The sequence below is a fragment of the Ahaetulla prasina genome, chromosome 6, assembly GCF_028640845.1.
Source record: "Ahaetulla prasina isolate Xishuangbanna chromosome 6, ASM2864084v1, whole genome shotgun sequence".
Taxonomy (NCBI): Eukaryota; Metazoa; Chordata; class Lepidosauria; order Squamata; family Colubridae; genus Ahaetulla; species Ahaetulla prasina.
In genome coordinates this window covers 104,049,973-104,113,608 of record NC_080544.1, presented here as the reverse complement: position 1 = coordinate 104,113,608, position 63,636 = coordinate 104,049,973, and the positions used below count along the sequence as shown (strand labels likewise).

General features: G+C 45.1%; 2 protein-coding genes across 3 annotated transcripts; both read left to right on the top strand.

Moving 5' to 3' along the window:
- Nucleotides 1–10,495: 10,495 nt before the first annotated feature.
- On the top strand, nt 10,496–26,708 carry AHSG (alpha 2-HS glycoprotein). The gene is made up of 7 exons (XM_058188311.1): nt 10,496–10,750; nt 11,867–11,977; nt 14,675–14,759; nt 18,713–18,876; nt 21,889–21,999; nt 23,265–23,366; nt 26,221–26,708. The coding sequence occupies exons 1-7, from the start codon at nt 10,550–10,552 to the stop codon at nt 26,473–26,475; spliced, it is 1,029 nt and encodes a 342-aa protein (XP_058044294.1). The 5' UTR covers nt 10,496–10,549; the 3' UTR covers nt 26,476–26,708.
- An 11,752-nt stretch (nt 26,709–38,460) lies between these two features.
- On the top strand, nt 38,461–63,381 carry LOC131200895 (fetuin-B-like). Of its 2 annotated transcripts, none has more exons than XM_058188278.1 (7): nt 38,461–38,533; nt 47,932–48,042; nt 51,879–51,966; nt 55,430–55,596; nt 57,308–57,421; nt 61,027–61,116; nt 62,790–63,381. In XM_058188278.1, the coding sequence occupies exons 2-7, from the start codon at nt 47,962–47,964 to the stop codon at nt 63,222–63,224; spliced, it is 975 nt and encodes a 324-aa protein (XP_058044261.1). In that variant the 5' UTR covers nt 38,461–38,533; nt 47,932–47,961; the 3' UTR covers nt 63,225–63,381. The 2 variants fall into 2 exon arrangements, with proteins under 2 accessions (XP_058044261.1, XP_058044260.1); XM_058188277.1 differs by lacking the exon at nt 38,461–38,533 and adding an exon at nt 41,312–41,516.
- The last annotated feature ends 255 nt before the right edge of the window (nt 63,382–63,636 follow it).

The window sequence follows — 63,636 nt, the reverse complement described above, 5'->3', positions numbered from 1 at the left end:
CAATAAACAGCAAAAAGACCCCTCCAGTTCTAATCCATGTCAGAGCTGCAGGGTTGCATGCAGAGCTACAGGTGCAGAAAATTCATAAGCAATGCAAAGGTCTCTGAGAAAGCAAACAAGTTTTTTCATTTGGCACAGCCCTAGTAAGCTGCTGGTTCCCTTTAATGTACGCAGTTTTGTGGTATACACTTTAAACATGCCTTACCTATGGAGTTTTATATGCAATTTCCCAATGTACCAGAGGTGGGTTTCAGCAGGTTCTGACCAGTTCTGGAGAACTGGTAGCGGAAATTTTGAGTAGTTCGGAGAACCGGTAGTAAAAATTCTGACTGGCCCCATTCCCATTTATTCTCTGCCTCCCCGAGTCCCAGCTGATCGGGAGGAAATGGTGATTTTGCAGTAACCTTCCCCTGGGGTGGGGTGGGAATGGAGATTTTACAGTATCCTTCCCTGCCACACCCACCAAGCCATGCCACGCCCACAGAACGGGTAGTAAAAGCATTTGAAACCCAAATGCACGGTTTTTCTGCAGAATTTTTGGTGAGAAGATATCACTGTTTCCCACTGTCCTTTATTGCTGCTTGAGCTGAGCTGCCTCTCTTTGCTGCCCTAACAAGTATTTTGATAATTTGTGCCAGCTCATTCCCCCTGAAATCCATAACAGATCCCTCCTCTTCCTCTTCCTCCTTCCTCTTCCTCCTCCTCTTTTTTTTCTTCCTAGTGTATTCCCACAAGTGCAGGGTCCACTTTTTGAATAATTGAACACAACTTTGCACGGTCAGATGTGTCTCTAGGGCGCAGGCTGGCTGCTTGCATATTTTTGCTGATGGTGTCTTGCCATCTCTGTTTTGGGCGCCCGCGGGGTTGCCGGTCATTGACTTCTCGTTCTAGCAAAGCTGGCTGAGGAATTCAGGGAGTTGAAGTCCACAAGTCTTAAAGTTGCCAAGGTTGGAGACCCCTGTTCTAGTTGGTAGGCAGTTGTTGTGCCTCGCTCGCTCCCCCTGCCGCAGCCGGGCCCCTCTTATCTCCTGCTGGACGCTGATAGTGCGGAAGAATGTCCTGGCATGCCTCCAGCCCCCAGTCCTGGCACCATGCCCGGACAGGCCGAGCAAGACAAATGGCCTGACGTGCCTCCAGCCCCCAGTCCTGGCAAACGGAGCAACTAAACCCCTCCCCCACAGCATGTGAGCCTGAAGAATGTGAAGCCAGTCATGAGTTAAGATTACCAACAGCTGGAGGCTGGAGAGATCCTCGCTTCCGGAGAATAGAGAGGCGACGTCAGCAAAAGGAAGGGAGGGGCAGGCCTGGATAAGTGCTGAGTCATGGAGCCACACCCCATGGCCTATATAAAGGATCTGCTTTCTGGCATTCTCTGAGTCAGGCAAAGTCTAACTTGGATTGCTGAAGTCACATCCTGGTCTCCTGCCTGACCTGAGAACTCTGACAGAACTTTGGCAAAGCTGCAGAGGCTTTGCAGCCACGCTTGATACGGACTTCCCCGACCCGGCCGTCAGAGGAGGAGTGGGACATGACAGCAGTCTTGGCAAAGGTGGAAGGTGCTGCTCTCTGGATATGTCCATACCAGCGGAGTCGGCCTTCTCTTCTCTTCCCTATAATTGGTGCCACACCAAAATGTTGTTGAATGGTGTCATATGTGAGATGGCCAAGAAGGGAGATGCCCGATATCCAATGGAGCATTCACATTTCCTTGGCATTGAGATAGCTTTCGGTCCCAACATTCAATGCAATAGGGTGGATGGCTGTCTTGTAAATCTTAGATTTAAGATGGGTTGGCATTTGTCTGTCACAGAATAGAATAGAATAGAATAGAATAGAATAGAATAGAATGGAATGGAATGGAATGGAATGGAATGGAATGGAATGGAATGGAATGGAGTGGAGTGGAGTGGAGTGGAGTGGAGTGGAGTGGAGTGGAATGGAATGGAATGGAATTTTTTATTGGCCAAGTGTTGGCCAAGGACACACAAGGAATTTATTTTGGTGCATATGTTCTAGTGTACGTAAAAGATACTTTCATCAAGAATCATAACATACAACACTTAATTATAGTTATAGGTTACAAATAAGCAATCAGGAAACAATCAATATACGGTCGTAAGTGGAAGGAGATGGAAACGATGAGAAGATGAATAGTAGTGCAGACTTAGTAAATAATTTGACAGTGTTGAGGGAATTATTTTTTTAGCAGAGTGATGGCATTCAGGAAAAAAACTGTTCTTGTGTCTAGTTCTGGTGTGCAGTGCTCTGTAGCGTCGTTTTGAGAATAGGAGTTGAAACAGTTTATGTCCAGGATGTGAGGGGTCTGTAAATATTTTCACAGCCCTCTTTTTGACTCGTGCAGTATACAGGTCCTCAATGGAAGGCAGGTTGGTAGCCATTGTTTTTTCTGCAGTTCTAATGATCCTCTGAAGTCTGTCTCTGCCTTGTTGGGTTGCAGAACCAAACCAGACAGTTATAGAGATGCAGATGACGTAACACACGAGTAAGATCTGGCCAACGCATCCAGTTTGCATTCACCCTTGCTCGCACTTCTCGTCACTGATGTCGCCATTGCCTTGGAGATGGGATCCCAGATACTGAAAAATGTCCATAACAGATCCCTTCCAGATCCCTAAAATCATAGCACCAATGTTCTAGCAAATGTTTTTCCAGAACGCTTTTTAGGGCCCGATTGACAGCTTATATTTTACTGATAGGAGAGAATCTGTTAAAGATGAAAGAATTAGCACACGGTACAAATAGCTGCCCATTTGACTTACTGCAAAGCCTGGGTGCCTTTTAAGATTAATGAGAAGGTTAGTTGCTTCTTGGAACAAGCTCTCCGCCTGATGAATTTAGCCCTTTCATAATAACTTGTGAAGCAATCTTTTCCTTTACTGTCATTTTGTTCTGCTCCTTGCAACACTTAGAAATTCTTTTAAGTCTCTTAAGGAAATAAAAGTGGAAGAATGAGAAGGTGCAGGATAACACTGTCACTTGGTTATCATGGAAACAGAAAGGAAAAAAATGACCTTATGGAATGAATATAGTAGTTGCCAAAAATGTGGAAACCTTTTGGGAAAAGTGTATTTTTGAGATTTGATGGCTAATAGCCACTTTTTTTTTTTGATAATCATTATTTCAAGATAATCCTATTCCACTGCTGGAATGGCCTGGGAATAGCCCAGACCTTAACCCAATTGAAAATTTATGGCGCCAACTAAAGAAACTTGTTAGTCAGAAGCGACCCAGCAATAAAACCCAGTTAATAGAAGCAATCTTTCAATCTTAGTTTCACATTAGAATAGCTGCGGAACTAAAAGACTTGGTTCACTCCATGGGAAGATGTTGTAAGGCCATAATTCATGCTAAAATTTACCCATCTAAGTATTAACTGACATGGTGATAATTTTTGTATATCTCATCTTTTTCTACATGTTTCACTTTTCTTCTTTATACTGTAACTGCTATTCTAATAGCAAATCCTTCATAAAAGTTATTGCATTACATTCTTGATTAAATTATCTTTCCATTATAATTGTATGGTACTACTAAAAAGAGGATGTGGTGGCTCAGTGGCTAAGATGCTGAGCTTGTCAATCAGAAGGTCGGCAGTTCAGCGGCTCGAATCCCTAGTGCTGCCATGTAACGGGGTGAGCTCCCGTTACTTGTCCCAGCTTCTGCCAACCTAGCAGTTCGAAAGCATGTAAAAAATGCAAATAGAAAAACAGGGAACACCTTTGGTGGGAAGGTTCCATGCGCCTTTGGCATTGAGTCATGCCGGCCATATGACCATGGAGACGTCTTTCAACAGTGCTGGCTCTTTGGCTTTGAACGGAGATGAGCACCGCCCCCTAGAGTCAGGAACGACTAGCACATATGTGCGAGGGGAACCTTTACCTTTACTCCCAAAAAAAGTGGTAGTATTATCTACTTTTAGAAATTATACTTTTCCCAAAAGGTTTCCACAATTTTGGCCCCTACTATGATTTAGATAACTTTATTCATTTTTTAAATATTTATTTGTCGAGTACGTATTCGATAATATATATAAGTAGAAGCATGAATTGAATACATAAAATGAACACAATTAAAGGGAACATTAGGACAGGGACGGTAGGCACACTGGTGCTCTTATGCACGCCCCTTAATTTCTTATTCAACTTAATTAAATTGAGGGGATATAGATACTTTCTGCAGATTATCTGTACCCCCTCAACACTAGTCCATGCCAGCTCTAAAATTATTCCTAATCTCATTTCCCTGCCAGGAAGAAATGACTTGGGTGTTGACACTGTGTCTCCTTCAACCTGTTTTCTCAAATCCCGCCTCTCCAGATCTTCTCACAAGAATTCCACCTGAAAGGAGATTATACATCTTCTTTCTATCTATCTCTGATAACTATCTCATTTTTTTACTCTCCTGATCACTAGTCAGTTTTGTTCCTTTGTTTCCCAACACCATCCCCCTCTTTCTTTTTAACCCATTTCCATCCCGTGTTTCTCTCCTTTTTCTTCTATTCTTTTTCGCAGTCGCAGTTTCTGTTCCACAGTCAGCCATAGAAATTCCCTGGGTGATTTTGGCTAGAATGAATTTGTCTTAAGAGTTTGGGTTGGAGAGGACATGGGAAGAAGGAGTGCAGCCGCATGCTACCCCCTTTTTATACAATTAAACATTAAAGGGAGATATGTAGGCTCTCTTTAAATTTTGTAATGATGCGTGGGCGATCCATAGAGGCTCCGAGTTAAACTATCACCTGAACTGATAAGATAAGAATTGGGGCAGAGATTTCTTTTATTGATCCACACAAGGTTCAGAGGCTGATTTTTTTAGAGATTTGCATTGTGCAACCTTGCAACCTTTTCAAGGGTATTTTATAACAGCATTTGTAAACTCGTTGTTTTTTTTCCTTTTTGTTGCTGTGTTTTTTTAAATTGTTCCTTAAAATCCACTAAGGAGAGAAAATCAGAATAGCATCTTAAAGGCTTTTGAGGAGGAAGTTTAGGCACCGTCTGACTTAGAAATGAGATATGGGACCTGATCACCTGAACTATTTTTTTTTTTTTACAGCAGCAGCCTTCATTTTGACCTTCGTGGGGCAAATCCAGAGGAATTCCACAAAGTTGCAAAGGAAACCAGCGTTCTAAACCACACGTAGATGCATTCAGAACCTTTTTTTTTCTTTTTGCATTTATACCCTTCTCCGAAGACTCAGGGCGGCTTACACTATGTTAGCAATAGTCTTCATTCTATTTGTATATTTATATACAAAGTCAACTTATTGCCCCCAACAATCTGGGTCCTCATTTTTTTTTTTTGTTTACATTTATACCCCGCCCTTCTCTGAAGACTCAGGGCGGCTTACAGTGTATAAGGCAATAGTCTCATTCTATTTGTATATTTTTACAAAGTCAACTTATTGCCCCCCCAACAATCTGGGTCCTCATTTTACCTACCTTATAAAGGATGGAAGGCTGAGTCAACCTTGGGCCTGGTGGGACTAGAACCTGCAGTAACTGCAGGCAGCTGCTGTTAATAACAGACTGAATTAGCAGTCTGAGCCACAGAGGCCCCTTTTTATGGGTGCTCTAGATAAATAGAAAATATCTGATATTCTAGTCTTGTTGGCTAAAGGAAGAGTGTTAGTGTGGTTAGTCAGAAAATGACTGACATAGAATAGAATAGAATAGAATAGAATAGAATAGAATAGAATAGAATAGAATAGAATAGAATAGAATAACAGAGTTGGAAGGGACCTTGGAGGTCTTCTAGTCCAACCCCCTGCCTAGGCAGGAAACCCTACACCACTTCAGACAAATGGCTATCCAACATCTTTTTAAAAACCTTCAGTGTTGGAGCATCCACAACTTCGGGAGGCAAGTTGTTCCACCGATTAATTATTTTTTCACTCTCGTAGTAGTTAATGGTCCATCCTCAGGATTATAATTTAGCTCTCAGTCTTGGAGGGCTGTGAGCAAATTGGGAAACTAAACGCCCCCAGAACCTTCATTTACTAGGACAGGAGTCTCCAACCTTGACACCTTTAAGACTTGTGGACTTCAACTCCCAGAATTCCTCAGCCAGCTTTGCTGGCTGAGGTATTCTGGGAGTTGAAGCCCACAAGTCTTAAAGGTGCCAAGGTTGGAGACCCCTGTACTAGGAGGCAAACCTGTTCTCCAGATGTTTTTTACTATCCCTATGAAACCTATGTAGGGCCCAATGACTTGGCCATGGACATCTGCAGAATCCAGCTGATTCATCAAAATGGGAGAACGGAAATGGTGATCTTACCATGCAGGCCTTGCCCCCTTTTTGAACATGGATGCAATGTGGTGACATGCACACCACACAAAAAGATGGAACTAGCACAATGGCATTGTGATGTTTGTTTTACCCATCGTGCTCACTGGGAGTCTTTGAGCCATTTCTTCTCTCCGTTCCAAGAAGCAGTGCCGAATTAATAGGTAAGAAGTTGAACTGGGAAGAACCTTCAGCTTAATTGGTTTACCCAAATTGAAACATATGAAGAACTCAGCCATAGATGGTTCCTGGATATCTCTGGGCCGCTTTATAAAGCCTTAGTAAGACCACACCTGGAATACGGCATCCAGTTTTGATCCCCACATTACAAAAAAAAAGATGTTGAGACTTTGGAAAAAGTGCAAAGAAGAGCAACTAAGATGATTAAAGGCCTAGAGCAGGGGTCGGCAACCTTAAACACTCAAAGAGCCACAAATGTCCTAGCCGGAAGCCCCTCATTCAATTATGGAGCCGACCGGAAGTCTGGTTCTCCCCACCATAGAGTCTCCTCCTAGTGTGGCATCCTTTTTCCACTGCTGACCGGAAGTCTGGTTCCCCCACCATAGAGTCTTCTCCTAGCGTGGCGTCCTTTTTTCCTCTACCTGTCCTAACCAAAAGTCTTATCAATTGTGGAGCTGACCGGCGACAGGGAGCCATAGCAGCAGGATGAAAGAGCCACATGCAGCTCCGAATGCTTCTCTCAGGAAATTTCTCCTTAGTTCTGGGTTGGTTCTCTCCTTGATGAGTTTCCATTCATTGCTTCTTGTCCTGTCTTCAGGTGCTTTGGAGAATAGGTTGACCCTAACTTCTATGTATGTATTTATGTATGATGTATACATCCAATTAGGGACACGGTGGCTCAGTGGCTAAGGCATTGTCGAAAAGTCGGCAGTTCAGCGGTTCGAATCCCTAGTGCTGCGTAACGGGGTGAGCTTCCGTTACTTGTCCCAGCTTCTGCCAACCTAGCAGTTCGAAAGCATGTAAAAAATGCAAGTAGAAAAACAGGGAACACCTTTGGTGGGAAGATAATAGTGTTCCACACACCTTTGGCGTTGAGTCATGCCGGCCACATGACCACGGAGACGTCTTTGGACAGCGCTGGCTCTTCGGCTTTGAAACGGACATGAGCACCGCCCCCTAGAGTCGGGAATGACTAGCACATATATGCGAGGGGAACCTTTATTTTTACCTTATACATACATACATACATACATACATACATATGTACGTAATTCATTTAGTGATCGTTCAAACTTACAATGTATGACTGTTGCAGCATCCCCACAGTCATGTGATCAAAATTTGAATGCTTGGCAACCAGTTCATATTTATGACGGTTGCAGTGTCGTGATCCCATTTTGCGACCTTCTGACAAGCAAAGTCAACAGGAAAGCCAAATTCATCTAATAACCATGTTACTAACTTAACAGCTGCAGTGATTCACTAACAACTGTGACAAGCAAGAAACTGAGGCAAGAAAATGAGTCAAAACTCCCTTAGCAACCATCTCACTTAGCAGTGGAAATGTTGGGCTCAATTGGGGTCGTAAATCGAGGTTTACCTATCACAAAAAAAACGGGGAGTGGGTGGTATAAATCTATGGAATCAGCAGAGGACAAAGGACACACTGTGATTTTGGGATGGACTGCAGCAACTACCTGTCCATGAACTTGTAAACTATTTTATCATGTTAGCTTTGGCTACTTTTTGGACAAACAGTTCTGTTGATTTAAGCCTTGTTCATTCACCTTAATTTTTGACTTTGAACATATTTGATGTCCTTGTCCATACGTAGTGGAAAAATAAAATGCTCTCCACAGCTCCATATTTCATTAAAATTAGGGAAGGTCTCTTAGTGAAATAAGAAGTCCCAAATGTCCCTTGCCACAAAGGACAACCAGATTCTGTTTGCTATTCCTCAGTTCCTTCTCGAAAAAGCACAGTTTAGTCCCCAGTATCTGAATATACCTTACAATTCTATAACTGTGGCCCCATTGAGGCCTTCAAGCTTCATAGTGGGATCACCCAGCCATTGTTGAAATGATATAAAGCCTGTTCACATTGTTGTCATTTTGGCACACTAATGGTTGGATAGCTCTATTAATGACCTTGATGTCTTCATTCAGAAGACCAGGAATTCGGTGGGTTTCATTGGAACTTGTAAGATGATGGATGACGGGTTCAGCCATATTCACACAAAGCATTATCCCAAGGAGTGTCCGTTGTGAAAATTGCATTGTTACTCTAATTCTTGACTTCTTGTTGCTCACAAGAGTGCAGAGAAGAGCAACAAAGATGATTAGGGGACTGGAGGCTAAAACTTATTAAGAACGGTTGCAGGAATTGGGTAGGTCTAGTCTAGTCCAGAGGTGACATGATAGCAGTGTTCAATAAAGGGCTGCCACAAAGAAGAGGGAGTCAAGCTATTCTCCAAAGCACCTGAGGCCAGAACAAGAAGCAATGGATGGCAACTAACCAATGACAGAACCAACTTTAAAACTAAGGAGGGATTTCCTGACAAACAATCAGTGTGGACTTGTCTTCAGAAGTTGTTGGTGCTGAATCACTGGAGGTTTTTAAGAAGAGATTGGACAACCATTTGTCTGAAATGCAGTGGTAGGATTCAAATAATATAACAACTAGTTCGCCCCAGTGGGACAAGCCTCCTGCGATGGGCAACCTGACCCTGGGAAAACCAGTTGTTAAATTACTGTCCACTCACAGAGAGTATCCTGTTAAAGTAGATTCTGGGTGCTGCGCTACAATGGAAAAATGGGCAACGGAGTGGCCGGCACCAGGGAAGGAGAAGGAGCAGGGAGAAGAAAGAGGGAAAGTGGCCTTTGACCTTTGCACCGGCTGCTCTGTTACCTGTTTCTGCATTGCAGTGCAGCGCCCAGGATCCACTGATAGCAGGGATGGTGGTCATTTAACAACCGGTTGGTTCGAATCAGTGCAGACTAGCTGAATCCCACCAATGCTGAAATGGTATAGGGTCTGCTGCTTAAGCAGGGGTCTCCAACCTTAGCAACTTGAATCCTGGAGGACTTCAACTCCCAGAAAGGAGCCGGCAATGGAGTCGGACAGTGATGAGGCTGAGGAAGAGTGTCGGCCAGCTCTGGAAGCTGGGGAAGGCCCGGATGAGGGCTCTGTGTTGGAGGCTGAGGTGGGACCAGGGCCATCGGGGAGTGAGGTGCAGACTCCGGAGCCTCCAGAGATTGACAGTAGTGAGGCAGAGGAACAAGAGGAGCCTGTTCCTAATGCATGCATGAGAAGAGCTGCCAGAAGGCAAGAGAAGCTCAAGCAAAGAGGACGACTCAGGAGTAGTGCAAGAGATGATTGGCCCCTCCCATAAGGCTTAAAAGACCAGCAACAGCATTTGGGCTCTTTGCCGGAAAACAAAGTTGATAGCTTCGTCTTTTTGCATTTACTTTGTATCGGTGTCTTCTGAACTTTTGCCAAGAAAGGCCTTTGGCAGTTTGCCTAATTGGACCAAGGTTGGAGATAGAACTGAGGAATTTGTTTTGGGAGGAATTTGCTTTAATTTAGTTGAACTACGCTGAGAATGAAGTAATTCTCAGCTGTTTGAATAAAGTTTGTTTGTTTTTACACTGACTGAGTTTCCTACTACCTACTTGGTCACAACAGGTGGAAGGAATGAAAAGAGGAGGCTGAACATTAGCAAGATGGATGGACTTGATTACAACTGCAGTGGTTGCCATGTTGGATGGCCTAAATGCTAGCCTGGGGACAGATCATTCTAGAAAAGGTTGAATTAGTTGCTAGGAGTCAACATCAACGTTGGATGGCACTTAATCCCTATTACTTAGGTCACAAATGGAGCTGAGGTTTGACACAAAGTCTTCCAAATGTTATTATTACACTATCTTTGTGCATCATTGCTGTATGATTTTTTATTCTTAAAAATACCCTTTTCTGCAGCGGTATCCTGGGATGAATATGACTGACTGACTCGGAGTGTGGCTTTCCTCTTTTCGCACAATCTGCATTTTTTCCCCCTTATCTAATCAGACTTTGACTAGATGTCCTCACATATTTATTTTTCCTTTCCTCTTGTTTGCAGGACCTTCAGCAAATATTGCATCCTCCCAGGTAAGCCTATGCAAGTGGCAGGTAGTCGGGGGGGGGGGGGAACAGCGAAGGAGAAAGACTCCATAAAAAGGAGCATCTGACGTCGGATCCTCTACCTTCCTTCCATCAGTGCCGCTGGAGATCATCTCTGAACTGAGCCATGAATTCCCTGGTAGCCCTCGTACTCCTAGGTCAGATTATAGGATGTACGTTTAGCCATCACTTGTCGCAGCAATTCGATTGCAACAGCGAAGAAGCTGAAAGATTGGCAGCATTGGCTGTGAACTACATCAACGAGCATAGTCTACATGGATACAAACACGTTCTCAATATAATCAAGGATGCTCATGTCCTGCCCCGGGTAAGTACAATGGGAAGAAATTTTTTTCCTAGTTTTATTTACTAAATCAATAACAGTTAGGTGATTTTTTTGGAGGGTGGGTGATGTTGTGCCAGTCAATTTCTTTAGCCTTCCTGCTGAGATTTGGGCAATCTACGGCCAATCTTCTGTAATCTCATAGCTTCCATTTCAGTTGACTTGCTAGACGGGTGTGGACAACGGGTGTCCACCATTTTGTGGAGAGTGACACACAATGCCGCCCACCTTATCCCCGCTTATACTTTTGACTGCTGCTTCTTTAGCTGTCATCTCGTGATCTTCAGCGTACGCACCACATGTTTAACCGGCACAGAACATGTTTTTGTAATTGCGTTTGGATATGCAGAACTTGGTGTGAGCACCGGTTAGATTTGTTGCGTCAACTCATCCCCTTGGGTTATTTAGTTTGTGATGGAGATCCAGGAAATGGTTCACTCTCCAACTAGGTTGTTGTATGAACTCTCCAATGGAGAAAAAGTCCCAACAATCCATTCTTCATTAGACTCCTGTGAGCCAAACAATTGTCCGGAGTATCTGTAGGTAGACAGGCCAGGACTATTCAATGCCATTTTTTTGGAGCCCAAATGCTGGTGGCTGAATAGACAATATGCACACATATGAACCATGCAATGTCAGAAAGAGGCCATTTCTTCCACCCAGACTTGGCCAAAACCAACATCTGGGGAAATCAACTGAGGTCTGCAAGAATACCTTATACCACATGCACATGCAGAAGTTCATGTCAGGACATGTCAGCCTTGTCCATTCCTGCCTTGCAACCTCCAAAGGAACTGTGTTAAACTCAAGGCAGCATTGAAATTTCCTGTTGGGTGTAATATCTTTAAAGTAGCTGATACTGAGAAAGACACCAGGACAGCCTTGGTCCCTTTAAGACTTGTGGACTTCAACTCCCAGAGTCCCTCAGCCAGGGAGTTGAAGTCCACAAGTCTTAAAGGGACCAAGGTTGGAGACTCCTGCACCAGGACGAGATCTTTTAACTTGCGTGTCAATTCAAACATTTCCGAGAGTCAGCTAAATGCAACAGAGACAGAAATATGAAGAGAGAAAAGTCATTCTCATCCTAATTTTTCATTTTAGAGACCCCATGGGAAGGTAATCTTCTTTGAGCTGAGACTTTTGGAGACAGTCTGTCACGTGTTGGATCCAACTCCTGCTGAGAATTGTACCGCAAGACCACTGCATTACCATGTAAGTGTCGGTAGGTTCTTGAAAATGTTAAGACTTCATGAGAGGACAGGTGGCTTCTTACCAGTGATGAAATTCAGATTTTTTTACTACCGGTTCTGTGGCCATGGCTTGGTGGGCATGGTGTGGTGTGGTGGGTGTGGCTTGGTGGGCATGGCAAGGGAAGGATACTGCAAAATCTCCATTTCCACCCTACTCCAGGGGAAGGATTCTGCAAAATCACCATTCCCACCACACTCTGGGACCAGTCAGAGGTGGCATTTGCCATTTCTCCTAACTACTCAAAATTTCCACTACGAGTTCTCCAGAACCTGTCAGAATCTGCTGGATTTCGTCCCGGCTTCTTACCACTCCACCAAGAGTAAACTGAGTTTCTGAACACATATACACACGAAGCAGGGGTGAAATGCTCCCGGTTCAGACCGGATCGCCCGATTCGATAGCAATGGTGGCGGCTGGTTCGGACAACCGGTAGCAAAAATCCTTGCTCCCCCCCCTCCCATGCCCAGCTTGAGCCGCGTGATCATCAGAGCTTTTATTTTTTTTTTACTTTTAAAAGCATTTTTTCTACAACCTCTTCAGCCAAAGAGGTTGTTAAAAAATGTTTTTAAAAGGCTCTGGCGATCCCAGCTGAGTTGCCTGATCATCAGAGGCTTTTTTTTTTCTTTTAAAGGCAAAAAGAATGCTTTTAAAGGGTTCTGATGATCCCAGCTGAGTTGCCTGATTGCCTTTTAAAAGCATTTTTTCTTCGGCCGAACAGGTTGTAGAAAAAAATGCTTTTAAAGGGTTCTGATGATCCCAGCTGAGTTGCCTGATTGCCTTTTAAAAGCATTTTTTCTTCGGCCGAACAGGTTGTAGAAAAAAATGCTTTAAAAGTTAAAAAAAAAAAAGGTTGGCCACGCCCACTCAGTCACATTACACCCCCTCCCATCAAGCCACACCCACAGAACCAGTAATAACAAATTTTACATTTCACCATTGACACAAAGTGATATATTGGTGAACAAAGGATTAATGAAACCTCAGGGGTCGCTAACATATTCCTTGGGCATTCACTTTGAGTTCACGTTACATAACCAAATTTCATTTCAACACCGAGCAATGAATTAGTCAGGAATTAAGAAGTCGATTCTTCTTTCACGTTCACCCTGTGAAATCCCAAGGCTGAATTGTTCCCATGCCAGATTCCACGGAAAGTGCCTTATTACCCCACTGCTTAAAACAGGAGGTATCCAAGCATAGCAACTTTAAGACCTGTGGACTTCAACTCCCAGAATTCCTCAGCAAGCTATGTCCAAGGCTGGATGTCCCAGGTTTAGTGGTTACGGTCCAATTTTCATCAACGCGGAACTGGCCAAGTAGAAGTTCTCCTATTACAACAACTGCAAATGTTTGACCGAAGACACCAATAAGATAGTTTTGAAGCAAGTATGCATGTCAGGTTCAAAACCAAAAAAGATCCGCTAAGTTAGGACAAAGCAATTTCCCTTTATTGTTCCTTATCTATAGACCAGCGGTCACCAACTGGTGGTCCATGGACCACTGGTGGTCCATGAAAATTTTTTAGTGGTCCTCAGAAAAATTATTTGCATTTTTTATATTGCACTAAATCAGGGGTCCTAAAACTATGGCTCCTGGATCAGACACAGGCAATGAACGTTTGTGTTGCTGCAGAGAGTCTCCCCCTTCAGGGTCTTTTTGTGTGGGGCAGAGAGGGGCAGAAATTCCAACTCGGGGTCTGCTTCAGCCTCCTGGTGTGGGGCTTTGGGCGAAGGCTGGAGGCAAGTGGCGCTGGTGGCAAAGAGCCGGAGGGCCTCATTCCAGTGAGACTGCCTCATGGCCTGGAACTGGCTGATCATCTCAGCCCGCTGAGCCTCCAGGCACCGGTACCTGGCCTTGCACTCCCGCAGGTCTTCCCTCTGCTTGGAAAACCTATGATCCTAGTCCTCAGTGAGGTGCTTCTGCTGAGCCTCCTTCTCGGCCAGATCCAGTTTGAACTGATCCAGCTGTTTTGCCAGCTCTTTCACATGGTGGCTGCTTAGCTCCAAAAACTGCTTCCTGTTGGGGCCCTAAGGAGCCCGGGCGGGGAGGGGAGGAGTGGCTGGGAGGGGAGGGGAGAGTAGAGGCTGGTGAGGCGCCCCTCGATGCGAGTGACATCGAGTTGGCCACACCCACCCAGCCAGTCATTAGGCAGATCATATTAGTGGTCCACGGGATTTTAAATTATGAATTTAGTGGTCCCTGAGGTCCAAAAGGTTGGTGACCCCTGCTATAGACAGAAATCATGCCAAACTAAAGCAAACTACTTGCATTATTAAATGTATACAGTACTCTAAGAACTTCTAGGGAGGAGCTGTCTTGACCTCCCAACCAAACTGTCTAAACTTCACTGTCCCTTGCTTCTTTGGAATGCAACCCCTCCCACCTGGGAATCCAGACTACATTCCACCACAGTGCACTAGATACCGTAATGATGCTGCCTGACAGACTAGTCTACCCAAGTTACTAGTCCACTGTGCTCATTTTAATAATCCCCTATCTGTTAAGAATGTGAAATAGGCTATAAAGGACCATAATAAATCCTACTAATGCTGTAAATCCCCTCAGAAGCACCAGCTTTAAAGCAGTAACCCACAACGGTTAGTTAAAATGTTAAGTTAAAAGTTGAACGTGTTTAATGTGATGCCTTCGTATCTCCAGGCTGTTGAAGGAGATTGTGATGTCAAGATTCTCAGCGATGAAGGCATCGAGAAAGTGGTTGCTGTGAAATGCCACTCAGATCCAGGTAATTTGTCTTTGTCCCTCTTGGATTCTTAGCTGGGCTGGGTTCAAGAGCTGAGCGAGCCACTGGCCTCTTGTCGTTTTCTGTCCTGTTTTATTAACTTTTTATGACGGTGGGTTTACCGGCCCAGCCTTTCTTTAAAATTCAGCAGCATCTTAAGGGTCCTGAGATGTTTCGCCCGAGAGAAGCTAACTATGCATTGCTTTAATTCAGTCAAAAGGCAATTCAAGCCAATCTAATGAGCTGGAATGGATCGCTGAACTGGATGCCTCCAAACTATTTACGCTGCATCTGCAAAAACCTTTTCTTTCATCTGTTTGGGAATACAAATTAGAAAGCTGCTTTCAGTCCATTCAATTGATGGAGTTGAATCAAACCGACAGTTCAAATCAATCTGATGTTTGAGGGCCTCTGTGGCTCAGACTGGTAAGACAGTCTGTTATTAACAGCAGCTGCTTGCAATTACTGCAGGTTCTAGTCCCACCAGGCCCAAGGTTGACTCAGCCTTCCATCCTTTATAAGGTAGGTAAAATGAGGACCCAGATTGTTGGGGGCAATAAGTTGACTTTGTATATAAATATACAAATAGGATGAAGACTATTGCTTGACATAGTGTAAGCCGCCCTGAGTCTTCGGAGAAGGGCGGGATATAAATGCAAATTAAAAAAAAAAGAATATGGACTGGAAGCACTTACACACCCTTAATAAAGCATTTGACATCCCTCCTTCCTCCCGCCCTCCCTCCCTCCCGCCCTCCCTTCCTTTCTTCCTTCCTTCCTCATTCCTTCCTTCCTTCCCAAGCCAATCAGAACCTAAGCTGTCCTGTCCAGGAAATGAAAGTGCAGGAAAATTAACTCTGTTGTTGATACTTGCTGGTTATTGGGAAACTGCTATGGAAATTTTCCAATTTAGTTTGCATTTAGGCCATTCCCAATCAATCTCATTATCTAGAACAAGAACAATCATTTTATTTTATTTTATTTTATTTTATTTTATTATTTTATTTTATTTTCAAGAACGTATTAGGTAATAAGTATAATCATGGATTGGATACATAAAAAAAGATACAAATAGAGGAAACGTTAGAACAGGGATAGGGCTCTTATGCTGCCCCTTACAGACCTCTTAGGAATTATTCGGATCAACTAGGAAAAACTATGGCTCAATGTCTATTGAACATTAGCAAACATCAAAACATTTAACTGCAAAATGAGAGGCAAAGCAAGAGGGAGACACACAAAGAGAGAAACACCCATCCATCATCTATATTATTTACAGGATGTATCGCTATGTTTATATAGCAATAGCAGAATAGGGATAGAAAGTAGGACACTAGGTGATCCCTCGTCTTTCCTGTCCCATTTAAGAAACTTTTTGATGGATCGGGACGTTGTATCTGACCATAGTTTGGAATGCATGCCAAGACGTAGCTACAGTCCTCAACTTAACAATCATAACTGAGCCCAAACTTTCTGTTGGTAAGCAGGACAGTTGCTAAGTGAATTTTGCTCCAGTTTATAATCTTTCTTGACACAATGGTTTAGTGCAGGGATCTCCAACCATGGCGGACTTCAACTCCCAGAATTCCCCAGGCTAGCTGGCTGGGGAATTCTGGGAGTTGAAGTCCGCCAGGCTTAAAGTTGCCAAGGTTGGAGAGCCCTGGTTTAGTGAATCTCTGCAGGTGTTAAGCTACGGTAGTAACACGGTTGCTACATGAATCTGGCTTCTCGATGGACTTTGCTTGTCAGAAGATCACAAAAGGGGACCACCTGATCCCAGGACACTGCAACCATCATAAGTATCAGCCAGTTGCCAAGGGTGTGAATCAGGGGTGCTATTCAACAGGTTCTGACCGGTTCTGGAGAACCAGTAGCGGAAATTTTGAGTAGTTCGGAGAACCGGCAAATAGAATAGAATAGAATAGAATTTTTATTGGCCAAGTGTGATTGGACACACAAGGAATTTGTCTTGGTGCATATGCTCTCAGTGTACATAAAAGTGTACATAAAATACCACCTCTGGTTGACCCCAGAGTGCGGTGGGAATGGAGATTTTGCAATATCCTTCCCCCAGGAATGGGGTGGGAACGGAGATTTTGCAGTATCCTTCCCCTGCCACGTCCACTAAGCCACGCCCACCAAGCCACAGCCAAAGAACCGGTAGTAAAAAAAATTGAATTCCGCCATTGGTCTGAATTGTGATCACATGACCATGGAGATGTTGCAACAGCAACAGGGTGAAAAATGGTCCCAACCGTCACTTTTTTTCAGTGCCATTGTAGCTTTGAATGGACACTCAACGAATGGTTGTAATTGAGACTCTTAGCCATTGACTCAGATTTATGACTATTGTAGAGTCCCGGGATCACATGGTTCTCTTTTGCGACCTTCTGGCAAGCAAAGTCATTGGGGATTCACTTAACAACAGTGTGACTAATTAAAGAACTGCAGCGATTGACTTAGGAACGGTGGCAAGACAAGTCGTAAAATGGGGCAAACTCTCTGAACAAGCGTTTCGCTTGGCAACGTAAATGTTGTGCTCAATTGTGGTCGTAACTCAAGGACCGTCTGTACTTACGGTCTCCCATTGCAAAATTAGTAACTTTAACCTGCTGCCCGAACTATTTTTTTTTTAACTTCTTGCCTGAAATTTCCTGACAGTTAGGATAATGAATCAGTGGAACTACTTGTCTCCAGAAATTTTTAAGATGAGACTAGACCAGAGGTGGGTTTCAGCAGGTTAGCGGTGTGGCTCAGGCTGTAAGAAGCCTGTTATTAAACACAGCTTCCTGCAATTACTGCAGGTTCTAGTCCCACCAGGCCCAAGGCTGACTCAGCCTTCCATCCTTTATAAGGTAGGTAAAATGAGGACCCAGATTGTTGGGGGGGCAATAAGTTGACTTTGTATATAAATATACAAATAGAATGAGACTATTGCCTTACACAATGTAAGTCGCCCTGAGTCTTCGGAGAAGGGCGGGATATAAATGTGTAAAAAAAAAAAAAAAGGTTCTGACCAGTTCTGGAGAACCGGTAGCAGAAATTTTGAGTAGTTCGGAGAACCGGTAGCAAAAATTCTGATTGGCCCCGCCCCCGTCTATTCGCTGCCTCCCAAGTCCCAGCTGATTGGGAGGAATGGAGATTTTACAGTATTCTTCCCCTGGGGTGTGGAGGGAATGGAGATTTTGCAGTATCCTTCCCCTGCCATGCCCATCAAGCCATGCCCATCAAGTCATGCCACGCCCACAGATCCCTTAGTAAAAAAAATTGAAACCTACCACTTGACTAGACAACCATTTGTCTGAAATGGTACAAGATGTCCTGCTTTTTTTGCAGCCGTTCTCAGCTAAGACTGCCACCTATTTTAAAAACATATGATGAACGGTTGCAGGAACTGGGCATGGCTAGTCTAGTGAAGAGCAGGACCAGGGGAGACATGATAGCTGTGTTTTAATATTTGGGGGAGATGACACCAAGAGGAGGAGGTCAAGCTGTTTTCCAAAGCATCTGAAGGCCAGACAAGGAATAATGGATGGAAACTGACTAAGGAGAGATTCAACCTAGAAATGAGGAGGAACTTTCTGACAGTGAGAACAATCAACCCACGGAACAGAAGTTGCCTTCAGAAGTTGTAGGAGCTTCATCACTGGAGGCTTTCAGGAAGAGACTGGACTGCCATCTGTCAGAAATGGTGTAGGGCAGGGGTCTGCAAACTTGGCTGTTTCAAGACTTGTGGACTTCAACTCCCAGAGTTCCTCAGCCAGCTTTGCTGGCTGAGATATTCTGGGAGTTGAAGTCCACAAGTCTTAAAAGAGCCAAGTTTGCAGGCCCCTGGTGTAGGGTCTCCTGCTTGGACAGGGGGTTGGACTAGATGATCTACAAGGTCTCTTCCAACTCTGTTAATCTGTATCTGTGTCTAGAAATGCCCTTCTTGACATTTTTTTTTTGTCTTTTCAGATTCTGTGGAAGATGTGCGGCGAAACTGTCTGAAATGTCCAATTCTGTTGCCCAGGAATGACCCTCATGTGGTAGAGTCTGTCGATTACGTGCTCCATAAACACAACGAACAACTGCCTGAGCACGCTTATGAAGTCCTTGAGATTTCAAGAGGGCAGCACAAAGTTAGTATGCAAATCTTAAAAAGGAATTCTGATTATCTCTTCCAGTTTTAATGCTTCGATACTTCATATAATTAAGAGAAAGCAGGAGGAGATTGGTGGGGGGAGGGGAGATTATGCTCTGCAAAAGTCTAGGAGAAGAACCAGAGATCAACAAAGGAGAATTTGTTTGTAGCTCAGGATTGAAATGAAGGGTCCTTGGTGCCCTCTGAGCTCGGGTGTTTTCTTGTAGACGTTTCGTTAACCAAAAAAGGTAACATCATCAGTGCTAGACCGATGATAGACTAGCACCGATGATGTTACCTAGTTTGGGTAATAAAATGTCTGCAAGAAAACAGCCGAGCTTGGAGAGTACCAAGAGCAAAGAACCAGCTGCTAAGAAAAAAAGGGATATATAACTTTTCAAGAACCAGGGTGTTGTGTCTTGCCCGCTCTCACAGCAGCCGGGGCCTTCTTATCTGCTCCCGAACACGGAGGAATGTATGCCTCCCGGCCCTAGTCCTGGCTCCATGCCCAGACAAGATGAAGAGGAGGGGGCACCTCCTGGTCCCAGCCCTGGCTCCATGCTCAAGCAGGCTGCAGAGGAGGGAGCACCCCCCGGCCCCAGCCCTGGCTCCATGCCCAGGCAAACGGAGCAGCTAGACCCCTCCCCCTCCTCCACAGCATGTGAGCCTGAGGAAGGTTTATTTCCAACAGCTGCTGATTGGAGTGACCCTCGCATCAGAAGAGTGGATAGGCGGAGGCAACAGAAGGAAGGGAGGGGCAGGCCTTAATGAGTGCTGAGTCATGGAGCCACACCCCATGGCCTATATAAAGGATCTGCTTTCTGGCAGTCTCTGAGTCAGGCAAAGTCGAACTTATCTTGCTGAAGTCACTTTCTGGTCTCCTGCCTGCTCTGAGGACTTTGCTAGGACTTTGAGCAGAGCTGCAGAGGCAAGCCTGATTCGGATTTCCCTGACCCGGCCGTCAGCGGAGGAGTGGGACACGACACAGGGGCTGTAGCCGGCTCTTTTAACTTTACGTTCCAAGCCTCTGACTCTAATGAACAAGGACTCACTGACATTTTATTGATAAAATATAATTACAGCCAATACCCAGCCAAGTGAAATTTAGAAACAGCCCCCAAGTGAAATACCATATGAAGAACAGCTGCAGGTTTTGGGTTTGGTTAGTCTAAGGAAAAGAAGAATCAGGGGGGACATGATAGCAGTATTCCAGTATTTGAGGGGCTGCCACAAAGAAGAGGGGCGGGAATGCCGGGGTAAAATGCTCCTGGTTCGCACCAGTTCACCCGATTAGGTAGCGATGGCAGCTGCTGGTTCGGAGGACCGGTAGCAAAAATCTCTGGCCGCACCATCAGCAGAGGTTTTTTTTTTACTTTTAAAAGTTTTTCTTCAGCCCAAACATGCCTTTAAAAGTTAAAAAAAAAACCTCTGATGATCACGGGGCTGAGCAGAGATCAAAACCCTTTAAAAGTTTTTTTTAAAAAACCCTCTTCAGCCAAAGGGGGGGAGAAAAAAAAGAAAAAAACCCCAGGATTTAAAAGCCTCCTCTGGCGATCCCAGAGGAGTTTCCTGATCCTCACAGGCTTTTAAACTCACTTTTTAACAGCACTTACAAGAGCCCCCACCCATGCCCAGCCAATTCCCCCTCCTCCCTTACCTATAATTACTGCTCCTTTCCGGCTGCAACTGCATGCTTTCTTCAGCTACTGAAGGAAAAAAAAAAACCCCAGGATTTAAAAGCCTCCTCTGGCGATCCCAGAGGAGTTTCCTGATCCTCACAGGCTTTTAAACTCACTTTTTAACAGCACTTACAAGAGCCCCCACCCATGCCCAGCCAATTCCCCCTCCTCCCTTACCTATAATTACTGCTCCTTTCCGGCTGCAACTGCATGCTTTCTTCAGCTACTGAAGGAAAAAAAAAAGCTTGCTTTGACTTCCTGCTTTGCTAGCTGAGAAACTCTGAGTTTTGAAGTCCACAATAAAATAAAATAAAATAAAATAATAAAATAAAATATTTGTGCAGCTTTCTGAGATTTGGTGTGTTTCTGTAGTGTTTCACTCTAACTACACAAACACACAAAATCTCAGAAAGCTGTATGTGGCATTTTGTGTGTGCGTGTGTGAGGTGTGTGTGTGTAAAGTGTGAAAGTTGGTTTTTGAGCTTTTTGTGGCTGTGTGAAGTGTGAAGTGCAGCTGCTCTTACCTTGTGTATGAGTCAGTTGTGTTGTGTTGTGTGTGTGTGTATAAAGTGTGAAAGTTGGTTTTTGATATTATTGTTTTTTATATTTTGTTTATTATTTTTATATTTATTGTTATTGGCCATGCCCACCCAGTCATCTGACCACCAAGCCACACCCACCAATTAAGCCACGCCCACAGAACCGGTAGGGAAAATTTTTAGATTTCACCCCTGGGGGGGCGGTGTCAAATTATTCTCCAAAGCACCAGAAGGCAGGACAAGAAACAATAGATGGAAACTAATCAAGGAGAGAAGCAACCTGGAATTAAGGAGAAACTTCCTAACAGTGAGGACAACTAACCAGTGGAACAGAAGTTGCCTTCAGAAGTTGTGGGTGCTTCATCACTGGAGGCTTTTAAGAAGAGACTAGGCAGTCACTTGTCTGAAATGGTATAGGATCTCCAGTGGGGAGTCGGGAGGTCCCTTCCAGCTCTTTGTTGTTGTTGTTAGTTGCGAAGTCGTGTCCGACCCATCGCGACTCCATGGACAACGTTCTTCCAGGCCTTCCTGTCCTCTTCCAGCTCTGTTCTATTGTGAATATTCTAAAACAGAAGCCATGAAACAGCCACGTAAAAGCTCAGAAACCCTTATTTCTTAAGGGCTCCGGGGATCGCAAATTACCTCTCCCTCTGCCAAAGGAAGCTGGAAAATTCAGTAGGAACAGGTGACCACGGGTGATGGTGGGAATATGCAGCAGACAGGACTAAAATTTCATTCTCCCAGCCATTTCTACCCACAACCCAGCTGAAACGTCTCTTGCTTTGATTTCAGTATGATCCTGAAGCTTTCTATGTGGAGTTTGCTATTGTGGAGACCAACTGCTCCGCCCAGGAAGCCCATGAGGACCATCATAACTGCCATCCCAAAGCAGCAGGAGAAGCAGTAAGTGCGAGGGTCAACTCAAAACCTATCTGAGCAATTGCCCTGTCTCTCTCTCTTCTCTCTCTCTCTCTCTCTCTTTTCTCTCTCCCTCTCCTCTCTCTTTTCTTTCTCTCTCTCCTTTCTTTCTTTCTCTCTCTCACCTCTCTCTTTTTTCTTTCTCTCTCTCTCTCTTTTCTTTCTCATTTCTTTTTTTCTCTCCTCTCTTTTCTTTCTTTCTCTCTTTCTTTCTCTCTCTCACCTCTCTCTTTTTCTCTCTCTCTCTTTTCTCTCTCTTCTCTCTCTTTCTTTCTCTCTCCTCTCTTTCTCATTTCTTTTCTCTCTCTCTTTTCTTTCTCTTCTCTCTCTCTCTTTCTCTCTTTTTCTTTCTCTTTCTCTCTCTTTTCTTTCTCTCTCTTCTCTCTTTCTCATTTCTTTTTCTCTCTCCTCTCTCTCCTTTCTTTCTTTCTCTCTCTCACCTCTCTCTTTTCTTTCTTTCTCTTCTCTCTCTCTCTTTTCTCTCTCTTCTCTCTCTCTTTTCTTTCTCTCTCTCCTCTCTTTCTCATTTCTTTTTCTCTCTCCTCTCTTTTCTTTCTTTCTCTTCTCTCTCTCTCTTTTCTTTCTCTCTTTCTCTTTTTCTTTCTCTTTCTCTCTCTTTTCTTTCTCTCTCTTCTCTCTTTCTCATTTCTTTTTCTCTCTCCTCTCTCTCCTTTCTTTCTTTCTCTCTCTCACCTCTCTCTTTTCTTTCTTTCTCTTCTCTCTCTCTCTTTTCTTTCTCTCTTTCTCTTCTCTTTCTCTCTCTCTCTCTTTTCTTTCTCTCTCTTCTCTCTTTCTCATTTCTTTTTCTCTCTCCTCTCTTTTCTTTCTTTCTTTCTTTCTCTCTCTCACCTCTCTCTTTTCTTTTTTTCTCTTCTCTCTCTCTCTCTCTTTTCTCTCTCTCTCTCTCTCCTCTCTCTCTCTCTCCTCCTTCCCTCCCCCCGACTCTTTTTCCTAGCAAACCAGGACCACATTCAAATAAATATGCAAGGCCAAATATTCCATAGAGAAATAGAGTCTTAACTCTGGCTTTCACCAGCCCAAATCCTACACTTTAACCTCTGTGCAACGTCAATTTCATCACCATTCCTCCAGAAATGGTGTCCCGTCCCGTCAACATCTGGATACGATGCCGACTACTCTAACGAATTGGGTTGTGACCTGACCAGATTCTTTAATTCACTAAGTAGCTTTTTGGGTTCATATGGAAATATCTTAATGTTTCCTTTCCCCACCCCCCTCTTTCTCTCCAGCATATTGGATTCTGCAGAGCGACTGTGTTTAGATCACATGGTGCCACTGAAAAACCTAAAGATGAAAAGTATGAGTCAGACTGTGTCATCTTTGATGTCAAGGTATGTATGTTAAAGGCAATTTTGTTCATCCTCTTTCCCTTTTCTCCACACCAGAGTTTCTCATCCTAACCAACTTTAAGGTGTGTAGTCTTTAACTCCCAGAATGCCCCAGCCAGAAGGAATTCTGGAAGTTGAAGTCCACATATCTCTTGGTTTCTTTTATCCATTCTGTCCATCCAAGGGGCTCCAAATTGACTTCCTGTTCCATCTGTAGATTCCCCTGCATCCCTTCACATGGGTAGATGCTCTGATATATAATACGATTTGTTTGATCTTGCCTTAGCATAATGCAGCCTTTCATGATTTCTAAACCATGGATTCTTTTATTTATATACTTCCTTTTCTCTCAGATTATTATTTTTATCCTCCCCACTCCCCACTCCAGGGGGAAAAGATATTGCAAAATTTTATTTATTTATTTATTTATTTATTTCGATTTTTATACCGCCCTTCTCCCGAAGGACTCAGGGACAGCCAAGCAAAAACTCAACATATAAACATCAAAAAGAGGCTAAAAAGAAATATTACAATGTGGCCGAAATTCCAAAACCATTTAAAATCTTAAAACATAAATACCCCAATAAAATTTCAATCCAGTCCCGCTTGAATAAATAGGTGTGTTTTCAGCTCACGCCGAAAGGTCCGAAGATCAGGCAATTGACGTAAACCGGGGGGAAGTTCATTCCAGAGCGTAGGAGCTCCAACAGAGAAGGCCCTTCCCCTGGGGGCCGCCAGCCGACATTGCTTGGCGGACGGCACCCTGAGAAGGCCCTCTCTGTGTGAGCGTACGGGTTGGTGGGAGGCACAAGGTAACAGCAGGCGGTCCCATAAGTACCCGGGTCCTAAGCCATTCCCATTCCCTTCCCACTCCAGGGTGAAGGATATTGCGAAATCTCCATTCCCACCCAACTCTGGGGCCAGCCAGAGGTGGTATTTGCTGGTTCTCTGAATTACTCAAAATTTCTGCTACCAATTCTCCAGAACCTGCTGGATTTCACTCCTGAGTTGGGGTCTTCTGGAAACTGACATCCAGCGTTCTCAGAAGCTTTGAGCAAACACTTAAAAGGTGTTTTTGCCAAGCATGGGTTACATCGGTTTTCCAGTTTTCTCCAGAATAAATTTTAATATAACTGTTTTATGGCTGGCTAGCATTCAAATCTTTGGTTGATATGGTATAAACCTCTGGGCACTCTAGATTCTGTGGCAGGGGTTTCACTGTTCAGGCACAACACAACACACCTACAAGTGTGACATGAAAGCTATATTTGGTTGTCTTTGCTCTAGCAGCTGTTCTAGGGTCTTCTGCTTTATTCCCCCAACATCTGTCTCTTCAACCGAATGCAATCCTCACCTTTGGATTGTAGGTTGGGCTGAGAACAGAATAACTGGCTCAGAGCTACCTAGAAATTTATCTAACCAGGAAGGGTTTGAATCTAGATCTCCCCAGTTTAACTCTGGCTCCTTAATTGCCATGCTATTCATTCAACAAACTTATAACAAATTATGCCTTAGTTATATGCCTTACAATAACAAAAAAGAATGACCCTCGATTAAACTGCAGGACTAACTGCCATTTTTTCAGTTTCATTCACTTGACTTCTACTCCAATGTTTGCCAACCCCAAATTTTCATTGCTAAGCAAGACTGTTGTTAAGTGAGTTTTGCCCCATTTTACTCCTTTTCTTGCCGCGGTTGTTAAGTGAATCACTACAGTTGATAAGTTAGTAACAGGGTTGTTAAGTGAAGCTGGCTTCCCCGTTGACGTTGCTTGTCAGAAGGCCTCCAAAAAGAGAACACATGGCCCCCAGGACATTGAGACCGTCGTAAGCGTGAGTCAGTTGTCAAGCATCCGAAACTTGACCATGGGGAGGCTGCAACGGTCATAAGTGTGAAAAGCAGTCATAGGTTGCTTTTTTCAGGGCTGCTGTAACTTCGAAGGGTCACTAAACGAATGCAGACAACCCCTATTGAAAATATTAAGAGAGGTAGATTTTCTTGATTTTCTTTTTCCAATTTTCAGTGGATTTTCTTAGTTCACTTTTGTGGAAAGTTCAAAGCAGGATAAAATCGCAATAGCACTTAGACTTTATATACCGCTTCCCTGTGCTTTTACAGCCCTCTCTAAGCGGTTTACAGAGTTAGTCTATTTGCCCCCAACAATCTGGGTCCTCATTTTACCCACCTCGGAAGGATGGAAAGGCTGAGCCAACCTGGAGCCTGGTGAGATTCGAACTGCCAAATTGCAGGCAGCTGGCGGGCAGCAGAAGTCGCTTGCAGTACTGCACTTTATTTTATTTATTTATTTATTAAATTTTTATACCGTCCTTCTCCCGAAGGACTCGGGGCGGTTCACAGCCAGATAAAACAGTAAAAAGTGCACAATAAAAACAGTAATTAAAAAACTTATTAAATGTAAGGCCAAATTAAAATCCATTTAAAACCATAAAACCCAATAAAATTTAAATCCAAATATTAAAAACTACTAAAAATTCTATGCCAGTCCTGCGCAAATAAATAGATATGTCTTCAACTCGCGGCGAAAGGTCCGAAGGTCAGGCAGTTGACGGAGTCCTGGGGGAAGTTCATTCCAGAGGGTGGGAGCCCCCACAGAGAAGGCCCTTCCCCTGGGGGCCGCCAGCCGACATTGCTTGGCGGACGGCACCCTGAGGAGTCCCTCTCTGTGAGAGCGCACAGGTTGGTGGGAGGCAATCGGTGGCAGTAGGCGGTCCCGTAAGTAACCTGGCCCTAAGCCATGTGGTGCACTTTAACCACTGTGCCACTGCGGCTCATGGTTCAATGGCTAAAGAAGACTTATCCGTGTTTACATGTTGTTGTTTTTGTTCTGTTTTTCCAGGATGGAATTCCTCACAACCATTTGATTGAGCATCACTATGGAAAAAATATTGCTTCCCCAGGACAAACCGAAACTGTCGTGGACCTCGCCCATTCGCACAACCATACAAGTGCCTCGCACGAGACTCATTCTCACGAACACGAGGCAACAGCCGCAGCTCCTGTGGTCAAAAGAGAAGCGCCAACAGAAATACCACACGATCACACCCACGCTACAAACCTTTGTCCTGGAAAAGTACACCACTTCAAGGTGTAAGCTAGCCGTGCCACAGAGCAGAGAGAAGCCGCCCAGTTAGTGCAAAAACCCTTTTCCAAATCAGAATTCAAACCTTGAGTCCCAAAAAAAGGGGGTTTTATACCCTGATACATTACAGTCTTGGCCAAGTGTTGTGATCACCCGTTATTGTTACAAGAAAGAGGCCTTTGCATTTGTGCCTTGCTGTTTTTAGAAAGGCAGGTGCTCACTGTGAACTTAACACCTTCCAGTCTCTCTCTGTTCAGCCAAGGAGCTAGAAGAAAGTTGAACAGAAGTTATATTAGCCCCAAAGTTAAAAAAATAATAATAATTTTTTTAAAAGAGAAATTGCATAACATTTGACAGCAATATCTGCTCATCACCTCTATTCCTTTCATTTTTTTCCCCTTGAATGTTTCACCTTGCTACATTATTTTACAGGGAAAATGTTGAACAAAGTCCAATATATTGACAGCAAAAGGCACGGGGTACTTCCTAAATAAATGTTCAATTCTAAAATTTTGTTTTTCTTGACATTTGTGGCCGTCACTCTGGGTGAGAATGCTGGGAATTATAGTTCAGCACCTCTAGAGAAGGATGGTGGGTCAACCTATTTTCAAAGCAGTGGTCTCCAACCTTGGCAACTTTAAGACTTGTAGACTTCAACTCCCAGAATTCCTCAGCCAGCAAAGCTGGCTGGGGAATTCTGGGAGTTGAAGTCCACAAGTCTTAAAGTTGCCAAGGTTGGAGACCTCTGCTCCAAAGCACCTGAAGGCAGTACAAGAAGCAATGGATGGAAACTAATCAGAGAATCGACCTAGAAATAAATAAATTTCTTGGCAATTAGAAAAATAAAATAAAAAAAAATTGACAATGAAGAAATAAATATCAGAAAAGCCAGCATTTTTCCTACTACATGTTCAAGGTATATCTTGGATATCTCTTCTTTTTGATGGAATGCAAACCTGTGGGCAATCAACATTTTCAAAAAAAAATCTTTTGGTGTCCCTGGGATTCAAACAACTTTGAACAGGTTAGATAATTTTCATACCATCAACTTTCTCTTCTTGCCTCTGTCCTGGGTCATGTTACATGAACACCCCTGCTTTATGACATATTATGACTGAATACACTGCAAAAACATATGGACTACAAATCTTGATCAGGGCAAAGCAATAGATGCAATTTACACAGACTACTGTAAAGCTTTTGACTCTGTAAAGCTTTTGGTTCTGTGTTACATGACAAACTTCTCCTAAAACTCCAGACCCCTCCACAATTGGATAACAGCGCTCCTGTCAAGCAAACAACGTGGTCAAAATAGGCAGTGCCCTATCAAATCCTGTTCCTGTCAATAGCGGCGTTCCCCAAGGCAGCGTTCTTGGACCAACATTCTTCGTATTATATATTAATGATTTCTGTGACCATATTATAAGCAATTGTGTTCTGTTTCCCTCCCCCCAATACTCCCAGCAGAGAGTCAGTCAGAGGCCTTCTTTTCTCCTTTTATTTACATAGATACATGTCCTGGCCACGTCTACCCACGGGCCTGCCAAGTTTCTGGAGATAATGAGGAAATTATAGATAAGGCCAGAATTACTCACGAATAGATTCTTCCCTCCATTGAGACAGTTAGCCCGCGCCAATTCATTGCTTTGTCCAAGACAAAAAACCAGGAAGTCCCGCCTCCTATTTATAGTCTCTGCAGATGTCACTGCATGACAATTATGACTTGGCTTTCCCCCAACACTCCTTCTGCTGCGCACGCCGATCACGCCTCCGCAGCCTTGCATCACTCCAAAACTGTTCTTGGGGCGTTGCCAAATCAGAAGAAGGCTCCAGGGAATCAGGTCTTGCCGGCCCCTCCTCCTCCCTTTGAGTGGGTGCCAGGGAGGGAAAGGGCTCAAGAGAAACAGGGCTTGCCAGGTCTTCTCCCTCACTTTCTGAATCATCCGAGTCCAGGAGTCCGGGTCCAGGAACCTGGGTCACAACACTATCCCTCACCGCAGGGCCCTTCCCCCGGGGCTGACGATCGGGATGCGGTCGGGCTGGGTTCTGCTCATGGAAGGCCTGCACCAGGTCAGGGGCATGAACGTCGGAGGCATCTACCCAGGAAAAATCAGTCCCGTATCCCTTCCACGCGATCAAATATTGGAAACGACCCTTCAGCCAGCGGGAGTCTCGTACGCTGTGGACTTCGTATTCCTCCGACCCGTCCTCGGCGACAGTGACGGGTGCTGTTGGGCACTGAAGGGGACTCGGTGTGGCCTCAGGAACCAGAAGGGACCGGGGAAATGGGTGGATCCGCATGGATCGTGGCAGGGTCAGTCGGTAGGCTACCGGGTTGATGACTGCCTCGACAGGGAACGGGCCGATGAATCCGTGGTCCAACTTCTTTACCGGGCGGTCGGACGGGAGGTGTTTGGTGGAGAGCCACACCCGGTCTCCAACTGCCAGCGGGGGCGTTGCCCGTCGGGAACGGTCGGCGGATCGTTTGTAGTCCTCCTTTGCCCGATCCAGCTGCTGACGTACCAACTGTTGGACCACATGCAATTCCGTCAGGAAGGTCTGCGTTTCGGGAACAGGAGAATCCGGTGGTGCCAGAGGGAAGAGCCGCGGATGGTACCCCACATTGGCAAAGAACGGGGTCATCTGAGTAGAGGTGTGCTGAGAGTTGTTAAAAGCAAACTCCGCCAGGGACAGGTAATCGCCCCAGTTGTCCTGTTGCTGGTTGATGAAGCAACGGAGATACTGTTCCAGGATACCGATGACCTTCTCTGTACCCCCGTCGGTCTCCGGATGGTGCGATGATGACAGACACACCTGCACCTCCAACGCGGCCATCAGGCTCTTCCAGAAGCGAGCTGTGAACTGAACTCCACGGTCCGAAACCACCCTGTCCGGTAGACCATGGAGGCGGAAGATGTGCTGCAGAAAGAGACGGGCCGTGGGCAATCCGCGGCATGGGATGAAGTGTGCCATCTTGGTGAGCATGTCCACCACCACCAGCACCGTGGTGAACCCAGAGGACAGCGGCAGGTCCGTCAGGAAGTCCATGGAGATCGCCCCCCAGGGTCTGTCGGGTGTCGGCAAGGGCTGGAGGAGCCCGGGAGGGGCCCCGTGGCGGCCTTGGCTTGCCGGCACGGTACGCAGGATGTCACGTAGGCATGTACATCATGCCGCGCTCGGGGCCACCAAAAGGTCCGTGTCACCAGGTGGAGGGTCTTGAAGAACCCAAAATGTCCTGCTGCAGGGTTGTCGTGGCACTGGGTCATGACGAGGGCTCGGAGTGGTCCTGTGGGCACATATAATCGCCCCCGAAACTTGAGTAAGTCCTCTTCCAAGGTCCAAGGAGACGTGGGGCCCATCTCCGCTCTCCTTTGCTGCGACCAGGCATCCTGGCGCTGCGCCTCTCACACCTGGGCCCGCAAGTCCACTGGTTCCCGTGCTGCGGCCAAGACTTCTGCCGGCAGCACTGTCCGTGGAGGAAGGGGGTCTTTGGCACAGAGGTACTCTGGCTTGCGGGACAGGGCATCCGCCCTCCGGTTGTGACCGCTGGGAATGTAGGTCACGCGGAAGTTGAACCGGGCAAAAAACAACGACCACCGGATCTGCCGCTGGTTCAACTTCCGAGCTGTGGTGAGGTGCTCGAGATTCCGATGGTCCGTTCGGACCTCCACCTGATGTTGGGCCCCCTCCAGATGGTGTCGCCAAGCCTCAAATGCAGCCTTGATAGCCAGCAACTCTTTTTCCCAGATGGTGTAGTTGCGCTAAGAAGGATTGAGTTTCCGGGAGTAGTAAGCGCAGGGAAAAAGTGTGCCGCCATTCGTCGGAGCCTGTAGCAGTACCGCTCCCAGAGCTACATTGGACACATCCGTTTCCACCACAAAAGGCCGGAGCGGGTCGGGATGCCTCAGGACGGGTTCCGTGACGAAGGCTTTCTTGAGGGCGGTGAATGCTTCTTGCTGCGGGGGACCCCACCGGAACGCAACCTTCTTCCTGAGGAGCTGGGTAAGTGGAGCCGTCAGTGTGGCAAAGCCCGGGATGAAGGTCCGGTAGTAGTTGGCGAAGCCCAGCAGGTGCTGAACATCCTTCACCCGACGAGGGGCTTCCCAGCTACACAAAGCTTCTACTTTGCATGGGTCCATGGCTGTGCCCTCGGGCGAGATGATATGCCTGAGGAATTCTATGGAAGTCTGGAAGAAGACGCATTTCTCCAGCTTCACATTGAGTTGTTGCTCCCGCAAGCGTTGCAGAACCAGACCGACGTGTCGAAGGTGGCTTTCCCTGGACCGGGAGTAAATCAGGATGTCGCCCAGGTAGATAACCATGAACCGATCCAACATGTCTCGGAACACGTCGTTCATGAAGTGCTGGAAAACGGCGGGAGCGTTGGTCAACCCAAATGGCATGACAGTGTATTCGTAGTGTCCGTATCGGGTGCCGAATGCCGTCTTCCATTCGTCTCCTTCTCGCATCCGCACCAGGTTGTAGGCCCCCCGGAGATCAAGCTTGGTGAAGATCGTGGCCTCCCGCAACCTCTCCAGCAGCTCCGGGATGAGAGGCAGGCGGTAGCGATTCCGCACTGTAATGGCGTTTAGCCGGCGGTAATCACAGCATAGGCGCAAGTCCCCTGTCTTCTTCTTCACGAAGCGGACCGGGGCTGAGAGAGGGGACTTTGAAGGCCGGATGAACCCTTGGGCCAGATTTTTGTCCAGGAAGTCCCTGAGGGTGGCCAACTCGGGCTCCGACATGGAATACAGGCGTCCCACAGGCAGTGGTGCATTGGGCAGAAGGTCCACGGGGCAATCGTAGGGCCGATGCATGGGTAGTCGGTCCGCCTCCTTCTCGCTGAACACGTCGGCGAAGTCCGTCAGCTCAGGAGGCAAGGTGATGGCAGCGGTGGGGACGTTCTGGCCGGCACAGGTGTGGCAGATGTGATCGACGCACTGCAGACTCGGGAAAGAGATGGCGTTCCGCGACCAGGCCACCTGAGGATCGTGGGTCCGAAGCCAGGCCAATCCAAGGACCAAGGGAAAATGAAGGTCCGCCGTGACATAAAACTGGATCGCCTCCTCATGGTCCCCAATAGCCAGGCGCAAAGGCTGGGTGGCAAATTTAATGGGGCCGGACACCAGTTCTCGTCCATCAATTGTCTCTACCCGCATCGGAGGGTCCACCGGAACCACGGGGACCGCAAACTGGGTCACAAAGGCCTGGTCCATAAAGTTTGTTGTGGCCCCTGAGTCCACCAGCGCATGCACCTGGAGCCCGTCCGACTGGTTCCCCAACCATATCCGTGTGTCCAGAATCAGATGCCGAGGGGGCCCAGAGTCTACTTCCGCAACGTCCAGTGGGGGCTTAGTACGTGCCCGACCTAGGGTTTCCCCGAGGTCGGGCCTGCTCCGTTTCCCAATTGGTCACGCTGTGATTCGGGGACCGGCGTGCGTGCCCCACTTCGCTTTCTGGGGCAAGAAGTGGCGAAGTGGCCGGGCTCCCCACAGTACAGGCATAATCCCCCTTGGCGCCTCCGGTTCCGCTCCTGGGCTGTCAGGCGAGGTCTGGCCGCTCCCAACTCCATGGGCTCTTCCGCAGCGGTACAAAACGTGGGGCGACCCGGGGTGCTGGTGGTGCAGGAAGTGGGGGTGCAGATGTCGACGGCGGGTCCCGGGGGGTGTGATGGAACGGTCGCCGTTGCAGACGGGCATCGAGGTGGAGACAAAGGGGCACCAAGTTGTCAAGGGTCCGCGGCGCCTCCACGCGGGCCAGCTCATCTTGCAATTCCTCTGAGAGTCCCTCCTGGAACGCGTACACCAGCACTGCATCATTCCAGTCAGAGTCCTGGCACAAAAGATGAAATTTGGCGATGTACTCCTGCAGGGAATGTTTCCCTTGACGGACTTCCTTAAGGCGCCTGGTTGCCGTCAGCATTCGAACGGGGTCCTCGTACATGGTGCACAGGTGCTGCCAAAAACGCTGTTGGTCCGCCAGCAGGGGGCTGTCCTGGAGCAAGAGGGGCGTGGCCCATCGAGCAGCTGAGCCAGAAAGAAGGTTAATCACAAAGGCCACCTTAGCCCGGTCGTCTGGGAAACCCTCTGGCCTCATAGCCATGTAGAGCTGGCACTGTCCCAAGAAGGTCGGGAACATCTCAGGCTGCCCAGAAAACTTATCCGGCACGGTTATTGGGCACTTGCGACGAGGAGGAGGAGTGGGACGATGGGGGGGGCTGCAGGCACATTCCTGGCAGCAAGTTGGCCTGCCAAGTGAGCCACTTGCTGCTGGAGCTGTTGATTAGCCGCTTGTAGCTGCTGTAACTGCTGCTGTACCTGCTGCTGGTCCATCTTTGGTGGAAGATGTTTTAGTCAGGTCTTGGACAAAATGTTCTGTTTCCCTCCCCCCAATACTCCCAGCAAAGAGTCAGTCAGAGGCCTTCTTTTCTCCTTTTATTTACATAGATACATGTCCTGGCCACGTCTACCCACGGGCCTGCCAAGTTTCTGGAGATAACGAGGAAATTATAGATAAGAATTACTCACGAATAGATTCTTCCCTCCATTGAGACAGTTAGCCCGCGCCAATTCATTGCTTTGTCCAAGACAAAAAACCAGGAAGTCCCGCCTCCTATTTATAGTCTCTGCAGATGTCACTGCATGACAATTATGACTTGGCTTTCCCCCAACACTCCTTCTGCTGCGCACGCCGATCATGCCTCCGCAGCCTTGCATCACTCCAAAACTGTTCTTGGGGCGTTGCCAAATCAGAAGAAGGCTCCAGGGAATCAGGTCTTGCCGGCCCCTCCACCTCCCTTTGCCAGGGAGGGAAAGGGCTCAAGAGAAACAGGGCTTGCCAGGTCTTCTCCCTTTCTGAATCATCCGAGTCCAGGAGTCTGGGTCCAGGAACCTGGGTCACAACAAATTGTGTTCTCTTCGCTGATGATGTTAAACTATTTAACACTACCAACAATACAGCTACCCTTCAAAAAGACCTTGACTTTGTGTCGGAAAAACTTGGCAACTCCAAATCTCAACCAACAAATGTTCTGTCTTACACATTGGTAAAAAGAATCTGAACACTAAATACAAGCTTGATGGACACTACCTTATAGATGACCCCCACCCCGTTAAAGACTTTGGAGTTTTCATATCAAATGATCTAAGTGCCAAAGCCCACTGCAACTACATCGCAAAAAAGGCTTTAAGAATTGTAAACTTAATCTTGCATAGCTTCTTCTCCAGAAACACTACACTACTAACTAGAGCATATAAAACATTTGCTAGACCAATTCTTGACTACAGCTCGCCTGTCTGGAACCCATACCTCATTTCGGACATTAATACAATTGAGCGTATCCAGAAATATTTTACAGGAAGAGTTCTCCACTCCTCTATTTACAACAAAATACCTTATGCCACCAGACTTGAAATCCTGGGCTTAGAAAATTTAGAACTGCACCGCCTTCAATATGACTTAAGTTTAACTCATAGAATAATCTGTTACAATATCCTTCCTGTTGAAGACTACTTCAGCTTCAATCGCAACATTACACGAACACACAATAGATTTAAGCTTAATGTGAACCGCTCCAATCTTGATTGCAGAAAATATGACTTCAGAAACAGAGTTGTTAATGCCTGGAATGCACTACCAGACTATATGGCCTCTTCCCAAAATTCCTAAAGCTTTAATCAAAGACTATCTACTATTGACCTCACCCCATTCCTAAGAGGTCTGTAAGGGGCATGCATAAGAGTATCCAATTTCATATAGTTATTACATACTTATGGTTATATATATGCTTATATATCGTATAGTTATTTCATGCTTATGCTTATATATAATGTTGTGACAAATAAATAAATAAATAAATAAATAAATAAAATAAAATAAAATAAAAAATAGGCGAATGTGGTAGGGGTTGTTGTGGTGTTTTTTGTTTTTTTTGCTGTTGTTAAAAGTATTCTCTCACACAATTTTAATTCCAATATATAATAGTTCCACTAGTTCTTGCCTCACAATCAGGAGGCTATGAGTTCGATCCTAGGTAGAGGCAGATATTTCTCTCTCTGGGCACAATCTGCTGAACAAAACTCTCCATTGGCGACAGGAAAGGTATCTGGCCAGTAAACACTCTGCTAGCTCCATTCACTTGCCCAGACTCCACCCCGCACGGGATTATGGGGTCTTTTAAAAGTTGATGGTGATGATGATGATGATATAATAGTTCCACTAAAAATAGAATCTAAAGAAAGTAATAGAATTCAGTACAGGTAATACTCAACTTAAAATCACAGCTGAGACCAAGACGGCTGCTGCTAACTTAAGACAGTTGTTAAGTGAGTTTTGCCCCATTTTATGACTTTTCTTGCCAAACTCGTTAAGTGAATCACTGTAGTTGTTACGTTAGTAACACAGTTGTTAATTGAATCTGGCTCCTCCGTTGACTTTGCTTGTCCGAAGGTCACAAAAGTGGATCACACGATTGCAGGACACTGCAACCATCACAAATATGAACCAGCTGCCAAGCATCTAAATTTTGATGATGTGATCGTCAACGGTTTGCAACGGTCGTAAGCGTGAAAAATGGTCCTACGTCACTTTTTTTCAGTGCCATGGTAACTCTAAACGGTCGCTAAAAGAAGGGTTGTAAGCCATGGACTCTCTGGAATAGCAGAACTATAAATTCAACTATTTATGCCATGATAATTAAGATAAGATAATCTTTATTGTCATTTCTTTACTGTGAGTATATTGGCACATATTAAAAATGAAATTCTGTTGCCTGTTCACAAAAGAAATATATAACACATATATACACTATGTACTGTATATAGCAGTGGTGAAATCCTCAGCGGTCTGCCACTGGTTCGCTACGCACACATGCGCGGTATGCACCAAACGCATGCTGTGTGCCTGCTCATTTGCAGCGTATGCTAAATGTGTACTTTGCGTGCATGCGCACCACAGGCGCTACTGCACAGTGCAGAAAAAGGAGGCTTAAGAAGATAAGTAGAACAGCGAGTGGGGGTGGGAACAGCTGTGCCGTGCGATTTAGATTCACTTGAAAGCAGGATTTCTGTTGTGCCTCGCTCGCCCCCCCCTGCCGCAGCCGGGGCCCCCTTATCTCCTGCCGGACGCTGATAGTGCTGAAGAATGTCCTGGCATGCCTCCAGCCCCCAGCCCTGGCACCATGCCCGGACAAACTGAACAAACAAACCTCCCTCCGATAGCATGTGCGCCTGAAGCCAGCCACGAGCTGGGATTACCAACAGCTGGAGACGAAACGATGCAATGGATAGATCCACGCTTCTGGAGAATGGAGAGGCGACGTCAGCAAAAGGAAGGGAAGGGCAGGCCTGGATAAGTGCTGAGTCATGGAGCCTATGGCCTATATAAAGGATCTGCTTTCTGGCATTCTCTGAGTCAGGGAAAGTCTAATCTGGATTGCTGAAGTCACACCTTGGATTCCTGCCTGCCCTGAGGACTCTGATAGGACTTTGGCAGAACTGCAGAGGCACGCTTGATACGGACTTCCCCGACTCGGCCGTCAGAGGAGGAGTGGGACACGACAATTTCCTGCTTTCTAGCAAATATAAATCGCGCAGCACACCTGATTGTCGGAAATACTGGTTCATCTGAACCAGTAGCATTTTATTTGCTACCGGTTCGCCCAAACCGGTACTGTTTCACCCCTGATATATAGCAGAAAACATCCTGCAGAAAACACAGCTCCAATTTCTCAATGAAAGAACAGAAAGTCCGGTTGCTTCTTGAAAAACCACCTTTGGGCCCCTTCTCAGGAAACAGGTATGCTGAATTACTACCAGCTTATCAAATACTTAGGAGCCGAGAGCTTGGCAGCCCAAGGAAATGACAGCCAATCACCAGCCATCAATACACCAATCAGCCAATAGGTAGCCAACATATAAACACAATTCACAATTCAACCAGCCCAAAGTAGTTATTTCAGTAGAGAGAAATTCCTTGAAGATGGGTTCCAGCATGAGTCCAGAAAGCTCGGAAGAGTTAAATCTCTGGTCCTGGTGACCGACCCAAAGTTGATCTCGCATCATTATCCTAGGACACACATATCTGCCTTCATTCGCAATTAGTACACTTGTCAGATCTTCTCTATCAATCCTCTGGCAGCTGGCAGGTGTTTGTTTAGGAGTGTGATGGAATGTTCCTATTTATGGGAGGGGGAAATTATAACAAGAGGAATTAGTGCATATAGTGGAGTCATGGAGTGAGAGAGGAAGAGGAGCAACCTTCATATAGTCTGTGGACAAACTGAAAGAAAGAAAACCCGATGTTCAGAAAGGACTGAGTGGAGAAGGAGCTTTTAGGGAGACTATTGCATGTAAAGAGAGAGCAAACCTCAAACTCCCTCGCACTGATGATGTTGTTGTGTCCCCCTCCCCCTCCGACGACCGGGTCTAGGAAGTCCGTATCAAGTGTGGCCACGAAGCCTCTGCAGCTTTGCCAAATTCCTTTCAGATTTCTCAGGGCAGGCAGGAATCCAAGTTGTGACTTCATCAAACTAGATGAGACTTTGCTTGACTCAAGGAATGCCAAAAGCAGGTCCTTTATACAGGCTGTGGGGTGTGGCTCCATGACTCAGCATTTATCCAGGCCTGCCCCTCCCTTCCTTCTGCTGGCGTCACCTCTCATCTCTGGAAGCGAGGATCCTCCCACTTTGAATTGTCTTCTGCTGTTTGAGAAAGGGAGGGGTCAGAAGGAGTAGGCCCGAGTAATTCCAATCCGTGGCTGACTTCCTCTGATGGCTGAGCCAAAGGAACACACGCCGTATGAGTGAGGTTTGTTTGTTCATTCCTGACATCCTGTCCGGGCAAGGGGCCAGGGCCGGGGGCTGGAGCCATGACAGGCCGTTCATCTTCATTATCAGACTCGGAGTCTGATAGCAGACCCGGGAGGAGACGGGAGGGGCCTGGCTGAGGAGCCAGCATGAACTCTTCCACCAAGCTAGCATGAACTCTTCCACCAAGTTCCTGATGAGCTTTTCCATCTCTTCCATTTCTGCATTAGAGACATGCTCACATTTTGGGGGGTAAAGGTGGAAGTGACCTGGCCCCATCTGGCCTAGACAGTGGATGGGGTGAGATGGAGAGACCCACCTTCACAATTGCGTTATTGTGTTGTTGCACAATTTTCTCCCTGGGCTGACAAATTTTGCTTATTTTTTTTTCTTTGTTTGTTTCAAAGTTTTGAAAGTTGCAGCATAGCACTGTGACCTGACAGTGGTGTCAGATTCCAGGAAATCTCTATCAGCATCTCCGGCTGTGTCCCGAACAGCTGTGCCAATAAGTTCTGCCAAGGCCTAGAATTTTTTTTTTCTTTCTTTCCCAACTGAAGCTTTGTGATGCTATTCCATGGAACCCATGTTTTGTCAGCTGTCTGCGTACTGATAAGAACTCACTGCAGGCTCCCCAAGCCTTATCAACAAAATGTCTATGGAGGTCATCCAGGTCACGGTTGTCCCAGAGGTGCTGTTCAAAAAACAACTGGACTTTTCTTGGTTATTTTTCTTGAAAATGTTTCGCTTCTCATCTGGGCCTCTTCGCTTCTCATCTGGGCCTCTGGCCTCTGGTGGCTCAGACTGTTAAGACAGTCTGTTATTAACAGCAGCTGCTTGCCATTACTGCAGGTTCAAGTCCCACCAGGCCCAAGGTTGACTCAGCCTTCCATCCTTTATAAGGTAGATAAAATGAGGACCCAGATTGTTGGGGGCAATAAGTTGACTTTGTATATAATATACAAATGGATGAAGACTATTGCTTGACATAGTGTAAGCCGCCCTGAGTCTTAGGAGAAGGGCGGGATATAAATGCAAAAAAAAAAAAGAAGCTTCTGAGAGAATTTAAGAAGCTTCTTGGATAAGAAGGAAAGTGTTTTGAAGGCAGAAAACCAAGGGGGACCAGGTGCCTTTTGAACAACACCTTTGGGACTTAGCAATGAATATTTTCTTACAGAAACTTCCCACCAACTGAAGTGACAGAACAGCTGCTAAAGAACATGTCACAGCATCTTACATCTCACTGCTGCCATCTGTTGGTGACTACAGGTAATCCTCAACTTGTGATCAGTCTCTTAGCAACTGTTTGAAATTACAATGCCTGTCCACAAAAGGTACCTGTCAACCAAGGGTGTTATTCAGCAGGTTCTGGAGAACTGGTAGCAGAGAACTGGCAAATACCATCTCTGGCTGGCCCCAGAGTGGGGTGGGAATGGAGATTTTGCAGTATCCTTCCCCTGGAGTGGGGTGGGAATGGAGATTTTGTGGTATCCTTCCCCTGGAGTGGGGTGGGAATGGAGATTTTGCAGTATCCTTCCCCTGGAGTGGGGTGGGAATGGAGATTTTGCAGTATCCTTCCCCTGGAGTGGGGTGGGAATGGAGATTTTGTGGTATCCTTCCCCTGCCATGCCCACCAAGCCATGCCTACAGAACCAGTAGTAAAAAAAAATGAATTCCACCATTACTGTCAACCCTGAAGCTGGCCTGACTGAGGCCATTTTGAAACTTCACAGCTTGAGAGCTCAGTCAGGCCAGCCTCAGGGTTGACAGTACCTATGACCCAAATTCAAACTTTATGGCTGTTTGCAATGATGGGCCTGCGATTTCTGAAGATTGTTGTTGTTGTTTTTTACCAATTTCTGTTTTGCTTCTGATTTGTGGCAAAAATACCCATTGGATAGAGTGGATTTGCTTAATGACTGCAGCATTTGCTTAATGACTACCGCAAAAAAAAGTACATAAAATCAGATCTGGTCACATGACTGCCAAGACGTATGCTATAATTCTAGACTCAATTATATTGGTAAGCTAAGGACTACGTAAAACAACTTTGGAGGCATTGTTTGTCATCAAGCATGACGATGCATTTATATTGTATGCTTTTCCTCTGAGAATTTGTGACTGTAAGGCCCTTCCTGAATTTTACCCTAAGTTTAAACAACAACCCTGTGATTTAGGCTGAGCTGAAAAGCAACAGCAAAGCAGAGTTATCCTTTGGCTCTCCGCAGTCCAATGCCTGCTGCATTCTACTAGTTCATGATGAGCTAGTAATCTGGGTCAATAAAGAACTCAGGGAAATAAAGATACATTCCCAATTTGCCTTCTCATTAAAGGCAGAGGTGGGTTTCTGCAGGTTCTGACCAGTTCTGGAGAACCGGTAGTGGAAATTTTGAGTAGTTCAGAGAACCGGCAGTAAAAATTCTGACTGGACCCGCCCCCATTTATTCTCTGCCTCCCAAGTCCCAGCTGATCGGGAAGAAATGGGGATTTTGCAGTAACTTTTCCCTGGAGTGGGGTGGGAATGGAGATTTTACAGTATCCATCCCCCGCCATGCCCAAGCCACACCCACGAAGCCATGCCACGCCCACCAAGCCACGCCCAGAGAACTGGCAGTAAAAAATTTTGAAACCCACCACTTATTAATGGATGCCTCATGATTAATCACATCCCCAGAGTCAGCCACTGTGCAGCTAATGACACACATGTAATCCAAACAATACACTCGTAGTATCATTTCATGACTTAGCAACACTCACAATCTCAGCCACTTTGCAGTGAACATACAAGCCATTTGCTATCCAGCCACAACCACAATGTCGTTGCCATTCACAATACCCACAGATTACATTATATTCTGGTCATAATTTTTTAAAAATAATTTTTAAAACATATTCCAGCTCTTTTGATACTGTGCTACTACGTACAGCCAGCCTCATTTTGAGTCAACTCCACTGCGTCTTATGTCGAGGGAGGGAGGGAGGGAGGGAGGGAGGGAGGGAGGGAGGGAGGAAGGAAGGAAGGAAAGTAGGACAGAAGAGAAAGGAAAGGAAAGGAAAGGAAAGGAAAGGAAAGGAAAGGAAAGGAAAGGAAAGGAAAGGAAAGGAAAGGAAAGGAAAGGAAAGGAAAGGGGAGGAGAAAGGAAGAAGAGGGGAAAGGAAGGAAGGAAGGATGGAAGGAAGATAGAACAGAAGAGAAAGGAAAGGAAAGGGAGGGAGGGAGAAAGGAAGGAGAGGGGAAAGAAAGGAAGGAAGGAAGGAAGGAAGGAAGGAAGGAAGGAAGGAAGGAAGGAAGGAAGGAAGATGACAGCAGGGGAGGAAGAAAGATGGAAAGGAGGGAGGGAGGGAAGAAGATGGAAAGGAAGGAGGGAGGAAGATAGAAAGGTGGGAGGGAGGGAGGGAGGGAAGAAAGGAAGGAAGGAAGGACAGAAAAGAAAGGAAAGGAAAGGAAAGGGGGAGGGAGAGAGGGAGAAGAGGGGGGAAAGGAAGGAAGGTAGAACAGAAGAGAAAGGAAAGGAAAAAGGGAGAGAGGGAGAAAGGGAGGAAGGAAGGAAGGAAGGAAGGAAGGAAGGAAGGAAGGAAGGAAGGAAGGAAGGAAGGAAGGAAGGGGTGTGAGCAGTGTTGGGATTCAAGTAATTTAGCAATTTAGTATTAGGGTTCTCTACCCTAATGATTTCTCCCAACAACCAGTTTGCCAAACTGCTCACAAAGTTAACAACCGGTTCTCCCGAAGTGGTGCGAACTGGCTGAATCCCACCACTGGGTGTGAGGGGAGGGAGGGAGGGAGAAAGACATAGTTCTTTCTGCAGTGAATTTGGTTTAGAGGACATGACCATAATTCTAGGTCAGAATTACCCAGCCAAAGTATATATTTCCAATAATTGACTCACAGGCTGAGGTTTATAGGTGAAGGTGACCATTCAGTAGAACAACAAATATTAGGTATTGGTTTCAAAGTATATATAGAAAGACAAAGCACTGTCAGAGCTTTGCCCTCTTAGCAGAGCTCCAGTTGCTGTCTTCTCTTAATTCCGCAAAAACTTCCGAAATGTCTCTTTTAATTTCCTTCTTGATTGGGATACAGATGTTTCACTTGGTAGCTGCCTCGGCCCATTCTTCCTTTCTTTACCCATCATGCAATTCTTTGGTGGTAAAGGCCGCTGGAGAAGTGGCCCTTGACAAGCTCAATGCCGATCGGTCAGAAGGCTACGTTCTTGCCTTCCAGCGCATTTTTGATGTCCGCGAAATACCCCAGGTAAGGTCTACTCCTTCTACTGACTCTCCTCCCCTCCTCCTCCTCCTCCTCCTCCTCCTCCTCCTCCTCCTCCTCCTCCTCCTCCTCCTCCTCCTCTTCTTCTTCTTCTTCTTCTTCTTCTTCTTCTTCTTCTTCTTCTTCTTCTTCTTCTTCTTCTTCTTCTTCTTCTTCTTCTTCTTCAGCACCGGCCATTCTGTTGTTGAATCATGGTAGCACTCTGTCTACGGAGATTCTCAGTCATCCAGGTCATGGAAGCTTCTTGGATGACAAGCGAAACATCTTCAAAGAAAAACCAGAAAGTCCCGTCGCCTCTTGAAAAAAAAAAAAAGCCTTTGGGACATGGCAGCACTAATGTATCTGAGCAGGAAAGGAATCTACAAAATCATTTGATAGCCCCCAGAAGATAGAGGAAGCTGTCGTGCTGTCCTTGAATCTACTGGTCATTCAGAATTCTAAGACGCTGAGCTTGTCGATCGAAAGGTTGGCATTCAGCGGTTCGAATCCCTAGTGCCGCGTAACGGGGGTGAGCTCCCGTTACTAGTCCCAGCTTCTGCCAACCTAGCAGTTCGAAAGCACGAAAAAAATGCAAGTAGAAAAATAGGGACCACCTTTGGTGGGAAGGTAACAGCTTTCCGTGCGCCTTTGGTGTTTAGTCATGCTGGCCACATGACCACGGAGACGTCTTCGGACAGCGCTGGCTCTTCGGCTTTGAAACAGAGAGGAGCACCACCTCCTAAAGTCGGGAACCACTAGTACATATGTGCGAGGGGAACCTTTACCTTTACCTTAATCCTAATAAAATAAATATAAGGAAAGTAGGGGAAGCCACCGTTTCTCCTGCATACTAAGAGCCATTAGGCAGAATGAAGCAACACTTTGCTAAATATTTATGGAGATTCTCAGTCACCCAGGTCATGATTATCCCAAAGATATATTTTTCAAAAGGCAACTGGACTTTGTTCGGAACTGAAGAAGCTTCTTGCATGAGAAGTGAAAAGATTTCAAGAAAAAACAAAATGCAGTCACCCTTTGAAAAAGCACCTTTGGAGCAACTCTGTTTGCTGACAGATCTTGAAATCCCCTGGGCATTTGCTTTTTTTATTGTTGTTATTATTTTTAGGGGGACAGAATAATGTCTGTCCCAGACTGTCTATTAATCTTTGGAGGTCAAGTTTGGTGACAATGGATGCTCACCTGTTACTAGGCACATGGTGCATATTTTGCACCAGGGTGAAATGCTCCCAGTTTGGACTGGCTCATGCGATCTGGTAGTGATGGCGGCTGCTGGTTCGGAGGATCGGTAGCAAAAATCCCTAGCCCCGCACCCCCTGCTTCTGCTGAGCCGCACCATCAGCAGAGTTTTTTGTTTTTTGTTTACTTTTTAAAGCAGGTTTTTCTTCAACCGAAAACATTCCTTTAAAAGTAAAAAAAAGCCTTTGGGGATCCCGCCCCTCAGCTGAGATCGGCAGAGCCTTTAAACTTAAAAGAAAAATTTTTAAAGGCTACTCTGGGGATCTCACCTGAGTTCCTCATCAACAGAATCTTAAAAAACATGTTTTCTGTAGAAAACATGTAGGAAACCTCTCCTTTTAAGAGATTCTAAGGCACTTACCTGATTACTGATCCAACACATGGCTTTTTTCCCAGCCCGAAAGCCCCAGTTTCACTTTCAGCCAGACAGAATCAATTGCTTAGCTAATCTATTTCCTCAGTAAACAACTAATGCTGGCTGGCTTTGCTGGCTGAGGAACTCTGGGAATTGAAGTCTACAAGCCTTAGTTACTAAGGTTGGAGACCTCTGATTTAAAAATATAAATAAAATAAAATAAAATAATAAAATAAAATATTTGTGCAGCTTTCTGAGATTTGATGTGTTTCTGTAGTGTTTCACTCTAACTACACAAACATACAAAATCTCACAAAGCTTTATGTGGCATTGTGTGTGTGTGTGTGTGTGTGTGTGTATGTTTGTGTGTGTATGTTAGTTGTGTTGTGTTGTGTGTGTGTAAAGTGTGAAAGTTGGTTTTTGAGCTTTTTGTGGCTGTATGAAGTGTGAAGGGCAGCTGCTTTTACACTGTGTGTGAGTCAGTTGTGTTGTGTTGTGTTGTGTGTGTGTAAAGTGTGAAAGTTGGTTTTTGGTACCTCTTATTTATACTTTGTTTATTATTTTTATTTATTGTTATTGGCCACGCCCACCCAGCCACCTGACCACCAAGCCACGCCCACCAATTAAGCCATGCCCACCAATTAAGCCACGCCCACAGAACCGGTAGGGAAAAATTTTAGATTTCACCCGTTTTGCACCTTGTGCCCTCTCAATGTCTTGGCCTACAGGTGGTCTTTGATTTACAACTACAAACGAGCCCCCAAATTTCTGTTGCTAAACGAGACATTCGGTAAGTGAACTTTACCCCATTTTACAACTTTTCTTGCCACATGAGTTAAGTGAATCAGTGCAGTTGTTAAGTTAACCAACACGATTGTTAAGGGAATCTGGCTTTCCCATTGACTTTGCTTGTCAGAAGGTTGCAAAAAGGTGACCATATGAGCCCAGGAACATTGCGACCGTCATAAATGTGAGTCAGTTGCCAAGCCTCTGAATTTTGATCACATGACCATGGGGATGCTGCAATGGTTGTAAGCAGTGGTGAAATGTAAAATCTGTTACTACTATTTCTGTGGGCGTGGCTTGGTGGTGGGGGGTAATGTGACTGGGTGGGTGTGGCCAACTTTTTTTTTTTACTTTTAAAAGCATTTTTTCTACAACCTCTTCGGCTGAATCTCTGACGATCCCAGCTGAGTTGCCTGATCATGAGAGGCTTTTCTTTTCTTTTAAAAGCATTTTTTTTTGCCTTTAAAAGAAAAGAAAAGCCTCTGATGATCAGGCAACTCAGCTGGGATCATCAGAGGAGCCTTTTAAAAGCATTTTTCTACAACCTCTTCAGCCGAAGAGGTTGTAGAAAAAATGTTTTTAAAAGGCTCTGATGATCCCAGCCGAGCCGCGCGATCATTAGAGGCTTTTTTTTTTAACTTTTAAAAGTATTTTTTGGCCAAAGAAAAAAATGCTTTTAAAAGAAAAAAAAAAAACTCTGATGATCGTGCGGCTCAGCTGGGCATGGGGGGGAGGAACAGGGATTTTTGTTACCAGTTCTCTGAACCACCCGCCACCATCGCTACTGGATCAGGTGATCCAGTCCGAACCAGGAGCATTTCACCCCTGGTTGTAAGTATGAAAAGTCATTATTTTCAGTGCCGTTATAAATTTGAGCAGTCACTAAATGAACTGTCAAGGACTACCTGTACAAACTTCCAACAGGATAGTGTCTTTTTCTGCCCGACTCCCAACTGTGCAGGGCCTAAGGCCAATAGATCATTTAAAAATACTCTGTTGTGTCTCGCTCGCTTTCCCCACAGCCGGGCCCCTCTTATCTCCTGCCGAACGCTGAGGAATGTCCTGGCATGCCTCCAGGCCCCAGCCCTGGCACCATGCCCAGACAGGCCGAACAAGACGAAGGGCCTGACGTGCCTCCAGCCCCCAGCCCTGGCTCCATGCCCAGGCAAAAGGAGCAACTAGACCCCTCCCCCTCCCCCACAGCATGTGAGCCTGAGGAATGTGAATTACCAACAGCTGGAGCCTGGAGAGATTCTCGCTTCAGGAGAATTGATAGGCGGCATCAGCAAAAGGAAGGGAGGGGCAGGCCTGGATAAGTGCTGAGTCATGGAGCCACACCCCATGGCCTATATAAAGGATCTGCTTTCTGGCATTCTCTGAGTCAGGCAAAGTCTACCTTGGATTGCTGAAGTCACTTCCTGGTCTCCTGCCTGCCTTGAGAACTGTGCTAGGACTTTGGCAGAGCTGCAGAGGCATGCCTGATACGGACTTCCCCGACCCGGCCGTCAGCGGAGGAGTGGGACACGACATACTCAAACAAATATGGGATTGATGTTCTAAATTCAGAGAGGAAAATTTGAACAAGGAAGAATTAAGAGAAAAATGTTAAAAGCAATTAAGGACCAAGGTGACTTAAGGTACAACTTATCTTATACTCCCCAAAGTAAGCAGTTTCCACAGATGCAGACAAGGACTCTTATCCATTGCAACATTAAAAAAACTGAGAGATTCATCCAGTGGTCTCCAGATTTTCTCTCTCATCATCAGTAAGAGCGTTTTAACAAACTGCATCCCTGTTTGGTTTGGTGGCAGCAGCGCCTCGGATAGAAAGTCCCTACAGAGAGTGATGAGGACAGCCGAGAAGATTATAGGAAGCTCACTTCCCATTATTCAGGATGCTGCTTATAAGCGCTATGTGCTGAGAGCTCAAAGCATTGTTAGAGACCCCGTACATCCACTTTATGATCTTGTTTCTGTTGCTCCACTCTGGGAGGAGGTTTCACAGTATCTATAGCAGGACTACCAGATTCTGTAACAGCTTTGTTCCCTAGGCCCTCCGTCTGGTAAACTCGCAAGATTCGTTTTTCTCGCCATGTACATGTATACATCCGAACTAGACTGTGCTGTTTCTCTGTGTCATATAATAATATATGTAGGTATGTGGGTATATGCACAATTTTGTGTTTATTTATTTTGGCATGTTTATGTAGTGCAAAATTGGAGATGGAGACCCTTTGAGATTTCATTTGAATGTATGCCGATTAATGTACATTCAAAGTGACAATAAAGTTATTCTAAGTCTAAGTAACCAGCATTGCAGTCACCCACCAGAGGTCCAAATCTTTGTGGCTTTTGCACAGTAGTTAGTCCTTGACTTACAACCCTTTGTTTAGCAACCATTCAAAGTAACGACCGCACTGAAAAGCAGTGACTTTTTACGACAGATCCTCGCCCTTCAACATCCACCGTCAAGTGATCAAAATTCAAGAGCTTGGCAACTGGTGTGTAGTTACAATAGTTATAGTGTCCCATGGGTTACATGATGGGCCTTCACAACCTTCCGAGCTGGCCACAATTGGGCCCGGAATTTCCATTGCTAAGCAAGGCGGCTATTAAATGAGTCATATTCAGAAGCATCGCAAGATTTGTTTTTCTTGCCGTGTATATGTACACATCCAAACTAGACTGTGTTGTTTCTCTGTGTCATATAATATATGTCGGCATATGCATATTTATTTACCGTATTTTCTGGAGTATAAGATGCATCGGAGTATAAGACACAGCTTAGTTTTTGGGGAGGAAAATAAGAAAAAAGCTGATTGGCAGGTGGATCGGCCTCCCGGAATACCCCCAGTCAGCTGTTCCCAGAGGTGAATTTTAGCAACAGGTTCCTTGGTTGTGAGCTTTGAGCCTTGCTTTTTTTTGCTTTTTTTTCTGCCTCTGAAAGCCTCCGAAACAGAGCTTCAGAAAAAAAGCCTCTGAAGCTCTGTTTGGGAGCTTCTTTTCTAAAGCTCCGTTTGGGGCTTTTTTTCTGAAGCTCCGTTTGCGGCTTTTTTTCTGAAGCTCCGTTTCTGATGCTTTTTTCAGCCTCTGAAACCTCCGTTTGAGAAGCTGAGTGGGGCTACATTTGGAGTATAAAACGCACCCAGATTTTCACCCTCTTTTTTGGGGGAAAAAGGTGCGTCTTATACTCCGAAAAATACAGTATTTATTTTGTCATATTTATGAAGTGTACATTGGAGGTGGTGACCCTATGCAATGAAATTTCATTTTAATGTATGCCAATTACTATACATTCAAAGAGGCAATAAAGTTATTCTATGTTTATGATCTTTTTTGCCACGGTTGTTAAGTGAATCATGCGGTCAATAAGTGAATCTGGCTTCCCTGGAGGAAGTCAATGGGGGAAGCTGGATTCACTTATTGACCGCCCGATTCCCTTAACAGCTGCAGCGGTTCACTTAAGAGCCATGGGGGGGAAAATGGTCATACAACTGAGAATTGACTCACTTAATAACCACCTTGCTTAGCAATGGAAATTCTGGTCCCGAGGTGGTTATAAGTCGAGGACTAACTATGCTGCCAAGCATAGAGAAAAGACATCAGAAGGCCGCCACCGCTGCACTTCCATTACTCGGTTTCTTTTTTATTATTATTATTATTAAAAAGTTTTACAGAAAATTTCCACAAATGCCTCCCCTCTCGCCCCCACCAGCCACCCCCCCTCCACCCTCCACCCAATCCCCCCACCCACCCACCCGGACTTCCCAGAGCAAAATACAGGGTATAACATCTAACAATCGTAAGCTAGAATACACTAATTATCCATAAACTCCCATCCCTCCCCTAGAGCCTTAACCCCCCTTTCCATTCCTTCGGTTTCTTGACATCATGTAACCAGGTTGACCTCCTAATTTTTTCTGAAGGTTGATTTGAAGACTCATTTACTTCCTTGCAATGTGCTTTAAGGTGATGGGACACCCTGCCTTGCCATTTCAAGAGTTTTTGTTTCTTTGTCCATAGCGGCATGGCGGTTCTCTTTTCTACATCAACATGGATGTGTTAGAAACGGGCTGCCATGTCCTGACTCGGAAACACTGGAAAGAATGCAAGATTAGAGACATGCACGAGACGGTAAGTAACCGATCTTCTTCGGTTAAAAGAACCACCAATGAGGATTAGAAGGAAGTCACGTCAGACTTATTGCAATAGCAATACCGCTTAGAATAATAATAATAATAATAATAATAATAATAATAATAATAATAATAATAATAATAATAATAATAATAATAATATTATTATTATTATTATTATTATTATTATTATTATTATTATTATTATTATTATTATTATTATTTAATTTTTATACCGCCCTTCTCCCGAAGGACTCAGGGCGGTTAACAACCAGATAAAATACAATACAATATGCTACAATAAAATAAAACCAATTAAAAAACTTATTCAATATGGCCAATAATTTAAAATTATAAAATACATAATATAAAACCCCATTTAAAATCCAATTTAAAAAACCCATTTTATGCCAGTCCTGCTTGGAAGAATAAATACGTCTTCTTCCGGAGGTCAGGAAGTTGTCGAAGTCCTGGGGGAAGCTTGTTCCAGAGGGTAGGTGCCCCCACAGAGAAGGCTCTCCCCCTGGGGGTCGCCAGCTGACATTGTTTGGCTGACGGCACCCTGAGGAGACCCTCTCTATGGGAGCACACCGGTCTGTGGGAGGCATATGGTAACAGAAGGCGGTCCCGTAAATATCCCGGTCCTAAGCCATGGAGCGCTTTAAAGGTGGTAACCAGCACCTTGAAGTGCACGCAGAAGACCACAGGCAGCCAGTGCAGCTTGTGCAGGAGAGGTGTTATATGAGAGCCACAAGTGGTTCCCTCTATCACCCGTGCAGCTGCATTCTGGACCAACTGGAGCCTCCGGGTGCTCCTCAGGGGAAGCCCCATGTAGAGAGCATTGCAGTAGTCCAGGCGAGAAGTGACGAGGGCATGAGTGACCATGCATAAGGAATCCCGGTCTAGAAAGGGGCGCAACTGGCGAACCAGGCGTACCTGGTAAAAAGCTCTCCTGGAGACGGTCGCCAAATGATCTTCGAAAGACAATCGTCCATCCAGGAGAATGCCTAGATTGTGCACCCTCTCCATTGGGGCCAATGATTCGCCCCCAATAGTCAGCAGTGGTTGCAGCTGACTGTATCGGGATGCCGGCATCCACAGCCACTCAGTCTTGGAGGGGTTGAGCTTGAGCCTGTTTCTCCCCATCCAGACCCGCACGGCCTCCAGACACCGAGACAACACTTCGACAGCTTCATTGGGGTGGTCAGGGGTGGAAATGTACAGCTGGGTGTCATCCGCGTACAGTTGATAACTCACCCCAAAACCACTGATGACCTCACCCAGCGGCTTCATATAGATGTTGAACAGGAGAGGCAAGAGAACCGACCCCTGCGGCACCCCACACAGGAGGCGCCTTGCGGTCGATCTCTGCCCCCTTGCCAACACCGTCTGCGATTGGTCGGAGAGATAGGACGAGAACCACCGAAAAACGGTGCCTCCCACTCCTAAACTCCCCAACCCTCACAGCAGGATACCATGGTCGATGGTATCAAAAGCTGCTGAGAGATCTAGGAGGACCAGGGCAGAGGAATAACCCCTGTCCCGAGCCCTCCAGAGGTCATCCACCAACGCGACCAAAGCCTTCTCCATGCTGTACCCGGGTCGGAAACCGGACTGGAACGGGTCTAGATAGACAGATTCATTCAGGTACTGGGGTAACTGATGTGCCACCACACTCTCAACAACCTTTGCCACAAAACGAAGGTTGGAGACTGGACGATAATTTCCCAAAACAGCTGGGTCCAGGGAGGGCTTCTTGAAGAGGGGCCTCACCACCGCCTCTTTCAAGGCAGTGGGAACAACACCATCCCTCAAGGAAGCGTTAACAATTCCCTGGAGCCAGCCTCGTGTAACCTCCTCAGTGGCCAGCACCAACCAGGAGGGACACGGGTCTGTTTCATAGTGCCTGTACTGCTTCATAGTGCCTTACAGCCCTCTCTAAGCGGTTTACAGAGTCCTCATATTTGCTCCCAACAATCTGGGTCCTCATTTTACCCACCTCGGAAGGATGGAAGGCTGAGTCAACCCTGAGCCTGGTGAGATTCGATCTGCCAAACTGCTGGCAGCCGGTCATCAGCAGAAGTAGCCTGCAGTACTGCACTCTAACCACTGCGCCACTGTGACTCTTATAGTTTGTCCCGTAGCTCTGACACTTAGGTTATTAGGTTTCCTAATAATGGAATAGCAGCATAGAAGGGACCTTGGAGGTCTTCTAGTCCAACCCCCTGCTCAAGCAGGAGACCTGATACTCATGACGGCGAACCTATGACACACGTGCCTAAAGGAGCACTCGGAGCCATGTCAGCTGGCACGCATGGCATTGCCCGTTCCTCTTCCGGGTTTCTGGCATGCATCACCTGTTTTTTTGTGCATACAGCAATGCCGGAAACTGGAAGAGCTGGTCTTCCGGTTTCCGTCGTCCACATGTGCACCAGCCAGCTGATCTTCGCGCCCGCATGTGTGCCAGTAACCGGAAAACAAGCTGGCTGGTGCGCAAGTGTGCACCGGAAACCAAAAGTTCATTTCCTGGCCTGAGCATGCCCACTTGGCAGCTTCAGGGGTGGGTTCTACCTACCTTTACTATCGGTTCACAATGGGAGCATATGCACAGATCGTCCATAATGACATCCAGGCAGGTGGGCGGAGCCTCCCACCGCTTTTACTACCAAACCGGAAGCAACCCACCACTGGGCAGCTTCTCTTCCGGGTTGCGTCCCCGATGAGCGCGCACACAGATGTGCACACTCCCTTTTCGGGATTCAGTGCCAAAAAGGTTCTCCATCACTGCCCTATACCATTCTGGACGAATGGTTGACTCAGCCTTCCATTCTTCTGAGGTCAGTAAAATGAGGAGCCAGGTTGTTGGGGGGCAACAGGCTGACTCTGTAAACCATTTAAAGCAGAGGTGTCAAATTTGCAGCATCACATTATCGTCACATGACGTATCGCGACTTTTTTCCCCTTCGCTAAACCGGGGGCTTTGCTGGCGGGGGAATTCTGGGAGTTGAAGTCCTCCAGGCTTAACAATGCCAAGGTTGGAGACCCTGGTCTAAGGTAGAGATAGGAAGGCTTGGAAAAAAACCAGAAAAATTGGGGTAAAAACAGGTTTTTCTTCCATATTTTTCCAAAGCCATTTGGAAAAAAACAGAAAAATGGATGGGGAGAAAAAAAAACAGGAATTTTTTCAGTTTTTTTCCAGGCCTTCCCATCTCTAGAACTCTAAGACTGGAAGTAGATCGGGTGGAATTCATATCATATCTGGTGGATCAATTACCTATGCTGCACGAATGAGCATTCGTAATAATATATTCTGCAGTTCAAAAAAGTCAGTGGGGCTGTAAGCCACAGGAAGAAATGTAGGATGTATAGAGATATAGAAAGCAAGAAATGTAGACATTTTCGAGGGATGTGGTGGCTTAATGGGTAAGACACTGAGCTTGTTGATTAAAAGGTTGGCAGTTCAGCGGTTCGAATCCCTAGTGCCACATAACGGGGTGAGCTCCTGTTACTTATCCCAGCTTCTGCCAACTTAGCAGTTCGAAAGTATGTAAAAAATGCAAGTAGAAAAATAGGGACCACCTTTGGTGGGAAGGTAACAGTGTTCTGTGCGCCTTTGGTGTTTAGTCATGCTGGCGATATGACCACGGAGACGTCTTCTGACAGCGCTGGCTGTTCGGCTTAGAAACGGAGATGAGCACTGCCCCCTAGAGTCGGGAACGACTAGCACGTATGTGCAAGGGGAACCTTTACCTTTACCTTAGACATTTTCACTTTTTTTTTTTCCATTTTGGAAGGAAAGTAAACTGGAGTCTAACCCTATCTTTCTTGTTACAGGTCTATGGCCAATGTAACGTAGTAATTCACTTCAACAGAAATTCGGATGGTTCACACTTGTACAGTTATCGCTGTGATTTACGCCCACGTACGTATTTTCCATGTTTGCCTGCAGGTAGCTTTGCAAGAAAAATCTCTCCAGCACAAACACCTCCCAAGTGCCGTTTTGCAGATTTCCTCGCAGAAATTTTAAAAGTAAACACAGAAGCCCCCAAATGAAGCCTTGTCTCAATCTTCAAAGCATCTTGGCTACATCTGTACAGGTAGTCCTCAACTTACACCAGTCCATTTAGTGACCATTCAAAGTTACAACGGCACTGAAAAAAAGTGACTTACGACTGTTTTTCACACTTAAAATTGTTGCAGTATATGCGTGGTCACGTGATCAAAATTCAGATGCTTGCCAATTGGTTCGTAATTATGACGGTTTCAGTGTCCCGGGGTCACGTGATCCCTTTTTGCGACCTTCTGACAAGCAAAGTCAATGAGAAGCCAGATTCACTTAACAACCCTGTTACTAAATTAACTGCAGTGATTCACTTAACAACGGTTAAGTGAAAGGTCATAAAATGGGGCAAAAGTCACTCAACAACTCTCTCACTTAGCAACAGAAATTCGGGGCTCACCTGTGTTTGTAAGTCAAGGACTATCTGTAGTTTTAGTTTGCTCTATTTCTCAGCCACAGGTGCTTTGGGGCCCAATTTCCTTTCTATATATTTTTGTGACAGATTTATGCATTTTTCACACAATTTTCTTCTGCGTGTACTTTCTGCCAACACCTCTTTTTAAGTACAAGAGATTATTTTCTACAAAATACATAGTTCAGATACACAATCGTAATACCGTACCTACATTTTTTAGCTAATTTTTGAATTGCAAACAACATCATAAAACTAAAAGAGAGAGAGAATTCAGGGTTTTTTATTCTCAGTGAAACGACCGTTTCTGTCCCATTCATGATTTGGTTAACATAGAAGGGAGGGAGATCCTTTTGATCTCTAAAAAGAACAGGAGCTGTCGTTTAAAACTTAAAAGAGGCACATGAAATAAAACACATTGCTTCTCACTGAAGGTTACTTTGCTTTCTTATGTCATATGTCAGTGATGGTGAACCTTTTTTGGCACTGAGTGCCCAACCCAGAATGCGTATGCATGTGTGTGCGTGCGTGCGCCGGAGCGCCAGAAACCAAAGACCAGCTGGCTGGTGCCCGCATGCCTGTCTTTTGGCCGACGTGCAATGCGCGCCATCACTAGCTGGTTTTCGTGGGCCAGAACTCCCGATTATAGCCAGTTTATGTAGTGGTTAAGGCAGGGGTGTCACTCTATTTCATTGAGGGCCACATCAGGGGTAGGCATGGCTGGGTGGCCAGATCGACGTCACTCATGTCAGGGGGTACCAGTGGCAACCAAGTGCTAAGGCAGGACTTTCCTAAGACCCTATCTCACTCTCATTATAATCTCCTTCCTTCCTTCCTTCCTTCGTTCCTTCCTTCCTTCCTTCCTTCCTTCCTTCCTTCCCTTCCCTTCCCTTCCCTTCCTTTTTCCTTCCCTCTTTATTCTTCTTCTTCTGTCGTGTCCCACTCCTCCGCTGACGGCCGGGTCAGGGAAATCTGAATCAGGCGTGCCTCTGCAGCTCTGCCAAAGTCCTAGCAAAGTCCTCAGGGCAGGCAGGAGATCAGAAAGTGACTTGAGCAAGATATGTTTAGACTTTGCCTGACTCAGAGAATGCCAGAAAGCAGATCCTTTATATAGGCCATGGGGTGTGGCTCCATGACTCAGCACTTATCCAGGCCTGCCCCTCCCTTCCTTCTGTTGCCTCCGCCTATCAAGTCTTCTGACGCGAGGGTCACTCCAGTCGGCAGCTGTTGGTAATAAATCTTCCTCAGGCTCACATGCTGTGGAGGAGGGGGAGGGGTCTAGTTGCTCCATTTGCCTGGGCATGGAGCCAGAGCTGGGGGCTGGAGGTATTTCTTCTTCTGCAGCCTGTCTGGGCATGGAGCCAGGGCTGGGGGCTGGAGGTATTTCTTCTTCCGTGTTCAGAAGCAGATAAGAAGACCCCGGCTGTGGTGAGATTGGGCGAGACACAACATCTTCCTTCCCCTCTTTCCTTATTTTTCCTTCCTTGCTCTCTTCCCATCCTTTCTTATTTTTCTTTGTCTTCCCCTTCCCCTTTCTCCTTTCCTGTCCCTTCTTGCGTGCTCAAATGCAAAAGGGGAAATGTTTCTCCTTTTGCTTTGCTTTTAGTTTGTTTTGATAGCACTCTACCAGCAAAAACAAAGCTTGGGAGAGCTTTGTATGCCCCCCGCCCCACGTCCCATTTTCGGCCACAACGGCCTCCTGCAGCCCTCTGCAAGTTCTGTTTTCGCTGGCAGAGGCACTGCAGGCCAGTGGGCCAGATCTAAGCCTCGCGGGCCTCATCCGACCCGTGGGCCTTGTGTTTTACATCCCTGGGTTAAGGCATCAGGCTAAAAACTGGATGACCGTGAATTCTAGTCCCAGCTTGGGCCTGACGCCAGCAGTGATCTTGGACCAGCCACTTTCTCTCAGCCACTTTATAATGCCTTGGTAAGGCCACACTTGGAATACTGCACTCAGTTTTCGTTGACGCAATGTAAAAAAGATGCTGAGACTCTAGAAAGAATGCAGAGAAGAGCAACAAAGATGATTAGGGGACTGGAGGCTAAAACATATAAAGAACGGCTGCAGGAACTGGGTATGTCTAGTTTAATAAAAAGAAGAACTAGGGGAGACATGATAGCAGTCTTCCAATATCTCAGGGGCTGCCACAAAGAAGAGGGAGTCGGGCGGTTCTCCAAAGCACCTGAAGGTAGAACAAGAAGCAATGGGTGGAAACTGATCAAGGAAAGAAGCAACTTAGAACTAAGGAGAAATTTCCTGATAGTTAGAACAATTAGTAAGTGGAACAACTTATTGTTGTGAATGCTCCAACACTGGAAATTTTTAAGAAAATGTTGGATAACCATCAGTCTGAGATGGCGTAGGATTTCCTGCCTGGGCAGGGGGTTGGACTAGAAGGCCTCCAAGGTCCCTTCAAACTCTGTTGTTGTTATTATTATAGCCCTAGGAAGACAGTAATAGCAAGCCAGTACACAAAAAACCATGCCAGGAAAATTACAGAGACTTATCCAGGCAGTCTCAAGGAATCAGATACAATTAAGCAGAAGGAGGGAAAATCCAAATTGAGGTTTTTTTATTTTATTTTGCATTTATATCCCACCCTTCTCCGAAGACTCAGGGCAGCTTACACTATGTTAGCAATAGTCTTCATCCTATTTGTATATTTATATACAAAGTCAACTTATTGCCCGCAACAATCTGGGTCCTCATTTTACCTACCTTATAAAGGATGGAAGGCTGAGTCAACCTGAGTTTGTTTTTGGGGTTTCAAGTCTGATGCTGATTGGTAGAAGAAGCGGCTTAATTTTCAAGCTGATCCAAGCTTTCTTTATTTCAGTTCATTTAAACGTACAAACTCAAATTTAAATGTCTTGTCTCACCTTATTAAATAACATTTCTTTGCTTTTCTAAAGTTTGTAGTTCGATTATTCTGCGTCTTTGTCCCGATTGCCCAACACCTGGAAATACTTCTGAAGCCCATTTTCAGCAGACAGCATTGGAGACGCTGGCCAAATTCAACGCTGAAAATAATCATTTTCATTACTTTGCCCTTGTTAAAGTCACCAAAGCCAGTACACAGGTAAAGTTGAAATGGAGCATTTTTCAGCCAGAAAGTTGATGCTTTATCTTTCATTGGTATGAAGACTGCTACAGGGTATAGGCTAAACTCAGAAATTAAAAATAATAAATGAAAATAATCCCAAGAGAGCGTGATTGACTTCTGCATTATTGCCAAAGAAATGTTGTGACCCAGGCCCAGGTAGGTAGTAAGAAACTCAGTCCGTGAAAAAACAAACAAACTTTATTCGAACAGCTGAGAATTACTTCATTCCCAGCGTTGTTCAACTCAAATTAAAACAAATGCCTCCCAACACAAATTCCTCAATTCTCTCACAAGTCTTGGTCCAATTAGGCAAACTGCCAAAGGCCTTTCTTGGCAAACGTTCACAAGTCACAAAAATAAAGGCAAGAGGTAGATGAAGCAGAAGATGAAGCAGAAGATGAACTACCAATGTTGTTTTCCAGCAAAGCTCGAACGCCAGTGCTGGTCTGTTTTAAGCTTTATGGGAGGGGCCAATCATCTCTTGGCCCTACTCCCGAGTTGTCCTCTCTGCTTGAGCTGCTCTTGCCTTCTGGCAGCTCTTCTCATGCGTGCATTAGGAACAGGCTCCTCCTGTTCCTTTGCCTCACTACTATCAGTCTCTGGAGGCTCTGGAGTCCGCACCTCACTTCCTGATGGCCCTGGCTTCACCTCAGCCTCATCGCTGTCGAACTCCGTTGCCAGCTCCGTAGGCTGCTGACGGACCACAACAAGAAAGTGCAGAGCCAGATTCACAAGGTCTGCAGGAATCTGATGTAAAGTTGATTTAGTTTTTATCTGCCAGAGGGCTTCTCAGGAGCATCCAGTTTCCCATATGCATGGGCCTCTGATCTCTGGACAATGTGACATTCAATGTGATCACTGAATATAAATATTCTTTTATTAATAAGGACACTTGACAATGTCCTACCAATTCTCCAGGACCTAGTGTTGAGAATTATGGGGACAATTCTGGAGGGCATCAGGCCAGTAAGCATACAAAACATTTGTTAGACCAATTCTCGAATACAGCTCATCAGTCTGGAACCCACACTGCATATCGGACATTAATACAAGTGAGCACGTCCAGAAATACTTCACAAGAAGAGTCCTCCACTCCTCTGCTTGCAACAAAATACCTTATGCCACCAGACTTGAAATTTTGGGCTTAGAAAATTTAGAACTACGCTATCTTTGGTATGACCTGAGCATAGCTCATAAAATCATCTGCTACAATGTCCTTCCTGCCAATGACTACTTCAGCTTCAACCACAACAATACACGAGCACACAATAGATTCAAACTTAAAGTGAACCGTTCCCATATCAATTGCAGAAAATATGATTTCCGTAACAGAGTTGTTAATGTCTGGAATGCACTACCAGACTCCGTGGTCTCATCCCAAAATCCCCAAAACTTTAACCTAAGAGTGTCTATTGTTGACCTCCCCGCATTCCTAAGAGGTCTGTAAGGGGCGTGCATAAGAGCACCAGTGTGCCTACCATCCCTGTCCTAATGTTACCTTTAATTGTATTCATTTTATGTATTCAATTCATGCTTATATGTATGTATGTTGTTTGATATGTAGTTGACAAAATAAATAAATAAAAAAAAAATAAAGATTGGCAGGGTACCTAAGATTAGGAGGACACATTGTCTTCCTGCAGACAATGTGGCCCACTCTAATTCCTTGTCTATGATTTTTTTATAGTGGGTCATTGGTCCTTCCTACTTTGTGGAATACCTCATGCAGGAGACTTCCTGTCGCAAAAGTCCACCTGTGTCTGACATCACTCAGTGCTCCCTCCTCCCAGTTGAAACCGCAGTAAGTATTCGCTCATTGTGCATAAAACCAATCTTGCCATTATGGCTCAATGCGTTCTTTCTGAAGAACCACATTTTCAACAGCTCACATCATGTTCTTTATTCATCAGTGCCGGCCGGACTCAATGGCTGCTTTTATATAGCATTTAGATTGGCTTAAAATGGGGTTGGATAATCTGTGGGAACACAGAAATGATCTTAGTTCGTTGTATAAATCCATCAAATTATGCCATGCTATAGTTTATGAATAAAACAGGGACGCAGTGGCTCAGGAGCTAGGACGTTGAGCTTGTTGATCGAAAGGTCGGCAGCTCAGCGATTCGAATCCCTAGTGCTGCCGTGTAACAGGGTGAGCTCCCGTTACTTGTCCCAGCTTCAGCCAACCTAGCAGTTTCGAAAGCACGTAAAAATGCAAGTAGAAAAAATAGGGACCACCTTTGGTGGGAAGGTAACAGCATTCCGTGCGCCTTTGGCGTTGAGTCATGCCGGTCACATGACCACGGAGACGTCTTCGGACAGCGCTGGCTCTTTGGCTTAGAAACGGAGATGAGCACCGGCCCCTAGAGTCGGCAACGACTAGCACGTATGTGCGAGGGGAACCTTTACCTTTACCTTTATAGTTTATGAGTTTGGCCGTTGCATTGTGGGAGGCTGAATGCTTCTTCTGACAGATTAACAAGAGGTAGATTTATTGTACAAATAACAACCCCCTAATATGTTAAGCATATTATATTCAGATTTATACACTATTCATTTATTTATTTATTTATTTATTTTATTAAATTTTTATACCGCCCTTCTCCCGAAGGACCCAGGGCGGTGCACAGCCAAGATAAAACACGAAATATATACAAGTTAAAACATTTAAAACCTAGCAAATTACAAAAAGGCTGAATATTAAAATTTAGTTTTAAAATTTTAAAAATATTAATAAAACCCCAAATTAAAATTTGACACTATTATGCCAGTCCCACTTGAATAAATAGGTGTGTTTTAAGCTCACGACGGATTTAAGCTATCTGCTATGCTTTTTTTTATAAGTGATAAGGACATCATTTACAGCACTCTACAAGGTTACAAATTTCAATGTTCCACTGTGTTCCTAATCATCCATGTTTCTTAACACTAAAGGTAGTAGTAATACAATTCCTTCTCTGACTTTAGGGACTGCAAATTCTATTTCTTTATGCAGGGCTCAATTGTCGTTCAAACCACACTTGATGCTATGTTTTCCCAACCCACTCCTCCCAATACGCATATGGTATTACTCCCGGGTGCCATTGCTAGCGTTATAGCTATCTTATTCTCATTTGCTTCTCAATCTCTCAGCCTTTGTAAGGGGGGGGGAATTACTCGCTTGTGACTAGCTGTAGCTGGTTTGTGTCTTTGGAAGGCTTGTAAAGTTGCTAAAGGTAAAGGTTCCCCTCGCACATATGTGCTAGTCGTTCCCGACTCTAGGGGGCAGTGCTCATCTCCGTTTCTAAGCCGAAGAGCCAGCGCTGTCTGAAGACGTCTCCGTGGTCATCTGGCCGGCATGACTAAACGCCAAAGGTGCATGGAACGTTGTTACCTTCCCATCAAAGGCGGTCCCTATTTTTTTACTTGCATTTTTTACGTGCTTTTGAACTGCTAGGTTGGCAGAAGCTGGGACAAGTAACGGGGGCTCATCCTGTTTACGTGGCATTAGGGATTCGAACCGCTGAACAGCCGACCTTTTGATCAACAGGCTCAGCATCTTAGCCACTGAACTACCGCGTCCCTTCTATTATTATATATTATTAGTGGAGCTGTTAGGCTCCACCAAACCATTTATGTTCAGATTTATGCACCACTGCCTTCTCCTTCAGCTTTCCAACTCAACACCCTTTCTTTCTCCACTGACATTCACACCTTGCACCTTCATAGTTTCTTTCTTTTTTTTATCACTCCACACTACAGTTGTGGACTCTTAAAGACCCAAGGGACACAAAACTAAAAGAAAGGAAAACTCACACAAAAGCTCTTTAGTTTGGACATAAATTCTTAAGTGAACACAGGAGTTGGGTTTTCCAAATCTGAAGTTAGTATTCCGAAGGAAACTACCTATTCTGAGTGAAGAACAATTGGGAGGCAGATGCTAAAATTAGTTATAATATGGATAGTCATTGACCCCAAAATTTACTCAATTCCTAAGTGAGACAGTTGTTAGGTGAGTTTTGTTCCATTGTATGACTTTTCATGCCACATTACGTAAGTGAATCACTGCAGTTGTTAAGTTAGCAACACACTTGTTAAATGAATTGGAATTTGCTTGTCACAAGGTCACAAAAGATCACGCAAAGGATGCAACAGCTGTAAGACTTTTTTTTTTCAATGCCCTAACTTCAAATGGTCACTAAACAAATGATTGGACTACCTGTAAATCTATCAAAAGACAAATAGAAGATTTTTAATGTTTTATGCCTATGTTTCTATTCTATTATAAGTTGCCAGAGTCATCAGAACAGGAATGGAATGGAATGGAGTGGAGTGGAGTGGAGTGGAGTGGAGTGGAGTGGAATGGAATGGAATGGAATAGAATAGAATAGAATAGAATAGAATACTTTATTTGGCCAAGTGTGATTAGACACACGAATAATTTGTCCCTGTTACATAAGTTATCAGTGTACTTGCAAAACAATAAAATAATAATAATAATAATAATAATAATAATAATAATAATAATAATAATAATAATAATAATAATAATACAATAGGTGGTATATTAGAGAGAGAGAGAGAGAAATTCCACATAGAAGTGGTAAAATAGGTTAACATCTAAAGTTACTTTCAGATCTTGCTTTTATCATTCAACCTGTTGACATATTTTATATGTATTCTTACAGAGATGGGCAGCAAGCACAGAATCATAGGGTTGGAATGGACATTGGTGGTTTTCCAAGTCCAAACCAAAGTCTGTTCTTAGAAGGACCACTAAATCATCTCAGATAAGTGTCTGTGCAATTTTTAACAACTCAAGAGGAATGGTATTCGGAATTCAAGTTTAGTGTTTGTTTTTTATATTTTCAGCCCAACCTATGGACCATAAGATTAATTCCATTTCATTCCATAATCATTAAAATAATAAAATTCTGATCTGGAACACCAAAATGGATTGCCTATTCTGGAAGATCTACTTCCAGAAAAAATATTCATAAAATGGTTGGATTGCTGCGATCTGAAAGGAAAACGGAACATTCTGGAATTTCCTAGAACATTCTGTTTCCAGTTTTACACATGTATATAGAAACACTCTTGTTCAATATCTAGATGGAATTGCTGGGTGAGTTTTTCAGTTATTTTGTGATCCAGTATCATCAGCATGCTGCCCAGAGTCAATCTGTGAAGCAGATGAGTGCTTTCTAAATTTAATAAAGAAGTACATACATAAATGGACCACAGAAATGGTCATTTTGAGGAAAAGAAATGACATGCCAACCATAGAGACTAAGGAAAAGGCCTTTTGATATAGGATACGGAAAGAACATTTTACAATGCTGTCCCACAGCATAGTAGAAATACCTGAGCAGTTAATTTTGTTTTGTTTTGTTTTGTTGTTATTCATGAAAATTTTCTCTTTTGCTCTAGGAAAGAGGTCTATGCAAAGGTTCTGTGATGAAAGATGAAGTAGAAAAAAAGAAATTTGTCACTGTGAAATGTGATTTCTTCCCACGCCCGGTAAGTTTATTTATTTATTTATTTATTTATTTATTTATTATTCGAATTTATATACCGCCCTATCTCCCAAAGGACTCAGGGCGGTTCACAGGCATATAAAACATCAATATACAAATTAAAATAATCCTTAAAAAACTTATTCTAACGCCCAGATAATTAAAAATCGAAATATAAATATAAAATATAAATATTAAAATCAATTTAAAACCCCTCTAAATGTTCCTCAGTCACCTATCATCTGCAGAAAACATTCATACCTGGGTTGTGGAACAATTTATTTTTAAAACTCATTGACTGGCTGGATTAAGCAGACAGAGAAAAATCAACTTAATAAAGTTATTGTCAATTAATTACTTTTAATAATGCTGTTGCCTAAAGCTTGTGGAATGAGTCAGTTTATAACTCTTAAAATAACATACAATTAAAGAAATCAAAAGAAATGGAAACAATTGAACAACATTCATAAGAACACAAACAAGTTCATAGGTAACTGTAATTTTATGTGGAAAAGATCCTGAGGAGCCTTATTTATTTATTTATTTATTTTATTAAATTTTTATACCGCCCTTCTCCCGAAGGACTCAGGGCGGTGTACAGCCAAGATAAAACACGAAATATATACAAGTTAAAACATTTAAAACCTAGCAAATTACAAAAAGGCTGAATATTAAAATTTAGTTTTAAAATTTTAGAAATATTAATAAAAACCCAAATTAAAATTTGACACTATTATGCTAGTCCCGCTTGAATAAATAGGTGTGTTTTGAGCTCACGACAGAAGGTCCGAAGATCAGGCACTTGACGTAAGCCAGGGGGAAGTTCGTTCCAGAGCGTCGGTGCCCCCACAGAGAAGGCCCTGTTCCTGGGGGCCGCCAGCCGACACTGTTTGGCGGACGGCACCCTGAGGAGACCCTCTCTGTGAGAGCGTACGGGTTGGTGGGAGGCATAAGGTAACAGCAGGCGGTCTCGTAAGTACCCGGGTCCTAAGCCATGGAGCGCTTTAAAGGTGGTAACCAAAATCTTGAAGCGCACCCGGAAAACCACAGGAAGCCAGTGGTTTCAGTACTCTCTGAGTTTAGTTGATTTCTGTTCAGATTCATTACCGAAACTAGGTAAAACCATCAATGCTAGTACATCACTACATCACCAGCACTGATGATGTTACCCAGTTTGGGTAATGAAACGTCTGCAAGAAAACAACCAAGCTCAGAGAGCACCAAGGATCCCTCATTTCAACCCTGAGTTACAAATATTCTCCATATAAAAGATCGTGGGATTCTTTTAATTCTGGCCATGTAGACTTACAACAAAGTAGAATTAGCTCACCCATTAATAGGTTTACCCAGTGGTGGGATTCAGCCAGTTTGCACCACTTCGGGAGAACCGGTTGTTAACTTTCTGAACAGTTTGGTGAACTGGTTGTTGGAAGAAATCATTAGGGCAGAGAACCGGTTGTTAAATTATTTGGATCCCACCACTGGGTTTACCCATTAAGTCTGACCGTAATTAAGATCTACCTGTGAGGAAGTACAGGTGGAAAGATCTTCCCTGTCTGCCCAACGCTGCATCCCAGAGAGCAGAAGTTGCGAACGCCAATTGTCTCGAACATTTCACCAAATAGGTAAGCATGAGCCTATTAACCCCCTCAGCCACTTTGCTGTATCTCTTATTAGCCACCAGGAACAGGTGAACAGATTCCACAATCCACATCTAGACCTGGGCAGGAGGAGCATCAGGACGATGGGGAAAGACCCAGAGATCGCCATGAAGAGAGTCGACACCATCATCGCCCCTCTCGTCCCCACCACCACAAACATCGTGGACAGGATCAGGAAGTCCAGAAGCCACACCAGCCTCAACCCACAGCTGGCATCCAAGAGACACAATCAGAGCAAAAGAAACCCGTGGGCAAAGTGATCATCCACCCTCCTTCGAGCGAACATCCATTACCGGAAGGGCAGGAGCCCAATCCAACCTCTGGCCCTACTGTTGCTTCTCCAGAACAGGAAGCTGGTCTCACTCAACAATCAGACCAATGTCCAGGAGACGCTATAGTAAAAATCCCTGGCCTTGAGCTGCCTTCACGGCCAAAGGCTGAAACTTCCTAAACGAAGAGTGATGTACAACGCTGATAGCTTTAATTCAGAGGAAACAAGAGCAAAAACCCTCTGGATGAGCAGGAAAACAAAGGAAGGGAAAACATGCTAGAGCTCTTTCATTACCAAAAAGGATCTGGAAATGTAGACGTAGCAAGTATTAATATATGTGAGCGTATTAGGAAATCCTCCTGATACGGAAGTAAATAAATCTTGGTAATTAAGCTTCCTTAATTCTTGTGATCTTTGCTTTAAGTTAGATGTATAAAGTCAGTAGTGGGTTTCTACCGGTTCGCCCCGGTTCGGACAAACCGGTAGTGGCAGCGGCGGGAGGCTCCATCCACCCACCCGGCCATCATCATGGATGCTCTGTGCATGCGCAGAAGTGCCATGGATGACTGAAGGGAGCGCGCACATGCACTCA

Excerpts from the sequence above, each read along its gene's own strand:
- AHSG (XM_058188311.1), top strand. The coding sequence starts at position 10,550 with ATGAATTCCCTGGTAGCCCTCGTACTCCTAGGTCAGATTATAGGATGT. Across the intron at positions 18,877-21,888 it reads TTTCAAGAGGGCAGCACAAA|TATGATCCTGAAGCTTTCTA; the intron begins GTTAGTATGCAA and ends CTTTGATTTCAG. Across the intron at positions 23,367-26,220 it reads GTGTCATCTTTGATGTCAAG|GATGGAATTCCTCACAACCA; the intron begins GTATGTATGTTA and ends CTGTTTTTCCAG.
- LOC131200895 (XM_058188277.1), top strand. The coding sequence starts at position 41,346 with ATGTTTCACTTGGTAGCTGCCTCGGCCCATTCTTCCTTTCTTTACCCA. Across the intron at positions 48,043-51,878 it reads TTAGAGACATGCACGAGACG|GTCTATGGCCAATGTAACGT; the intron begins GTAAGTAACCGA and ends TTCTTGTTACAG. Across the intron at positions 57,422-61,026 it reads TCCTCCCAGTTGAAACCGCA|GAAAGAGGTCTATGCAAAGG; the intron begins GTAAGTATTCGC and ends CTTTTGCTCTAG.